At 33.4% G+C, this 72,089-nt stretch overlaps 2 protein-coding genes and 1 long non-coding RNA gene across 3 annotated transcripts; 1 reads left to right on the forward strand and 2 right to left on the reverse strand.

The window, feature by feature from the left end:
- Positions 1-356: 356 nt before the first annotated feature.
- LOC148626399 (inactive ubiquitin carboxyl-terminal hydrolase MINDY-4B-like) lies at positions 357-32,072 on the reverse strand. The gene is made up of 14 exons (XM_088570363.1): positions 31,894-32,072; positions 29,132-29,348; positions 26,334-26,448; positions 18,949-19,016; positions 18,058-18,177; positions 12,019-12,113; positions 11,332-11,497; positions 10,070-10,135; positions 8,193-8,263; positions 7,553-7,712; positions 5,072-5,158; positions 4,046-4,223; positions 3,697-3,793; positions 357-3,041 (listed from the first exon to the last, which is right to left on the reverse strand). The coding sequence occupies exons 2-14, from the start codon at positions 29,297-29,299 to the stop codon at positions 2,993-2,995; spliced, it is 1,440 nt and encodes a 479-aa protein (XP_088426489.1). The 5' UTR covers positions 29,300-29,348; positions 31,894-32,072; the 3' UTR covers positions 357-2,992.
- Positions 32,073-40,476: 8,404 nt separating this feature from the next.
- Positions 40,477-42,623, forward strand: LOC148626400 (uncharacterized). Its single transcript, XR_015920206.1, has 2 exons — positions 40,477-40,624; positions 40,986-42,623. It is a non-coding gene; the product is annotated as an uncharacterized LOC148626400 (long non-coding RNA).
- A 1,281-nt stretch (positions 42,624-43,904) lies between these two features.
- On the reverse strand, positions 43,905-47,294 carry LOC148626401 (uncharacterized). Its single transcript, XM_088571105.1, has 4 exons — positions 47,135-47,294; positions 46,101-46,558; positions 45,447-45,651; positions 43,905-44,778 (listed from the first exon to the last, which is right to left on the reverse strand). The coding sequence occupies exons 1-4, from the start codon at positions 47,292-47,294 to the stop codon at positions 44,012-44,014; spliced, it is 1,590 nt and encodes a 529-aa protein (XP_088427231.1). The 3' UTR covers positions 43,905-44,011.
- Positions 47,295-72,089: the final 24,795 nt, after the last annotated feature.

Consider the following 72,089-nt stretch of genomic DNA (forward strand, 5'->3'; position numbering starts at 1 on the left):
TCGTACGGAAATCAATCAATCAATCAATCAATCATTTGATTCTCATACACACCACAGAAAATAAACCTCCTTTGCAATTTTTAAAAGAAGTCTCATTCTTGCAGAATGACGCCATCACATGTTCAGCAAAGAAAATCCACCTCACTACAGGCAAGGGTTCGGTCTCCGTCTCATTTCTCTTGATACCTCTAAACATTTCCCGTCATTCCTAATTTTTTAAGCCAAAATTCATTTAAGGACATTTAAAAGCAGTCTACAACATGAATCTTTGCCCCCCCCCCCCCACCAAAACCTTGATGGTGACATCTGCATTTGAAAAAATACAGAAAATTTGCAATTTAAAGAAAGACAAATAATAAAATCTTAGGCTTTATTAACAAATCATAGATCATAAACATACAAAATCTACAAAGTTCTTATGTATCACAGAATAATAATATATAATGGTCAGGAGTGGATCCATATATTTTGAAATGGGGGTTCCTGAAAAAGGGGGCGTTACTGGCTTTTATTTGCTCATTTCTGCCAAAAATTTGCCCGAAATTTACAAAATTTTCAATGAAAAAACAGGATTCAATCCATAAAACCCCTGGATCTGCAGCTGATGGCCCCTTTAAACTGGACGGATATTGAAATTGAAAAAATAAGCACAGCAGTAAAATCATTAGCAGTTGTTGATTTTTAAACATCTTTCCTCATCTCTTTATAGAAAACACAATGGATTGTGGTCTTATTAGAAAATTCAAGAACATCCTTATTTCTTTGGAAAAGGGCCAGATTTTGTTGGCTACATCCAGAAAGAGATACATATTGATGAATTCAAAAAGTAAAATTACTAGAAGTAAATGATATTGAAATTGGTAAAATTAAGGGATTGAAAACATGTATTACAAGGTTTTATTACAAGAAGTAAAACCAAGCTTCATATATCCTTATATGGCACAAATCACTTTTATACTGGGGGCAGGATTTTATGCTGCATTAAGTTTTTTTTTTAACAAGCACCAACTTTTCATTTCTATTTCAGCAGCATCCAAAATCAATAATCTAATTGGAAAATATGCCTTGTTAAGTAATGAGGAAAAGATAAAATCATCATTTCTAAGTTTTAAACAGGTGAGTAAAAAAAAAATATTTCAAAATTTTGAAACACATTTTTTTCAAAAAGATCCAAGCTCCCTCCTAATTAAAATGGTTGGTGCCAACATATGTTCAAATATGAATTATGTCCCTTCAAGAGCCAGCAATATTAACTGACAATGAAGTATAGTCATTTTTTTTAGACAAATATTTTTTTAAAATATTAATAACCTTCTTTTTATTTTCTTGGTCATGATCAAGAATTCTGGCCAAACCCAGGATAAAACTAATGAAAAAAAAACAAGATAACAGCTGTAAATTAAAAAATGCACTCAAAACTTCTGGCAAAATACCAACCGTTGAGTTAAAACAGAAAAAAAACAACATAAACAAAGTAACGTTTGTTCTGAACTAGCAAAACGAAATAACAAACAAAACTTGAAGAAAAAATGCAATAAATGGACTGTGAATTCTCAGCTAACACAAGTGATAAACAAACTATTTTAATATGCATGAATAAATGCCCATTATATAATGGAGCATGCATTGGTACAATCTGTACCAACTTTATAGTTTTACACATCCTTTTCACCCATACTCTATACATTTTTAAAATTGAATAATAATTTTCAAGTAAAACAAATTTCGGCACCATGCACCTCCCTATGAAAAGCCATGATTGAGTTTTGGCCTGACCTGTCCTGTCTATCATGAAGATTTTGTTCAAAAGCAGTTATTTTGGTAAGTGTCAAGTGAAGGATAATTTTCAACTTTTATGGGTATAACTGAATGGGATGAACACATTATCATAAAAATTTGATTCTTTAAAAATTTTGATTAAAATGAATATTTGGTAAAAATAAATTATGCCATAAATGTTTTAATGGGACATCTTTGTATTCATATAAGTACAAAAACTCCAAGATTAAATGATTATCAGTGCATGTGCACTCAATGCAAAACTGTCATTTTTTACTAGACACTTAGCTTAATATAATTTTGATTTTTTCTTAACTAAATTAATTTCACTGGTTCATATTTATGAAAGAACTAAACACACTGGAAAAAATTTGGAACAAAAGCACTTTTGACTGAAAAATTAAGAAACTTCTCATAAATTTCATGTGACTAAAAAGCCTTAAAATATTTGAATACTGTTGAAAAAACGTTTGATTCTTTTAAAGTTAAGCTCTTGGAAATACAGAAACTGTCAACCTGATAATAATGCAAAAAGTATGATCACATCAGATTTCAATTTGTTGTATAAATTACTTAAGAGTATTGAAATTCAACACAGTTTCATGAAATCTTTCTTCTTGTGATGTGGGAAAAAACGATAAAATTGATTTATAATTTTTCCTAAGGGGAGATAATTTCATTTTACCTTAAATAGAGGGCATACTTAAATCATTGACTGTTCCATTCATGGAATGCCTTAATGATGCTTAAACTTACATGTAGTATTAATATAATAAAGTTCAAATATGCAACATTTTTCTTATGATCACTCAGTTCTAAATTGCCTGATTCTTAAGCGAACTGCTAGTTAAAAACATGGTGATATATTTTATTATTTTTTGAGTCATTAATTGACTCAAAATTAAAGAAATTTCATGGGAAATAAATTTTAAATTCAAGAAATACCACTCTCACTTCACATCCCATAAATCTGCATCAATTAAGAGAATGTTTTGTCAAAAAAAAATAACAAGAATTAACATGATAAAATATGAATAGGTTTAAGAGTCACGACTACTCAGTTTAAAAACTTGCATATTTTAAAAAGTGACCTAATTGTATAAAAAGACCAATGTAAGGCTCCATCAACTACAAGTTCCTGAAGGCTGCAATCACATGTTTAAAGTTATTTTTTGGAGATTTTCTTTACATGTCACCTAATGCAAAGCTGTCATCAATAGAAATAGGGCGTTCCATTCCAATCAACAGCAGCACCATACCACCTGAAACAGATAAATGATAAATTTTCTATTTTCATTTCAATAGTGAGTGTATTTGTGTTTGTTTTAAGTGGGACTGGTTTTTTTTAAGGTTCATTGACTTAATGATTGTAACTCTGCGAACTCCACTGGCCATTTTTTGTTATTTATTTCAGACTGAGAATATCCTATTAAACAGGAAGAGCATTCTCAGTACTAGGATTTAAAGAGTAAAGATTACACTCATTAACCTCTTAATTCCTTAATTTGTATACATTTACTTACTTACTCATAAAACAATGTCCCAGCTGTGTGATCTTCTCTCCCCCTTTCTGGCTTAAGTTATTTAACCCCTCCCTCTTTTTTGTATACCGTAACCTAGTTAGTCAAAATATATTGTTCTAGCTAATGAATCTTCTCTTCCTCCCCTTTCTAAGGCTAGATTTACCAAAAGCGCCGCTCCCCATTTTTATTTTCAATACATAGTAACATACTTAATTATTATATATTGTTTCTGCTACAAGATCTCAACTTTCTCCCCATGCTAGCTAGTTATTGACTCCATCCCCATGAAAACAGTAACTTTCTTGATCATAACTCATACTACTGAATAATCTCCCTTCTCCTTTCATGTCTGAGAATTTTGACGCCTTCTATTAATTCATACACAGATACTTACTTGGTCATAATACACTGATCAAGCTGCGGAATCTTCTCTTCCTCCCCCTTCCTGGCTAGGGATGTTCTACCTTTTACCTCTCTACCTAATCTTGTCTCTGAAACAATTTTATTAAAAATCCAATTGATCTTAAAGCAAAACTATCATTATAATGTATATCTTTCTGCAAACCAAAATTTATTCACTGTTTTGTTTTTAACACATCTGTGAAAGTTTAAGAGTGATGCATTATGCATTTCCAGAGCTAAACACAGAAATGCTATGACCATACTTTTAAGTCATTTGGAGTACTGTTTATGACCAACCTTTGGGTCAATAATCTCAACACTAGCTATATGAGGAAACTTACCTATATTTAGACAACATTTCGGATGAGTTGGCAAGCCTGTATAGTAATTAAGAACAAATCTGTTTTCAATCCTCCAATCACTGACTAGATCTAAATTAATACTGAATAGTAAACCTATCTGTCCATTAATGTTGGTAATCCAGATTGGGCATTTAGGGGTCTTTAACATACTGCCAACCTGCAAAGATTTTATTTAAAAAAACATTTATAAAAATTATAAAAAAATTTTGAGTCTTTGGCATGGATACCAATATTCTTGAACAGATTTAGATATGGAGTTGCTACATTTAATTTAAAGACATCAACCAAAGTGTTTTTGAAAATGGAACAATACATCTCAATTAAAATAATCTCAAATAATTATAAAAATTAATGTAAGCATATAAAGGGATAATTACTAGATATACAAAACAATGTTGTATATTTTTAAATATGTCATTTAAAAAACTTGTTTCTTGTTTTTCAGTTTTGAATTATCTCCCTTTGTACAGACAATATGAATTACAAACTGTTAGGGTGTGTATATAACCAAGTTCTACGCAGCCGCAGTCATTCATTTCCTCTTTTGCTAACCACTGCAGACAGGCCTTTGGAAGTTCTCTGACATTACTCAAGCCAAACCTTATATGACAATAAGATAACATCTTGTAAAATCATTCACATTGCCCAGACTTTGCAAGATTCTTGCATTTTCTGAGGGCTGGATGCAGCGTCTGGAGTGAATTTCTGACGTCAGATGCTGTTTCAGAGCTAGGTATATATCATGATATGTACCCTCACTGTTCTTTCCCTTCTTCTGTTCATTTGTCACATTAATAGTTTGTGCATCATCTGGCAATTTTCTTTCAGCCAGACCATCAAATTTAATTCAATGCTTTGTACAATATCAATATAAATGCAGGTCAAGTTAAAATAAGCAAGAATTGTTTCAATTGTGTTCAGAGATGATTCCTTAAAAAGAGAACAAACCATATAAGGTAGCAATACTCACATGAAACCTGGTCTACGTCTATAAACTTTATTTACCTCAGACCTGCTGTCAGGGTCCTCAGTTTTGTCCCAGAACATATAGCCTACATGGCTTCTTTGTTTGATCCCTCTTAATGGATGGGACTGAAATAAAATGTATATTAATTTAGACACACCATAATTCATCTGTTTAGCCAATCACAAATGGACTAGAGAAAAAGTTAAGATATTGCAAGTCCTTTTACTTTCAAGAAATTAAAATAGAGGAACTGAGTATCTATTTTTTGCCTTCCAATTCAATGGTTTTTTTTTAGTTTTTTTTTTATTGATAATTCCCATGATTCAAAATTTATGTTCAAGTTGATAAGATACAGAAAAAAATGTTGTCTTTCCGATTGGTATCTATGCAATGGCCATGAGTGACCAGAAAGATTTCCTTGGCAGTAGAATCCCTTCTCAATTAATTTGCGGACATCACACTTAAGCACCCCTACTATATTTTAAGACATGTGTTGCATATAAAAACAGCCTCTTAACATGTACTGTGCTCTAATAAAATCATATTTAAGCTGTGTTCATAATAAAGAGGTAAAAATACATGTTCATCAGAAACAATACTAAAAATAAGCAAATAATTAATTTTCTGAAACACATATGTTATGTGAATGGAATAAACTACTGGTAAATTACACACGATATAACTATTGATGCTTGTATTTTTGGAATTGAACAGGTGAAGTACAAAGGTGTTGAGAAGAAGAAAACTTTTAAAAGACTGTCCATGTAAAAATCAGGCAGATATGAGTGGCACAGAGAAAATTTTATCCCACTGAATGTTTTGTTCCACTGTAATGCATATACCACATATGTATGTCAAAAAGTATATAGTTCCTTTTGAACCGACAATGGATGGCTCAGAAAATGATTTTAAATTTCCCAAACAAGGCACCCAAATTTTGCTCAAATTAAAGAGTTATCTTCCCTTTTTCAATGAACTTCAATGTCGTCTATGTGATTTATTTCTCTTTTATCATTGCAGAAACTAACATTCAACTTTCAGAAAGGATGCATTTGTGATATGAAATGAGTGAAAATCTTAAGAAAAAAAATGCCATGTGCCACTCACTGCCTGGGTTTTGCAAAGAAATCCTCTTAAAAGCTGGTGAAACCTTTTCCAACACTGGTTGTAATTTCAAAAAAGGGAAGAAATAGCATTATATGGGAACAAAACATTGATGTTTTTCATCAAGACTTAATACAATAAAGATTAATATACTAAAACCGATCTATTTATTAAAGTATATACATCACTACATGTATACTCTATGCGGATTGGGGGAAAGATTAACTGAAAGGTAAAGGGTAAAAGGTTAAGCTACTTAAACTTGACCTATGACCTACAAGCTAAATTAGTAAAAAGGGATTTTTATATTTACTTACAAGTGCCTGTTCAAAATAAAAAAAATAAATATCATATTAACAATCACCATGTAAATATAAACTGTACTGCTACATGTACATGCAGACATCATTTTTCATATTTCTTCTAAAAAAAAAAACCTTTTTAACATGTATTGTACAAAGTGCAACCTTTGTTTATCCAACTTGTGTATGCATTGTGTCAATAGTGAGCATTTGCAGGAGTCCAAGTTTACCCAGCTACTTTCAAGAGTGGAAGGTCTTAGACTTTTTCACATCTGAAATCAATGGTCCTCAATAAAGTGTCAACAAAACCTGCTAATTGTCCAGGACAAAGGTTAACATAATTTCAAAGCTCCAGGATAAGAAACAGAGGACCCCTGACCCCCAACCTTGAACCCCTGGTGTGTGTATCAAGTGACATTGTATTTTCTTGAAATAGAAGAATATTTTTTTATTTCATGTTATCTGTGGAAGACATCATTAATCTTCCTTCAACATTTCATAAGCTGAACTATATTACTTAATAATGCATTAGCAGATTTTTTATGTGTTGCTTTTCCTGCATTGTCTGAATCAAATGAATTATGATGTGTACTGTTTTAATGTGACAGGAATGGTTTCAGCAGATGTCATTCTTATGTCCAAGTTTAAGACCAGACATAGATACCATAAACACATGGTTATAATCTCAATTTTTGGAAGCTGACTGTAGATTTAGATATTTGACAGCATGCTTGATATCAGGTAAACCAATCAAAATCAAAGACATGATTGTTACATGTAGCCATATTTCCCTTACCCACTGGGTGAGATGCACAATAGGAACATGTAATTGTAATTTGAAAATTTCATTCAAATCCATTCTGTGGTTTGGGAGGAGTAACAGAAAAAAGTTGGACCCCTGTGTAACAGAGGGAAGGATGGACAGACACCCCTATCACTATATACCCTTTATTTTGCAAGCAGGGGATATATATAACCAACAGTTGCACCTACAAGGCAACAGTGACGGTAGATATACAGATGGCGATGCATGAAACAAAGGTAGCTGATTATTAAGTCCATCTATAGCATTTTCAAATGAGACTATTGTCACACCCTACAATCATCACTTACCAGCATTTTACCATACTGGTTATAGACCATGTTTCCATTATGCATATGTTTGACAGCATGCCCTGTCAGTAATAGATTGATAAGGGCCTGAGAACATTCTTCATTGTCTGTCAGTAACTTATCCTTACTGTCTTCAGTTATTTGTAGGTCTTCTTTAATTCTGGAAAAAAATTAACTCATGCATGATATTTTGCTTTCAATGACACTAGAATTGCTTCAAAATTACTTTTGTATGTCAGTGGAACAAGATAACTTTAAATTGTGACTTATATTTCAGTTGGAGGCAAGCTTAGCATGAAAACAGATCTGAACATTCACAAGTTTGTGCAAGGGCTGACATGAGTTTCAATACTTCTATGGCATATAAATTTCACACTAACATTTTGCTTTCAATTAAACTGCATTGGTAAAAAGTCATCTCCCCTATATTTGACAAAATTACTACACTTTCAGTGAAAGTTAATGAGGAAGTCATATTTAACAAAGATCGGGATGATTTTGATGATGTGACTCTACTTCGATTGACAAAAACTTCTAAGCAGCCTATGAATTGAAATGTGATTGACAGACAGATGACAAACTTAAACTGATGTTCCCTTACCCATCTGTTATGGCTTGGCTCTCTTCTCTAATTACTTACTTATAAACTGTTCTAGAAAGAGCTACACTGTACAGAAAACATATACAACCAAACCCAGTGCCAATCTGAAACTATAAAGGGAAATACTGTTGCAGAAGAGTAATCAAGAGAACCAAGATTCTAGCGGAAATCAAAAAGATATAATAAGGGACAAAGACCAAATATGGAAAACAGACACACAACAATGAACATTGAAACAAAATTGCAATGTAATTAAAAAATCAAAATTAAAGCAATGTTTAATTTTCATTCATTATTAAATATATGAAAATATTAAAGATTCCACTGCTATTTTTGTGCCTTAAGATATATCATACCTGATTCTAGTATAAAAAATTTCCTACTTTTTTTCAATAAGATGATCTTGAATGAAGATACTTTAGAATTTTAATTTTAAAAAATAAGTCATCTAGCTTAATTTGAGATGATTGAGCCTTAATAAAGACAAATATTTACTACATTTTATATGGATTCTGTAAGCAATTTTCACTATTTCATTAACTACTTAAAACTGGTATATAAAATTTCTTATAAATATTAATAAAGATCACTTAACTGACTTAGATAAGGTGTCTCTATTTTGATAGAAAAAGCCAACATTCTTTCATATTAAAAGAAAAGGAAAATTTGGGAACACCCAACTCTTTTTCTTGTAATATCATAAAAATTTTTATTCTCATTACATTTCTATAGAACATTTTCCCACCAAGTATCTCCTATTTGAAAGACTTTTCCTATCAATTATCTCCCCTGTCAAAGTGACTTTTTACAATTAATATTTGTAATTAAACCAAACCAATTTATGTAAAAAATTCTTTTAAAATTATTATCAAAACTTTAACTCGTGGTTACTAAATTTCATGGATCAGGAAACAAAAGTTCATGGATTCTTGAATTCATGGTTTTGAAGTTTTCAGCATACACATCAATGGGAATCTACTATTGGTTGGAACCAAATTTTGTGGTTTGATCCATCCACAAAAAACCCTAAAATTGGTACTCCACAGACAACAGTTCTTTCACAATATCATTATTATATCATCTCAAACAAGTTTGTTTGCTGAAAATATGTATGGTTTTGCAAAATGACAGAAAAAATACTCCATGTGTGATCTACTAAAATATGAACTTTTTCTATGTATTTCACTGATACATTATGGCACTCTACACATTGACGTACTCTCAAATAGCCAAACAGATAGTGGAGAAACACTCTCAGACCCATGTGGGTTCTGGGAATAGGCCAGAGCGTCATTAGAGCTGCCAAGCTGCTTGTAGGACATACTCAGATATCACGAAGGCTGGGCCCTGCTACCTCCAACTATTAACAGACATTTACAGAATCCCTATAAGGGGCAGCCGTGCGAGATCCGTAAGGATATTCAAGACCGTAAAAACCCCTAATCATCATGCATTATGGTCGATACTCTTAGAATTATACAGGTTGCTCATTTGCTGCTTCCAATCTCATTCTTTTAGCTTTTTATTTGGTTTTTTGTGCCATTTTTTTTTCTTTTCTTAGATGTGTGACCTGGAAAATCATTTAATCCATGGTTTTCACTGAATAAATCATTATTCAATGTGATCATTTGAAATACTTCTTCATGTCATTATTTGACTTTTTAGTTTATTTTGTAGAAGTGTCATCATTCTGTTACCATGGATTATATTACTTTAGTTGACGGGCCTTTCAGAGCTTTTACAGTTATTGAAAGACCTTTTGGTGATCTCTGTAAGAATTCCCAATTTTATGAAGGTTATAAGATGGAACTATTGTGGTGATTTACCATCTCTGTTCCTTTTTTCTATAGTACAGGAAGTAGAAAGGTTTACAGATCAATAATCTTCTAGACCACAGGTTATTTCTTCATACTTACAGATTCTAAATGCCTTTTTACAAAAAGTTGTAAATCTTGGAATTTCTTGAACTCATACAAATATAACTAAAAAAGAAATTAAAATCATCAATAATATCTAACCTTTATCCATAAGCAAAATTTGAGAATCACAATTTTAAAAATGGTTATAGCAAGACCTAAATGTTGATCATTAATATTGTGTAGTAGTTAATAGCACACCATATACTGAAATTACATTTCAACAATATAACATTTATTAATGGTGACCAAATTCTTTAAATCCTTTTAAAATTCAACGTGCTGTTTAGCATTCGACTTTAAAAAAGGCTATATATACTTTTGATTTTACTTTAATCACCAGTAGCAATAAAAAAAACATTCTAAAGTACATTACTTAACTTGTTCTTTTATATTTTAAGCATTCTTTAATGGACTTTCAACTTTATTACCGGTAATTGAGATTTTATTGAGAACTTGATTTTCTTCAAGTGGATCATTAATTTGGAACTTAAGAAAGACATGAACCCCTGAGTATCTCCAAAAATTCTTTTTTTTCAGAAGCACAATTATCTATTTACTACAGCAACTATCATCCTAATACAGATAAAAACAGCTCTGTTTCATTCCCTACCTTACAAATATCCTTTGAACATAGCACCTTTCCTCTTGTTACATACAGTTTCAGCACATTTAAACATCCCTTCCAGGGGATATAAATTACTTTCTCTGTCTCCTGAGATAAACAGATACTGCACTGTTTCTTTCCCATACCTACTCAAATCCCTTGCAGGGGACATAATTCACCACTTCAGTAATGCTATCATCTCTGACTCTATAATCATGAACATAGCACCGTTCCTCTGGATACAAACAGATACAGCACATCTGATACCCTCCCTATTAATATTCCTTCCCAAAGGAGCTTGTACAGGTGAGGGTGTAATAGGCATACCCCCCACCCCTTTTCAAAGCCAACAAAAAAAAACAAAATAATTATCACAATCTGCTAAATATTGTATTGAATACGGCAAATTATCATATTAGTTCATTAAACATCCCATTACCTGATTTCCTTTTATATTGATTCTCATAATTACGCCTCCCCTTCATAAAATCATTGACCCGCCCCTACTTCCAGGGGACATAACTCACCATTTCTGTAGTGCCATCATCTTTGACTCTATAGTCTTGATCACAGCACCTATCATCCTGAGGCAAACAGACACAGCACTGTTTCTTATCCCTACCTACAAATATCCCTTCCATGGGACATAACTCACCTTTTCAGTAATGCCATCATCTCTGACTCTGTAATCTTGATCATAACACCTATCCTCCTGAGAAAGACAGATACAGCACCGTTTCTTTTCTCCAGCAGTCCATAAAATCTCACACAAAGCACCAATTAATGCTCTTTTTCTTTCATACTCATTTGGTTTCAAGGCACTAAAAATGATAATAGAAAACCCTTGTTGGAACATTTCATGAAGTTTACTTACACAAGACCTTTGTTTCTCTAGGCAATGTTGGCAGAGAACTTGATCTAACTAGAAATTTATTGCAATCTCACAAGAGAATAAATTTGTACCTCCACCCCACAACAAATGAAGCTAAATATTTTATTGTTAAACTCACAAGTTAGATTGCCTCCCTTTACAGCCTTGTTATAATACATCTTCAAATGATGTTGAACCTTCTAGAAAAAGATTGTCAAAATCCTTTGAGCAGGTAAGGTGTAGTTACAACTACAAGAAGTGTGGCAGCCAAATGGGCAGTCTCACCAGTACATAGTAACCTTAGTTATGTTCTGACTAAAATAGATATTCAAAACATTTGGTGATTGTATTAAATTTGCTTAGATTGGATATGGGCACATTCATTTTATAAAAGATGAAATAACAAGGCAAGGTGAAACAGCATTTTAAGTGCCCTTGTTATTTTATCTTGTCATAATAGCATTAACATACCTTTTCGCTAAGTCTGTAGAGAAATATTCTCTGTCAAATATTAAATGTTTCAGGAGGAATCCCTGAACACAAAGCACCAATCCTCGAGACCCCCACTGGAAAAAAATATTGAGTAACAATGAAGGCAAATTTTAGGTCTCAGTATCGTATTAATTTTCCCATAGACTTCTATAGTGAAGTGCATATTTTTAGGATTTTTTAAAAAATATGTAAATTGATTCAATAAAACTTTCACTTATGTAGCATTTCTAAGGACATGTGAAAAAATAATTTCCCGCAAAGAAAATAGGGTGAGTCCACGAAGATTGGACAGAAAAGTAGTCTTGAACTATAAATAGCCATTTTCCCTACTTTCACTTTCGTTTTGCACTCACCAAACCAACCTTTTCAGTGGAACATTTTTATGATATTATGTTAGATTTTCTTTTAAAAAAGTTCTTCATCTTACAGTGTGATGTTTGCTCTATTTTTTAAGTCATTGTTCATGTCTTTTGACAAAACATTAGTTTGTAGAGAGGCAAAAAGAAAATGCACTATATTTTTATGGCATCCATGTTTTGACGTACACCCGCTCAGGGATATGCAATACGATACTGGTACCTATTACTAATAAACATTTCAATATAATCCTAAAAGTTGTTGTTTTTCTGCTAGAGTATTCATTTCCATACTGAAAATTCAGAATATCATTGCCCTGCTACAAACATGAGTTTTCTATTAAAATTCTTATATAGGCACCCTATTCTAGGCATAAGACTAATATCTCAATGTTAGCCAGAAAATATTACTTTTGATAAAAAGCTGCTGCATTAATCAAACTAAGCAACTTTGTGGTTTATTCTGACATGGTAGATAAATGAGCTGTACTATGAGTTCCAAATCATTATTTAATCCCCACTTGTGAGTTCCATATATGGAAATATTAATATCCGAACCTCCTTTTTTGTCTTTAACTCAAGGGAGCCTCTTGTTTAAAGTAAAGTATAATGACCGGTACAACCAACTGTTTTAAACTATAGATATGGTCATTTCAATTATAATAAATCCAGAAAAAATTATACCAATATCATAGTTTTAAAAAAATATAGCTTTTCATATGCAGAAAATACAGATTTTAAGCCATCTTGGTACCCCAGGCAGATACAAATGGACCTCAATGTGACAGGGAAAAGACTTTTTCTTTAAAACAGATAGCTATGATGCAAGAAATATAGTTTACTGGTATAAATATTATAATAACATTTGTCTGCTTTAGATACTTTTTGAAAAAATTCAGTTTTTATATGAAAAAACACCATTATTTTTCTTGCCGCATTAGAATCTGTCCATTTGAACCACTAAAAAAAGTCCACTAAAAAATTGGCTGATGACTTTTGTGACATTTCTGTGTTTAAATCAACCACACAGTTATATGGCAACTCATTTTAGCTATTTATTTGAAAGAAAAACAAAAAATAAAAAAAATATTCATTTTTTCATATATAAGAGGCAATGTATGGAAAATGACTATTTTCAAGTCCTAACCACATACTTAAAATGTGTTGTAACTTGAAAACTATCCTTTATGCAGGAGTATTACTTGCTTTAGGTTACCTGAATATAGATATACTCATCATAAATAGTCAAGATAATAATTTTATTGAACTGATATCCTACAAATTCATGAAAACAAAATGCATTTCCAAATTTGGTAAAGATTAACCATAAATGCAAAAAACCTGAGCTACCATAAAAAATCAGGTTCAAAAGTTGGCTAATTCATCTTAAAAGTGTTACCTGTATTGGGGTACTACTTTTTCAGCTGGTAAAGACCACTTGCTGAATATCCAACTTTACTTGAAAAACTGGCTTACTAGGTCTCAGTATCGTATTAATTTTCCCATAGACTTCTATAGTGAAGTGCATATTTTTAGGATTTTTTAAAAAATATGTAAATTGATTCAATAAAACTTTCACTTATGTAGCATTTCTAAGGACATGTGAAAAAATAATTTCCCGCAAAGAAAATAGGGTGAGTCCACGAAGATTGGACAGAAAAGTAGTCTTGAACTATAAATAGCCATTTTCCCTACTTTCACTTTCGTTTTGCACTCACCAAACCAACCTTTTCAGTGGAACATTTTTATGATATTATGTTAGATTTTCTTTTAAAAAAGTTCTTCATCTTACAGTGTGATGTTTGCTCTATTTTTTAAGTCATTGTTCATGTCTTTTGACAAAACATTAGTTTGTAGAGAGGCAAAAAGAAAATGCACTATATTTTTATGGCATCCATGTTTTGATGTACACCCGCTCAGGGATATGCAATACGATACTGGTACCTTTAGCAGTTGGGGTTTATTAATGATTAAAATGAGTTGTCTCTCTTGGTACATCTATTCAATTTTTTAGTATTAAAAGCTTTTCAAATAAAGACAAAAAAATAGGGTCAAATAATTCTTTACTGTGGGAAATACAGGGAATTTTCATGAAAGTGGATTGACAGACCAGCAAGAAAAAATTCCATTACCTCATTTTGGAAGTTTTGAGGGTCTAAAACACTGAACAAAGTGCAGCAGATGCTCAAAACAATCATGTGTTAACCATGAGGGTTTCACCAAAGATTATCATTATTTCAAACATGAATCTTCCCATATTACTCATAGATTACTGTGTATTCAGAAATAATTAAAATGATTCATGCTGAAAATGTAATTGACTTTGCAATAATAAAAACTTGAATTTTGTAATTTTTAGCATAAATGAAAATGGTTATTCCATACAACTGCAAAAACAAAATTGTACTTTTGTCCAAAATTGCAAATTTGCAAAAATTAATGCACACAATAATGTCTGAATTTACAGTATACGACAATCTCAAAATTACACAACAGTATAGAAAAGTTTTCCTAATACACAAATCAAGGACCTATATATAAATTGTATAATAAAAACTATCAATAGTTTACACATGTGGTGTATAATGATTACTTCCTGAAAATATGGAAAATAATGGTTTTATGTACATGCAGTTTGGCTCCTCTCATAAATACATAACTACATGAAAAAGATGCATACTATTATTGATTCATAACATAAGGGAGAGAATTTACTGGATAAATAAAATCTATTTACTTTCTCATAAATCAGGCAATTTAAAAGAAAAGTGTCGGCAATAGCCATCATCAGATCATTTCTATTCAACTTAAAATGTAAGATTTTTCTCCAAAATTGGCATATGAAATTAAGCTTACTTAAGTCATCAAGTAAAACTAACTTATTCATGATAAAAATTCTTAATTTTAACATAAAATGCACTTTAATTTTCATTTTTTATGGTTAAGATGCTTTTTATTTAGTGGGAAACATAGGGTCGACTAGTAAAGCATTTACCAATGGATTTATTTGGAAATGGCAGGTGAATACAATAAACAATAACTAAACCAACAAAATTGTGAATGTGCTAGTACCTGCCCCATTGAAAAAAAATACATAAAAATTTACACCAATGTGTGTTTACAATGAAAACTAAAATGTGTAAGACTTACTTCTAATTTAGTTCATAATCCTACAGTAATAAATGTAAAATTGTACATGTATTTAGGTATGGAGGAAATACTTTTGAAATTTAAGTATGACATGCAAACAAAGGTCTAAGCCATAGCCATGGTAAAACAGTGATAAACACATGGCTTAAGTTATATTCATATGATGGTCTTATTTCTGAAATCATAGACATGTTTTACTCAAATATTATGTCACCACAAAAGAATTTTGCTCCACAATGGTAGACATCTCGAGCAATGCATGGGCTTCATCTTTTCGTTAATATGAATAAATTGAGTACTGTTAGAATCAAAATAATTCATGGAGACTCCATCTTAGTTATTAATGTTTCACCAGGGCTGGCCATTTGTCATTTTTTTCCTGTGCTTTCCCTCAGAGGGTAAAAAAAGGTGACATAAATGGGTAGTCTGTGTTAAAATAATGATGACATGGAGTTTCCATGAATTATTTCTTAAATATACATATGTATATGCATGCTTAAAGGTAATCCAATCCTAAATTATGCCCATTCCCATATCAAAAACAATCTCACACTGACAAAATTCTTATGTGAATCAATCTGAATTAATTTGATGTATATATATATCTATCAATTTGCACTGATGACACAATTTTGATATGTGAGCTGATAGTACCTAATATGTGAATGAGGCATTAAATAACTTCAAAGAATTGTATAACAGTCTACAAGACTATACAAATACATCGTCATTCCAAAAATAACACACAAAATGTCTGCAAAAATTATTCAAGAAAAAAGCTGTTTAAAAATAAAGGCCTTTAAATAAATACTGGTTTTATGCAGTTCATGTGAAGAAAAATAACTTACACACAATACATACTGGTTCTTTGTAGCCATCACATGAGACAGGTAACCAGTCTGTCTGGTCTGTGAGTTATTTCCCTTTGCATGTAATGTCAAAGAACCAGATTGATGTACCTGAACATGGACTATTAGTTCTAAACAGCTTACTACGTTATTTGGTTCCCTTCTAGCATGTATATAGTTACATTTGTCTAAACCAAATCTCTTTTGTACTTTAAGGAGGTACCACTTGGGTAAGAGACACAACTCTTAAAAATCATTGGAACGTTTGTATTCAGCATTTTACATCAATCTTCTGTAAGCATCTAATTAACTTGGATTCATTTTATTCTGCTTCAAATGAAAGCTTGAGGGGCTTTGATGAAACGGAATATAATACAAACAGATCACTGATTTCACAAGTTATGTCCCTTACCGTAGGTCTACCTCCTTAAAATTGGTTTAATTTAGATAGAGCTGTTAACAAAGGTTCAAAATATATATTTAAACAAAAAAAAGAACTTTAAAAAGTGTCTGGTTAAGACAGGTTAACAGATTATTCAGGGTTCAGTTTCAACAGGTTTAACTGAACTGATGATTGTTTTTGAAAAGGGTGCTAAAATTATTATTTAATAATAAACTGAATAGAACTTTTAACTCATATTGTTTAGTTACGAAAATTTCTTTCTTTGGCCTAGAATAATTTAAAAAGCAATCAGTATCCTAATGATCAATTATTGAGAACAAAATTAGATATCAAATACAATATTTCTACTTCTTCACCTCAAATCAATGGATGTGTTTAGCTGCTATATACCAGTTATTAATTCTGATTGTAGGCAAACAAAAGGAAATCAATTGATAACGAAATAGCAGCAGTTTAATATGTTTACAATCAAGTGCAACTGTATCTGATTTTGTGTAGGGTTGTTGGAGCAAGTATTTAATCATTAATTATTAAACAGAAAGATGGAATAGTTTCAGATGGAGTAGTGAAACCTTATGAGGATACTTGTGGTTTTTCAAAATGATTAATAAACCAATCTATGGATATATTTCAAAATGCTTAATTTTTTTCTGCAATATTTAAACTTTAAAAGAACTTCATACTTTTCAAACAAAGGCAAATTTGAAAAAAAACATTAACCAAGGATGTTAAATTTCAAAAACTGAATTATATCATAAAAATTTAAAAATTATACACATGATACATGTAGTATTATTTCATTTTATATTGTTAAAAAGGTTGTGATCAGAATGTTTCAAAGAAGATAATATGTATAACCAAATTTTAGATACAATTTCAGCCTTTTGTAAAATTCCTCTCTACATTTGACATGATGAGAGACATTTGAGTGTATTTGAGGAAAGTCTTGACAAAACAAGAGTATCAATTAATATTAAAAAAAACAAGAATTTAGGGAATTTGAAACATGAAATTGTGAATAAACATTTCAGAGCAAGATTTTTATTTATGAACCACGGCCTTTTAGCGAGATTTAATGTACATATTGAAATTCCAGCTTAGTCTGCGCTCAGTGGTAAAAGGAACAGATATGGTGACACACAACAAATGCTCCAAAATATAACCTTTATAAAAATAGTAAATAACTGACAAAGATCACAAAAAGGTCTGTATGAGTGGGAACTTGATATACCCAATATATATACCAGTAGTATCTACTAACCCTATGCGTCTGTAATCCCCAGGGGTGGGGACTTGCCATATCCTGGAATTCAAACACAGATTTCTTCCACTCCCTACTGAAGGAATGGTAGGGTGATCCATATACTATCTGTCTTAAAGCCTGAAAAATATTCATAGAGTTATTAAATAAATAATAAAAGTTCTCTGGGTAAGTAAAGGTAGTTGAGTTAACCACTGGAAAATGAGGGACACTTACACATCTTTTGATGTTTTACAATTAAAACTGAGTTCTATCCAGTCTTTGATGTGTATAAAAGTATTGACACTGTTGTGTTATAATATCACCATTGCAGAAAATGCAGTTAGTATGATAATTGAAAATACTAATACTTTTTAAAAATATACATGTATTTTCACCAAAAACTGCAATGGGATTTTTCTCAAAATTGCAAAATATATGGTTACATTCAGCACTAAAATAACAAACTACAACAAGAAAAGAATGCAAGAATAATCAGGGCCAAGATTATATCGAAAATCTAAATAATGTATTCCAGGGACAAAGACCAGACATGGAAAACAGACAAACACAGCAAAGAACATAAAATAACCAAATAATACATACAAAGTACTCGGACTCAACTAAAAACTGGGAGCATGGACCATGTGCACCGGTAAGGTAAGCATCCTCTGCTTTTCTAGAAACACCCATCGAGTTGTTCATAAAATGTCAAGTCTGGGGTAGACAAAAGAATAAAGAAAAACTATGACATGTTGAACAAATCAGTTTTAATGGAGCAGATGGATACACTGTAAAGATCCATGAATTCATGAGGACAACCAAATAATCTCCTTAAAATTCTTAAAAAATAATTTCAGCGCATTTATAGAATACTAGAAAACTGGAAGATAAGTAAGAACTAGTAGTTACCACAGCAGTATCAACAGTGATGGGTGTCCCTCCAATTATTCGACTGGACTTTGGTCGTAAACTACCATCTACAAATATAACACACAATGTTTAAAAAAGCAATTAATGAACCTTATTTTCAAAACAATAAATTCAAGATCAAAGAGGAAAATAAAAAGCATTGAAAAACTAACAAGAGAAGCTTTAATGCAATTAATACATTATTATCAATTTAGATTGGAGATCAGAAATGATATAGCAGACACCAGAGCCTTTAGATTTGTAAAGCCTTCCAGCATCTACAATTATCTTACACTACCACAGGAAAATGGTCCCATTGGCATACTTCATTATGGTTCAAATGCAGATAGGTCCACTTTAAAGGTATTTCTAATATAACAAATTCATTATTATTTTATTTACACCAATAAACAAACCCATTAAACAACTTTTACAGCGAATTAATTATACAATTTGGTTTGTATCAGCAACGATCAAAACAGAAATAGTTGACCTCTAACCTCTAATCAGTGCCTGTATATTTCTATGTATAAATGAATTAACAGTTGATATATTCATGTTGCCTATTTATTTTTAGACGCATAATAAACCTTTTGATGTTTAGCTAGAAATAAAACACAGCAAAATCATAAATAGTCATCAATCAGAGAAATGAGATATAAAGAGGAACGCTGAGTACCAATTAACAGAGCTGTCTTCTGATATTTCATGCAGGCCCTGGCAAATCCAAAAAGAGGACAGTGGTTCAAAAACTTATATTAAGAAAGGAGTTCCAGACAATTATTGGCTGCTCATTCTTTTGCCAAATTTTTAAAAGGGCAGCATAACCCCCAAACCATCCTGATGTATCACCCACTGTATCATGCATTTCTATTACAGTAACCGCCTCGTAACATAGTGATCAGAAGCCAAGAGATGACAAATGAAATGAAACTTTGCTTAGACGATGGCACAGAAATTCAGAAAATGCATTTCTCAGAAATGGCGTCAGTCTGTGGTCTGGTGATATTGCTTTTTGTAATACTTGTAATCATTCTATTTGGCTATTTTGGCCATGTGTTATGATAATATAGCTGTAGGTGCTCCAGGACCTTACAAGTGCATGGCTAGTGATTCCTGCACCAGACATACATTGTAACTGTTGAAATTATATTCTAGGACTTTGATGTTTATGTTAATGTATGTGTCTCAGGAAGTAAGTGCCCAAAACCAAGCGCTTTTACATGACACATATGTGCCTATGTGAGAACTTGTAGCACTTAAGCTATAAAGCGTAGCAACTGAGAAATGTAGCTAGTTGAGAGGGACATGTATCTTAGAACGATTTATTTCAATGATGAAAGGTTTGACCAGACAGTTCCAACTGGAGGTCGATAAATGGGCGAGGCCAACTATTAGTTAGTGGTGTAATACCACTGTTGCCTGCACATAGAAAGTAGTTAAAATGAAAAGAAGTAGTTCCAATATTGCACCCTAACTTCTCATATTTTAGTAGAGGTGTACAAACTTGGTACCATTTGAAATCTGAATGATTCAGCAGTAGTCTAAAAACTTCAGTTTCTTTTTTCAGTGTATGGTGAAATAATTCTGAACAAAAACTCTAGGCCCTTGATATGGCTTAATTGCAAAATGAAAGTATCAGTAGTGATTTCTGCACCTGGCTTCTTTCACTTTACAGTTCTTTTTTAGAAGACACATAAAGTATGCTGATATGTTTATGCCTTAAGTATAACTTCAGGACAGATAAAAAAAATCTTAATTTGCCAATCAGAAGAAAGCCAATTACTAAATGTTTTAAGGGCAATGTTTTCCTGCAAAGAACTTGAATTTTTATCAATTTAAAAGGGCACATACCAAGGGTCTGTTCCCAGTTGTCTATTCCCAGTGGTCTGTTTCCAAGGGATAGGTTTCCCTTTAATCTCGAACTGATTAGGTTTTTCATAGTTTGCTATCACTTTCCAATCTTATTTCATTTTATTACATTTGTAGGAGTTCAATGGGTCATTTTGATCATTTTCACTTTAGAAGGGGGGTGTTTGAATAGGGCATTCCAAGTTTGTCCCTCTACTACAGATAATAGGGTTAAAATGGAATGGAGCTGGAAACACATGTTCATATGTATTGATTCTTGGCCTACGTGTATATATTTAACTTTGTACATGACTGTCAAAATGAACTTAGAGTTCAAGTCTCATATAAATTCTTAACAAATTTCTTTTTTTCTATATCAACCTCCAAGGTTATTCCCCTAATCATAATTACTATGCTATCTTACAAGACAAACTTAGCCTTTCCCCTTAATCTCTTTTAAATAGGAAAAAGTCATTCAAATTGACACAATGGGTCATATTCCAATAAATGTTTTCAAATCCAATAATCAAAAACCAAGTGCATTCAATTTTAAAAGGTTTTAAAGATCTGTTATTACATCCTAACAAACATGGACTAAACGGGGCATAGTAAAACATAATTTAAATTACATAAAATGCTGTAAGAAAAGTTCTATCAAAATACGGATCTAAAAGCTTTTAAATGATTTGAAGAAATTTTTACATTATTCACTCAAGGATATAAAACACAGGATTTTTATATGACATTTATAAGAGTCATAACAGAAAAACTTTGTAGCAATTTTAAGATCTTAAAATTAAAATAAAGCAGTAAATAAAATTTTCACTACTTGATATTTTTAATCTCACAGCAAATTAATAAACAGAAGCTTATTGGGGCCACTTTTTTTAAAATATTTTTCTATTGCGTTTAAACACAATACATTGCATTTAAATGCAAAATTCATTGCATATAAAGGCAAAACTTAGCATTTAAACACAAAACTTATTGGGAATAAACACAAAACAATGTGAATAATCGCAATAAGTTTTGCGATTAAACGCAATCTTTTGCGAATAAACATAATACTTTTGCATTTAAACGCAAAGAATTTTATGTTTATGCACAATAGGTTTTGTGTTGAAAAGTAAATTTTTTTGCATTCATTCGCAACAGTAATTGCATTTATTCACAAAAGACTCTGTATATTCGCAATGATTGCATTTATTCACAAAAGATTGCATTTAAAAACAAATTTTATTGCGATTATTCACAATGTTTTCCGTTTATTCACAATAATTTTGCGTTTATTCACAATGTCTTGCATTTAAACACAATTTTTTTTTTTAATGTCACCCAAATAAGCTTCCATATTGACACAATGTTCTGAAATAAAATAAATGTCTTCGTTTACTAGCCTAATGAACTAGTAAAGCAATATGTATGTATTCAAATCAGGCATGGGTTCATAAGGAGTGGATCCTGCAACACAAAATGAGATAGTCATGTTTAAAAGGTAAAAAGGAACTACATACAAATAAAATATAAATAAAACATAAAACATTCTATTTATTCACTCCTTTAAACCAGATATACTGGATCCACCACTGCAACCTAGTTGTCCTTAGTCCGATTATCTTGTGGATAAACAACAATCCCTTACCTGACTAATTTTTATATAAAACACCTCCCATCAAATCTTGATTTACAATACTTTTATACACATCTTCAGTAAAAAATGCATGCAAGAGAGACTGCTTACATTATTTTACATAACAAATACATGAAAACAACTCCCATATCTAGACATTAATCTCTGGAAAAGTAACTTCTATACTTTATTTGTAACAATAACTACTGTGAAAGTACTTTAATTCATGGATACCAATTTTCATGTATAAGGAAAGAAACACAAGTTTGTGGATTCTTGAATTCGTGGTTACAAGGTTTTTAGTTTACCCATAAATGAAAATGTCCATTTTGTTGTGAACCAAATTTTGTGGCTTAGCCTACCCAGAAAAACCATGAAAATTGGTACCCCACAAACAATAGAACTTTCAAAGTATTTTGCAGGGGTAAAATACATGTATCAAAATGTGGAAATATGATGAGCTAAATTGACTTAGTACTATGATGGAATAACAGTAAATGGGCAAGTTTTTGTAAACTTGTGGTTTAACATGTCATCTTTTGATCATGTGACTGAAAATTAGTCAAAAAGATGATGTGATTTGGATACATTATTTCAATCACTGACAGAGGTTTCAGATATAGAAAGAACTTAAAACTTGATAGAGAATGAATGAGTACTTTCAAGTCTATAAATGTGCAAATTTGGCTTTCCGAAAAGCCCAACATGTCTTTTATGCCATTTAGAAAGAAAGTAAGAAAAAATCCTGTTATATAATTGACTAAAAATTCTTGTTTTTTATTTCCATTAAAAACTGCTAATGGGAAAAATACCTACAAGTACTTCAACTGAAAGAGCTTTCAAATAATGTCTGCATTTTTTACAATTTGTGGCATACTTCTAACTTTTTCAGTAAATATACTTCATATAAATGTATAAATTAGGAATGCCTCTACCATTTTCCTTTACATAACATGTTATGTAATCCTGAGGACTGCGAGTGATTAAATCTAAATAGTTTTAATCAATATATACATGTACTTTTTTATATACATGTATGCAGGATTTAATATTGTCAATACATAGAGTTGACAGTGAATTTAAGTTCCCGTTATGTGACGTATATCTTATCCTCTTCAGTTTACATGTGGATCCATACATCCAAGTTAATCTAAAAACAATCACTTCACAATACACTTTGAAATACAAATGTTCACACTGAACTCTTGACACATGGTCACTTTAAATCCTCAATCTAAATTATTTGAATTTCAACACAATCATTTTCAACACCTTATCAACAAATACTATTTACTTTGGCCTCAGCCTTTAAATCTCAGAGCATTTCATATAGATAAAATTTAATATACATCATAATTTATTGATCCCAATTTTCTTTTCAATCATTTTTGTCATAATAACGAACTGGTATGAATAAATATAATAAAAATTTTACCACCTCTGTTAAGAATGTATATTAATTCATATCAAATTGTTTAAAGAGTAATCAAGGGAACCAAGGCTACAGCAGCAATCAAAAGAATGTAATCCAGGGACAAAGACCAGACATGGAAAACAGAAATTACACAACAAAGAACATAAAGTAACTAAATTCATACATACAAAGTAACAAAAGTAAATGAGCAACTTGTACTCCACTAAAAACTGGGAACATGGACCAGGTGCACTGGTAGGGTAAGCGTCCTCTGCTTTTCTAGATACACCCGCCGAGTTGCTCATAAAATGTACTTCTTGTCAAGGGCCAGATGTTAACCCTACCCATTAAAAGTACTTTGTTCCATGGCCTGATGTATTGGGAAAGTACATTGTGCATGCAGGGTGTATTTAATCAAATATCATACACTCAATTATATTTCAACTTAGCAATTTTCACTTATTACAGTTGGAAGTGCAAAAAATACATAGAAACTCTGTAAGCAGTTGATTACCCTTTTTTTCACAAAATTCATACTTTAAAATTTGAGGATATGCCTTTCGAGATTGTAGAAAAAAATGATAACTAACTATTGTCTGAGTATGATTCTATTTCTCTGATTCTTGAAATAGTGTCTTACCAGCAGCTAAAGCAACATTTCATTACACAAAACAATAACATTGTATGAGATAAAAGAGCAAGTTATTTCTGCTTCATTTTTTACAAATTAGGTTTTTGGTTCGTCCAAATAAACATGCCGTCTTGGGGGGCTAATTTTTATTTCACTTGGTATAAATGTTTTATTTAAAAAATGCCACAGCTTACCCCATAGTTCTGGGTCAAATTGAACCTAAAATTAAAGAACCTTAGTGAGCGCGAACAAACCCCCCGCGTCCCCATGTTGGATACTCAAGTAAATTTGTTTGTATGAGAAAACTATGTAGAAGGACCCCGATAAAAAAGGAATTAGTGTGTTTTTTTTCAGGCTTTAAACCTTTATCTTCTGACTAAATTCTGTTACTCAGAATGGTAGTTTCAAACTCCAGACTGTGATTTCTTTGAGTTTGAATTAATCCAAAATAAATTTATATTATCGTAGTGGAACAAAACTTGCACTTGACCTAATCTGCAAGCGTTTAGAAAAAAAGTCAGAAAAACGTTTATTTCTGTGAAATTAGCTAAGTTCAAGGCATGTAACTTCAAATTTGACCTGTAACTCATCATGGTGAACTTATATACAAAAAATCATGTCATAACCTGCAAGCATTTAGAAAAAAAGTCCAGAAAACTGTTATTTCTGTGAATAATGCTAAGTTCAAGGCTCGTAATTTCGGGTAAAAATCATTGGACTGGAACAAAACGTAAACTTGACCTGTAACTTTTCATGGTGAACTTATATGCCCTGGTTTTACTTCCCAAACAAATGGTGGCAGTATCTTTCGAAGTCTCAAATCACAGAAATAGAGATTAATTTGTATAGTGAATGATATAGAATGATATATCCATAAAACTATATATACATGTAAACAACTTAAGAGTTTTGTGACTTTATGGTTAAAAATTGATTTAAAGTTCCTCTAAGGATAAAGAATTTTACATCACTAAAATAAAATAGATCTTAGTATGCATTTCATATCATTTAAAACCAATAAACTTTTGTTACTTTTTCACATTATTTTTAAACCAATAAGTACATGACGACTTTACATATGTATGCTAACAGTTTTTTTTTCAAAACCTCAAGTCTGAAATCAGTGTACATGTTTTGTATATTCTACTGTACTACTGAAGAAAATCAGTTAAAGCATTCTAGCTGGCACAATAGTGAACGAAATTGAACTGCACTGTACAGAGAGGGTATCCATCACTTTTGAACCTAAAATTAAAGAACCTTACTGAGCATGCTCACATAACCCATGCATCCCAATGTTGGATACTCAAGTAGATTTGTTTGTATGAGAAATGCATGTAGAAGGACCCCAATAAAAAAGGAATTAGAGTGTTTTTTTTTCAACCTTACTGAAGGTGCCCACATACCCCATGCATCCCCAAATACTTAAGTAAATTTGTTTGTATGAGAAATGCATGTAGAAGGACCCCGATAAAGAGTGAATAAGTATAGAGCTAGTATCCATCACTTGACACATATAACATTTATTAATCCTAGTTTCAGGATTGAATGGTATGTCATTTATAACAAACCACTACAGCACAGGCTAATAATGGATCACAAAATATTCAATTGGAACAATCAGTAATGTCCCTACCACCTGTTTAGGGAGAGTATGGGTGCCCTGCCTTTTTCTGTCAATTTTCCCTATGTAACATACAAATGTGGATGTTAAAGCTTGTATGATCAGCCTTAGATTTTTCCTCTGCTATAATAGACTGCCTTTTTACTGCCCTTTTCAAAAGATGCAGTGAACACTAAAATTGTCCATGTTTTCTTTTTTATACCATGAATCAAGATCAGTTATGTATGGAATTTACCTGGATTTAACCTGAGTTCTGGCCATGAGTCTACATAGAATGTCTTCACACGCTGTGTCAGTTTTGGTCGATCGTCATCGTCATCATCCACGCCAGAAAATCCTACTCTTCTCTTCTATAATGATAAAGCCGCAGTGTCGTCAAAATTTAATATTAATTTACATAATATTTATGTCAATGTTCGGTTATTCAAGATATATTTAAAGTAAAATTCAAAAACCAAAAATAGGAGGAGGGGGTACTTCACACCCCCACCCAACTAATATGCAAAGAGTAATCAAGGGAACCAATGTTATAGCGGTAATCAAAAGAATGTAATCCAGGGACAAAGACCAGACATGGAAAACAGACATTACACAACAAAGAGCATAAAGTAACTGAAATCATACATACAAAGTAACAAAAGTAAATGAGCAACTCGGACTCCACTAAAAACTGGGAGCATGGACCAGGTGCACCAGTAGGGTAAGCGTCCTCTGCTTTTCTAAAAACACCCACCAAGTTGCTCATAAAAAGTCAAGTCCGGGGTAGACAAACGAGGAAAGGAGAACTATGACCCATTGAATAAATCAGTTTTCATGGTGCAGATGGATACGCCATAACGATCCACAAGTTCATGATGACGACCATAAAACTTCAATCTTGTAGCAACATAACCCTGTTCCAGAAGCCTATTTGTTAGAGTTCTAGCGCAAAACAAAAAGTCTGTGTAGTTTCGGCAAGCTCTGGCATAACATATGAGTTGTGATATGAACACTCCATACGCAGGTGCCGAAGGGATGTTGCCACAGATGAAAGGAAAGTTGACAATTCTGAATGAAAAGTCATCACATTTGTTGTAAAGTTTGGTCAATAGTTTACCTTTACCATAGATTTCTAAGTGTAGGTCAAGATATGAGGCTGACCTCTTAGTGTCTGTAGTATCCTTTATCTCAAGTTCTTTTGGATAGATGCTATGTATCAAATCCCAGAAATTACGATTGTTTAAAGATAATACGTCATCTATATAGCGGAAACTGAGTTTGACGGATCTAGCCAAATGATATTCTTTCTTTCTGATCAGATCAACTATAAAGTCAGCCTCATAAGAGTGAAGGAATAGATCAGCAAGTAAAGGAGCACAATTTGTTCCTATTGGAATGCCGACCGTTTGTTGAAAAACATGTCCACCACACTTGACAAATATGTTGTCAATTAAAAATTCCAGCATTTTGTAAACAACTTCCTCTGTATATTTGGAAGATGATTGGGAATTATTTCTTACAAAGTATGAGGAATCTCTACCAAGAAAAAAAAAACATGTTAAATTTTAAAATGAGCTTAAAGTTGGGGAAGTACTATCATTGTCATGAATTTTTTTCAAAATAACAGTACTCCACCCAACCATCCACCAAAAAATATAATAATAATAACTACAGGCCTGACTTTTACTATGCACCCTGACATTAAGAGATCCATTTGTTATTGTAAAAATCAGAATGTCGGTTTTAAAATACCGAAAGTACTAGTTAAGTTAATTAAGTGCTCATTTTCGATGAAACAACAAGCATGTGAATGACAAGTGTGAGATCTTGACTAAAAACACAATTTTTGAAAAACTTGTGAATGTGTTCAAGGATTGTTAACAACACCAGTCATGTAAATTGTCTAAAAATAAGTGAATTTAAGACATAAAATACATGTAAGGGTGATATTCTTAAACAATACAGAAGCACTAAAACACAATACATACTTTTTCTATAAATGATTCATCATCCTGAAATAACATTTCTATTTATTGTACTACATCATGTACATGTACATTTAACAGTACATTTAAATTAATAATTTAGTAAATACATGTACATGTAAATACAATCCTACACCTGAGGCATGACAGACAGACAAATGCAATATACATACATACATTCTAATGGACAAAACAAACAGACAGACAGATGGATGAACAGATGGCTAGACAGACAGACAGACAGACAGACAGAGTTGAATATAAAATAAAAACAAAACTTTTAGAAGAATATCCAATGTAAGATATGCCAACTAAAACATACTAAGATAGACTTCATGAAACATGCTTCAAAATTAGTTAATTTTATCATTCATTCATTAAGACCTGAAATTTCGACAAAACTTGAATATAATTTGTCATTCATTTAATCTGATGTATTAGATAGATACAATAAATGTTCCTTTTGGACATCAGAAAAAGAAAATTTGTTCCAAAGATTTGAATTGAGCCTGCTTCCCAAGATATCAGTCACGATGAGATTCTGTGCGTACGGTTGTACATGTATGGACCGACCAACCAACAGATTTTAAGATGTCTGCATGTGCACAGATGTGTATGTTCAGCATTTTCAAAAAATTCTAAGTTGATGAACATGTACAGTCACTTTTTTGAGAATTTATTTGGTATCAAAAACAATTTCGGCATGCAGAGCTAAATCTAGAATGTCAATGTCTCCTTTTTATGACAGTGAGGAAGGTGCCAATTCTATACATGTCAAATCAATGGGATTTAGTCGTACAAAATGTATGGTTGTCTTGACATATTTTTATTCTCATTTCTTAAAACAGCTTTGCAAAAAGAATAGATTATATCTTGCAATGTGATCTAACTGGAATAGGCATATTAACCTTTGAAAATTCCAAAGCAGGAAATCAACCTCTGATACACTGTAATTTTCTCAAAGCATTAGATTTGCCAAGGTTTCGTTTTTTGTGATATGTTTTATGTTTAGCAACAGACCTTATTTTGAAAGAAAGACCTAACTCAAGCATAAATGTCTGTACCATACCTTGCCATCCTTTAACCCAAAGACTGTACTGTTGTCAAAGAGTTTGAGAAGTCTATCAAGTCTCTCTCTCTCCTCTCCGGGGGATGACAGTCCTAAGTTGGTGGTGTTTGATACTTTCCCATCTCCATGAGAAGACAGTCCTAGGTTTGTGGTGTTTGTTGCTGCCATAGCAAATCATAATCTTTGTCTCTATTTCAAAGATGTAGACTATCACTATCTGAAAGCATAATAATTGAACTTTTAGCTAGAATGCATATCCATTTTTATTTCTCCATACTTTGCATAGATTTAAACTCTGGGGCTTGTTTGGAAGTGCAATTTTTCTAGTCTGTATTGACTCAAAAAATTTTTTTGGGAGGAAAGGAAAAAAGTAAAAAAGTTTTAAAGTACAGTAGCACTTATAGCATCTACATTGTTCATGTAATCTAAGACATAACAGACAGACAGATCGACAGACAGATGAAAAGTGACTCATAACCTGATAAACCTAAAAGGAGTGTCTGTTTCCTGATGTTAAAAATACATCATGTAGTTTGAGGTTGTTTTTGAGATGGAAATTAAGGAATGTACAATGTAATTACATGTATTTTACTGATTTTACAGATTTGTTATTTATCAAATCTACATGTATAGCTTGAAATGATGTTAAAAACCAATATTTTGTGTGTACCTTCCATTTCATTTCAGTACTTTACATTTGCATATGATTTGCACAATAACATGTAAATACATGTATTACTACACATCCTCATCCTGCTGATCAGTGGTGTAAAACGGTCAATTCTAGTATTACATGTATACAAGATCAATATGTACCTATTTAATTTCAAACACGTGTTCTACATGTGTTTCTTGCTTGTATGAGAACAAAAAGTTTACATTAAAAGATGAAATAATAAGTTAGCATTGAACTTAATGTAATATTAATCAAATCTCTGATTTCAGACACAGGGACTTGTTACAATTGACTACCAGTATAAATATGTAGGTCATAAACATTTTTAGGGCCCTATTTATACATATCGGGGTCCTGATAATGTTTATGACCACCATACATGTAGTCCTTCCCAGTTGTTTAATCTGGTTCCCTGATCAAGATCATAAGCAACCCGAAGATTGCTAAAAAGTTGAGAGGAACTTGTGGAATGAAAACATTACCTGCACATCTTGGTAATCAGTTGTTTTGATTGAGAAACATTAGAGTTATCAGGATATGAGAGAGTAATTTTATCAAGGGAACCAAGATTCTAGTGGAAGTCCCCTGATTTCTGAGCACATCACATTCGTGCCATTTTGGATGTTGAAAGCAAGCCAAAATTACTACGGAATATTCCTGTGACTATTTACAAATATGTCTCCTGCATGATATGTGTGGTAACCAAAGTGTTTTTTGTTCTTGAATTTTAGCCTTGCTTATTTATTTGCTTTGCTATTTTTACACTCATTGTATACATGTACTTAACCACCTATGCTCTAACGCTTTTGTTTTTCTATTTTTTTATTTTTTATGTTTGATTAGGTAATTTTCCATAAAACCGTCAGACAAATTACATACATGTACTGTGATAGTACTTTTGTTCATTGGGTACTTATTTTCATGGTTTTCATGGATAGACTAAACCTTGAAATTTGGTTCCCAACAAACAAGAAATTTTCATTGATGTATATACTGAAAATATCAAAATCACGAATTCAAGAATCCACAAATTTGTCTTTCATCGCTAATCCACGAAAATTGGTATTCACGAATAAAAATACTTTTACAGTATTTATTCAGATAGTTGGGTTTATGCTTCACAAATGGATTGATGAAGGCGTATATTCAGTTCACTCAAATATTATACTTTTTCTATGATACAAAATGTAGGTACATGAAGATTTACTCAAAAATACATTTACACATATGGTTAACTTTTAATGTAATCATACTTTGCACGATGCTGTTATTTTATCTTGTACTGTGAACTAAGTACAACAGTATTTTACAGTGTATTAATATTTACTTACTGACCATAAAGGATAGGACCCTAGAGACTGGAGTTTATTTCAATCAATTCCCCCTAGAAAACAAGGTTGGTCACATGTACATGTAATTTACAGCACAAACAAGCAGAAAGGTCCTAGGTTTGAATTTGCAGATACATGTACAAATTCAAATGTACATCATATACAAATGTACAAAATGTAACTGTAGGTCTACAGACTTACATGTATTTATAACAAACAATTCATTTAAAAAAAACCTTCTCTGTTGTGTCAATGTATAAAAACTTATTACTCATCTCTCTTTGTTTTCTGTTTTAATTTTTTAATGGGATCAAGACAAGATAAAATAGTATGTTTCAATCAGATAGTTCACCCCTCCTCCAAAATATTAAAACAGCAACAAGTTACCACCGTTGATCATCTATGTTCATAGGCAGATCCAAGGGGGACCATCCCCCTCTAATCAATATGCAAAAATGAAAATAACCTACTTTTGTGTGTAAATGAGTGCAGTGAAGTGTGTGTACAAAGGATTTTTTAGGCCCCTGTACTGGTGAGCCCCTCGGGTGATTCTCTCCATCTCTAGATCAGCCACTGACGTTTAATTAGACACTTTGACAATATGACAGCTCTTTAGCTGAAACAACCACATCATCAAAATTTTAAATAATTTTAAAGAGAGAGAGAAATAAGTCATTGGTGCTTAAATGAGTGAAAGGTGAGAACCAATCAGCTGATGATTGACCACATTTTAATAACAAGTATCAAAGACTTACATTTGGTGTTAATCCACTGATATAAATGTATTTCTACTGCCACTATGCTACACTAAGTCTTACTACTACTCTAAATTATGACTGATGATGAAATAGGATTGTAAAATACGGTTCTATTTTATGTCCCTGAAAAATTTATGACATTCATTTCGATCCTAGTTGCCAAAGACTCTTTTATTCCATTCGGAACACCTTTTTAATTTGGCGGGGAAAAGTAAGGCCACTTAAAACTATATATACGTTTCTGTAATCGCTATTACACTGTGTTTTAAATCGTATAATTATATAACTATGGGTGATATGGCACCGATAAAAACATTCCGATAAACAATGACTTAATAATAACTTTTATTTGAAATCAAAATACTCTTATACTGAATCAATTTACAATTCAATTACATAACTATCTGAACACAAGCCTGTGGTAAATTGTTAACACTGAATTCGACATATTGTCGCAGTGAGCCATTTTGCGTAACATTCAGGTTCATTCTCGGTATACAAGGAACTCCTAGATGAAGGAACACAAAAATCTTCGACATCCTGAATAACTGAGCTATAATTCAGGGACCTTTTTATTACCTGACTCCCTGTACAAATTAACTAATACTTGGCCTTTTTCAATTTCTAAATTTTCAGGTCTAAATTCCATTTAGGGAGCCCCAGTTTTAAACTGTCTGTCAAAAATCATGAAAACTTGAGCCAAAATTGATAAACTATATATAGCTCAAGTGCTACAAATTGTTACATAGACACTATAATGTGTCCTGTATTTATATAAGCCCTTTTATAGTTTCTGGCCATGTGCACTTAGTTCCAGAGTAAATTAGCATAAACGCCGGTCTTAGATGTGATTTCAACAATAAGGTCTGGTGAAGGAAACACTAGCCATGCATCACTTTAATTCCCTTATCTATAATCACATATATAAAACACATTCAAACAAAAAAAGGGGTGCCAGCCGGGTTTCCTCAGAAAAAAGAGGATAAATATATGTATATGTACATAGATAGTATATAGTTTCTGTACACAAGGCCGAATAGAATCTGAATGTGATGACTCTATTCGCTACACTGCTCCATCGGATCAAATTGATACAGGGAAGATAACGTAAACTTATAGAAGGGTCTGAAAAATTCCCAACGATGTTAGAACTGTCAAATTTGCGATGCAAATTTTTGGTCGTTCCCTCCGCGGGACTCGAACTCGTACCGCTGTGACATCTATGGCAACACCGCTTGCACAAAGTCCAGCGCCCTAGACCACTCGGCCAGCTAGGCTATATAAAAATACAGCTTTCGCTGGCCGGGTCATTCCTCCTCGTAGGATTAATCTAGTGCTGTAACTCAGTACACGATGTATGGTAGTACGGGACAGTTCATTTAGATGTTATTATGTAGGATAGAGGATCAAATTAATGATGCATGTCACAACAAATCAATATTATACAAACGTCTCAAAATGTGACGACTCTATTCGCTACACTGCTCCATCGGATCATATTGATACAGGGAAGATATGTGAACGTATAGAAAGGTCTGAAAAATTCCCAACGTTAAAAATTCTAGTTTCGGGGATTTAAAACATCGCATCTACTCCCAAAGAACTTGAGATAAGGATACTACAGACACTGTAGAGCCAGTCTCATATCTTGAACTAAATCTATAGATCGATGGTAAAGGAAAACTATTGACCGAACTATACGACAAACGCGATGACTTTTCATTCCATATTGTCAATTTTCCTTTCATCTGTGGCAACATCTCTTCAGCACCTGCGTATGAAGTTTTCATATCACAACTAATACGTTATGCCTGAGCTAGCCGTAACTACGCATACTTCTTGTATCCCGATAGACTCATTTACAATTAGATAGGCTTCTGGAACAGGGTTATATTGATACAAGATTGAAGTCTTCATGGTCGTCATCCTGAACTCGTGGATCGTTACGGTGTATCCATCTGCACCAAAACCGATTTGTTCAACGTGTCATGGTTTTCCTTTCCTCTTTCGTCTTCCCCGGATTTGACTTTTATGAGCAACTCGGTAGGTGCTTGTAGAAAAAACGGAGGATGCTTTATCCGACCGATGCACCTGGTCCATACTCCCAGTTTTAGTGGATTCCTAGCTGTTTGTTTACTTTTGTTACTTTGTCCGTATTATTTTGGTTAATTTATGTTCTTTGTTGTGTGTGTCTGTTTTCCATGTCTGGTCTTTGTCTCTGTATTACATTCTTTTGATTTCCGCTAGATTCTTGGTTCCCTAGATTGCTCTTGCAGTAAATAGGAGGGGTACCAACCCCCTGCACCCCCTCCTGGATCCGCCACTGTTATGGCTTCTCGGACCGGGCGCCGGCATTGTGACTTTTCGGACCGGTCCATTATGATCTTCGAAAAAAAAATAGGTCATGTTACATCTTTAGGTAAACAAAAACATGTGGAAGTTAAGGGATGTCAATTTCAGCTTATAATTTAAGATATAATTCCCGTTAACCTATTAAAGAATTACACTAAAAATTATTTTGTCATTTTAATTTTGAACTGAATATTGTATATGTGTAGACTTATAAGGCAAGCAACATTTTTAATTTAAATCTGTTTAAAAATGTATTAGGAAGTGTTTTTCTTCATAATAGACCAGTTATATGTTCCCGGTCAGTAGTAATTGCCCTTGGAAGACTCCAATAGTCTTCGGCGTTGCCTCTGACCATTAAAGTATTCCATGGGGCGTTATTACATACCTGGGACATATAACAGGTGCATAATGGAAAAACGTTTATTATTACTATGGCTTATTATGTGTCTAACAATTGTAGGCAACTTAATATCGAAAGTAAACGACTGCTTTGTGTAGGTAAATGCATAGGCATAAATAATATGCAGGTACTTTTAAAAAAGTAAGAGGTCAAATATTTTTAATTGGATCCTTGGTAATTCAACCCAGAATAATCAGCATATTTAGATTTGAGTAAAGTTGTTTATTGGTATGTATATTTGGCGTAAATAATATGGATTTAAAATTTATATTTTAGAAATAACTGTAAAGGGGACCTACAGTAAGTGTTTGAATTTGAGCCTTTACGGGGTATACCAGTGGAACTATTTTACTGAGGCGGTGTAAGAGATAAACTGCAGATGCTGACAGGCTTTAGGCTAAAAACCACTAATTCCACTTCCCATAGGCTTCTATGCTAATTTCACAATATTCAATGGCTTCTCTGGACTTTACCTTAACTTTAACCTGCAGATGACTATATATCAGCATGATTCTACATATGTCAGCTCACAATCCTCAGAATGGCATGTGGGGTTAGCAGACTTGCAGTGCAGTACTGGTCACCGGAAGTGAAGGGTCTATAAATAGCATGGGAAATCCCAGTGTTTTCACAAGATAGGGGTATATTTAAAAATCATTATGGAGATTAGGCTTCACATCACATGAAGCAAAATGCACCTATAAAATGTACAGAAATGTTTTTCCTTTCAGAAACTGTTTCAATATTTTAAATAAGATGAGAACTTTTTTCACAGCACTATGAGGAACAGGGGTAATTTCTGCGTAGGACTATTTTTGTGTACGTTCCAAATGCTCATTGGTTGAATTGGTGGTCTGTAACCTTTAGATCGACTATTTTATCAATTATCTTCGATCTAAATTGATAAAAAAAACATTTGTAAACGCTTATAAAAATAAATATTTCTTATTGATTTCTACCCAAGAATTACAAATGAAAGTCTTAGTTTCAACATGCAGTTTTGAATTACAAGTAGGAAAAGACATACGGTTTGGTTCTATAGATGACATGGCTGAGGGGAGGACAGCTATGGTGATGATTGGGGGTTTTTAACGACCTTGAATACCAATACAGGCCTCTCACGATGTTAGTGGGTTAGTAGAATAGACTAGTGTTGGTGGCGGAGCCCAGCCTTTGGGATACGTGACCGAAGAACTCGGTCAGAGTATGTCCTACTAGCGGCTGGGCTGCTGTGTAGACGCTCTGGCCTACTCCAAGACCCCATGTGGGTCTGGGAGCGTTTCCCCACTCTAACTGTCTTGGAAGTACGTCTACAGGCTAAAAACCACTAATTCCACTTCCCATAGGCTTCTATGCTAATTTCACAATATTCAATGGCTTCTCTGGACTTTACCTTAACTTTAACCTGCAGATGACTATATATCAGCATGATTCTACATATGTCAGCTCACAATCCTCAGAATGGCATGTGGGGTTAGCAGACTTGCAGTGCAGTACTGGTCACCGGAAGTGAAGGGTCTATAAATAGCATGGGAAATCCCAGTGTTTTCACAAGATAGGGGTATATTTAAAAATCATTATGGAGATTAGGCTTCACATCACAAGAAGCAAAATGCACCTATAAAATGTACAGAAATGTTTTTCCTTTCAGAAACTGTTTAAATTTTTAAAATAAGATGAGAACTTTTTTCACAGCACTATGAGGAACAGGGGTAATTTCTGCGTAGGACTATTTTTGTGTACGTTCCAAATGCTCATTGGTTGAATTGGTGGTCTGTAACCTTTAGATCGACTATTTTATCAATTATCTTCGATCTAAATTGATAAAAAAAACATTTGTAAACGCTTATAAAAATAAATATTTCTTATTGATTTCTACCCAAGAATTACAAATGAAAGTCTTAGTTTCAACATGCAGTTTTGAATTACAAGTAGGAAAAGACATACGGTTTGGTTCTATAGATGACATGGCTGAGGGGAGGACAGCTATGGTGATGATTGGGGGTTTTTAACGACCTTGAATACCAATACAGGCCTCTCACGATGTTAGTGGGTTAGTAGAATAGACTAGTGTTGGTGGCGGAGCCCAGCCTTTGGGATACGTGACCGAAGAACTCGGTCAGAGTATGTCCTACTAGCGGCTGGGCTGCTGTGTAGACGCTCTGGCCTACTCCAAGACCCCATGTGGGTCTGGGAGCGTTTCCCCACTCTAACTGTCTTGGAAGTACGTCTACAGGCTAAAAACCACTAATTCCACTTCCCATAGGCTTCTATGCTAATTTCACAATATTCAATGGCTTCTCTGGACTTTACCTTAACTTTAACCTGCAGATGACTATATATCAGCATGATTCTACATATGTCAGCTCACAATCCTCAGAATGGCATGTGGGGTTAGCAGACTTGCAGTGCAGTACTGGTCACCGGAAGTGAAGGGTCTATAAATAGCATGGGAAATCCCAGTGTTTTCACAAGATAGGGGTATATTTAAAAATCATTATGGAGATTAGGCTTCACATCACAAGAAGCAAAATGCACCTATAAAATGTACAGAAATGTTTTTCCTTTCAGAAACTGTTTAAATTTTTAAAATAAGATGAGAACTTTTTTCACAGCACTATGAGGAACAGGGGTAATTTCTGCGTAGGACTATTTTTGTGTACGTTCCAAATGCTCATTGGTTGAATTGGTGGTCTGTAACCTACAGAGGACAGCTATGGTAACATCTCTAATCTTTTATACCCCTTCCATCTCGCCTCCCTATACATATATATACATGGTGTTATTACTTACAAGAGATGCACACTGTATTTAAATTTTCCGTATTTAAAATCATACATGTTTATCAATGAAATTTGTGGGGTTTTTGGGTGTGTTTTTTTTTTGTTTTTGTTTTTGTTTTTGTTTTTTGTTTTTGTTTTTTTGTTTTTTGGTGGGATGGGGTATTTTTTTTTATTTATATCTGCCGCCTAGCAGATATACAGAAAGTCAATATTGACTACGTGTATTTTGTTAATACATGTATGAAGAATCTTGAAAAATGTTTTCGGGTTATACATGTAGGCGCTCGTTGACGAACCTTACACAAAGGCAGAGACTGCAAACTGTTACAGTCCGAGGCAAAAGCGTAAATATTAGATTTAATGAACGGACTGGTTTCATGCAAGGTTACGACCACTTTTGGTATATTACTGAACACATTGCCATACATCCATGGATTATTTAAGTAAGTCAAATGTTAAAAAAAAATGCATTGATAATATATTATAAACATTGCAAACGCACAAGTATTTCGTTTATTTAGTTAATATTTTTGTTTATTTTGGAAAAATCTTTGATAATTTGTTAAAACGGAGCGGGGCCATTCTCGAACATTTTTGTAAATGTAGCCAGGAATACGACCCGGATTTATATTTTATTGTGTTTTACTTTTTTTTTAATTATTTGAAGTCTTTAAAGTTTTTATATGTTAGGGAGATTATATATCATGTCTAGTATTTTTATTAAGAGTACATTCTGTGACAAAATGAATCGCATACTCACTTTTATACATTTTCTATAATTTCATCTATATTATGTTTTTGAATATCGGTCACCCATAGAGAGAGGGCGCTTTTCTAATTTAACAAATATATTGTCTTAACTTAAATTCTCTCAAATTTAAATATTTCTCAAAACCAAAAGAGTTTAGAGAGCAATAAGTTAGAAGTTTCCCTCCTCCTGATTGTAGTGTACCATATTTTGAAATCATTACAGTACTGTTTAAATTTTTTGATAAATTTTTCGAACGCTACTTTAGTAAAAGAAATTAAACAATATTGCAGACTACATGTACATGTATTAACACCTATATTTACAGGGGGCGGATCCAGACACTTTGAAAAGGAGGGGTGCCAGCCTCAAAAAAGGTGGGCATTTTAGGACATTATTTTCCTTTTTTGTCAATTTTACACACGAAAATGACAAATTTTCCAATAAAAAGGGGGCTCGGCGATGCTAAACCCCTGCATTCCCCATTTTAAATCCGCCACTAATTTCAACCATTCTCTTTAGAGAAGAGACCAAATTAATAATTATATGTTGTATACAGAAAATGAATCTTACAATTAATCCAGATTTTCATGAAAGATAATTTTTGTTCCAGTTACATTGCTAGCACTACATGTTATGACAGGTTGTAATTATTCCTAATATGCACTGATATATACATGCATGTACAAAGGCATTTATGTGGTGTCTCACAATACAAGGTTAAACATGTAGTTAAATGTCTCATCTTTAACTCTCATTTATGCATAAGCAAAATTTTCACATATACATTACACATGTAAGTGTAACAAAATTACTTAGTTAATAGCCACCCTATATTCACTACACCAAAGTCTATATAGCGTATATATGTAGGTTAATTAACATGACATAAGTCATCTAGCAAACATGAAATTTTTAACACGTAGTTGTAAATTTATCATGCAAAAATAATTAACTACCTATATTCATAAGTAACAGTAGTACATAAGTAACAAGTAAACTCTTTTAATAAAGACACTTCGAATTTTAAAAGCTCTGTAAAAAAATTATCAAGATTACACAATTGTTTGATACTTTCTAGATTAAACAGTAAAATCTGTAAACAGGAATTTTTTTTTCAAAAATAAGGTTTAATTGTATATGATTACGCATGTGTAGTTGTGGTATTGTCTCAATAGTCATAATTGATATTATTAACTGCCCTCTGTATATAGGTACATTGCATGCGGACCGGGATTGCGGATTCATAAGCAATTTGAATCTGAGTTAATAAGATCCCCAATACTTATTGGTAACACATTCACACATTTCTATAACTGTTCACAAGTATTTGTTTCCAATTCATAGGTTTCATTTTAATGATTTTCTTTCTAATTTCGATGCTGACTTAATTCACAAGCATAATATAATACTCAAATCATTGCTTGTTTCATTCATTATATAATTAATTCTCATTTTTGCAGACGTTTATTATCTTGTTTGGGTTGCATATATAATATTTAAAATATAGAAAATAAGAAACATTACCTCATTGGTATTTTTTTTTATTTCATTTTACAAATGAAAATTAGATAACATTATTTTATCAATATAGTTCAATCAACAAATTGGATTTTAAATCCAAAAATAATTGATATAAAATACATTAAATTAGGGTACTTACAACAAAAAGATTTTCTTTGAACATGTAAAAACATGATTGTGTCACGATGGGTGTCAATGAATAAATGATTTGTGTCAAAGTGAAATCTACAGGGTGTCAATCATATTTTGTACGAATCAATATCTTCTTAGGATAATGACATGAGCTGAATTTACTGTAATGATAATCTAAGTAATGGATGCCTGATTGATGAATGGACTCTAATTGCCAACATGTCTTGATGCGTTTGGGTAGTGATTAAAAAAGGACGGTGGCGGGGCATTATATAAATTTAGGGGGATTGAAAGCGAACTTCAGACGTCACTTGACCAGCCATGAAGTAACATTTGGGCTAATATAAGCGAAGGCTTGATTTTAAAGGTTAGTCTGAAAACATTTTTTTAATGTAATTAAGTATTTTAGTAAATAAGTGTTTAATTTAAATCTGAATTAAAAATGTTATATATATATTTAATTTTAAGGCAGAATAAGCATTAACATTATTTAAATCAAATTTATTTAAACTACACAAGAAAAAAGTTTTCACTGTCAGCATGTCCTCTTTTTCACATTAAAAAATATTTGTTTTTCATTCATGCATGTAATAACTAAAATGAAATTCTCAACTAAGTGCTTTTTATTTCTTCAGCTGGTGCCATGATTTAAAGCAGCATTTTACGGGAAAAATAGGGATGGAGCGTTTACAACAACCCATACCATCCTCTGCGATAAAACATCAACAGAGACCAGAATATATAGAAATGACATGTAGGAAATCGAGCTGTTACTTGAAGTCATGCCAGGTAAGAATAATTATATTAAATGGTTTCTTGTTTGTCCGTCTGTGTTAAGATGTGACTTGAACATTTAGAGAGCTAATATTTCAATGTAATCTTTATGTATTTTGGGCAATTTTATTAACAATTTAAAAAACAAATTCATGCTTTTGTGCATCAGTGTCAAGTAAGTTCTTAAAATTGTCATTAAGCTTTTAAAGACTGTTTACAAGTAACCATATAAATGTATGGGAATAAATTTAAAATTGGATATAAATGAAATTTTTCCGGCATCCATAAGAAAAAAATCGATAGGCAAATATGGTAATTTTATACATGTAGTAGTCATTTTTATATTATCTTAATAGCATTGTTTCTTTCTTTTTAGGATATAGAAGACCAATCAATGAACATTGGGTGTTTCAGTTGCAAACAGTGAAACAGGAACTGTGCAAAGATGATGAACTTGTTATTGTACCATCTTCAAACCACCTGGAAAGGTCGACGACCAAGTTCATCGATGTCGTCGGAACTTACGCCCTGTCCTACTGAAATATCGGTATCATCATATCTATCGATACTTATGATCTCCATATATTCGAAGTAGGATCATGGTTGGTCAAGTGATGCCTGTCTGTCTGTAAATACAAGGCAGTTACCAATTTGTTGTTGAAGACCTTTTTGTTGCTAAAAGCCGTACTGTGATAGTAAAGCATTGCTGTGATAAGCATTTCTGTGATAAGCATTTCTGTGATAGTAAAGCGTTGCTGTGATAAGTATTTCTGTGATAGTAAAGCATTCTGTGATAGTAAAGCATTGCTGTGATAAGCATTTCTGTGATAGTAAAGCATTGCTGTGATAAGCATTTCTGTGATAATCGCCCACTTTTGGCATTGTTAAGTTTTTGTTTTTGAGGTTCTTGTTAAACCAAACGTTTTATCAGTTTTGTTTCAATTATTATAGTTGTTGAACATGTTTATTTTTGTTAAACGTTTTTTCTTTTTTTTTTGTTTCTTAATTTCAAATCTTTGATATTTAAGCGTTTCTGTGATGTAGATTTTTTGTGATATAAGCGAAGCTGTGATTATGTCACCTAAAATGTAATGAACTTGTTCTTCGAGAAATCACATGACGGGTTTTCAAATCCTGGCAAAATCCCTAATGATAATAACCTTTTTGTAATAATGAAATATGTTTTCAGATAAAGTTAAATCAATAAAAGTCTGCTTAACTTTTGTTTTATTAATTTAGGCTTTTTTTTTAAATATGACGCTTGTACATGTACATATAGTATTTTTCGAAGAACAGGTTATTTATTTGAGGTGGCTTACTTAATGGTATCGGTGATCTACTCCTACATGTAACATGATAATATCAGAAAATCGTTTCTGTGACATATGTAAGAGAGATAATTTCAGGAAGAGCTAATGTTGTTCAAGCGAAATGAGATGAATAAATGTCGTATGAGAGATTCAGTAATGCGAGTGTTTCTGTGATATAAGCGTATCTGTGATAAGCGTTTCTGTGATATAAGCGTATCTGTGATAAGCGTTTCTGTGATATAAGCGTATCTGTGATAATATGCCTTTCTGTGATATAAGCGTATCTGTGATAATTTGCCTTTCTGTGATTATAAGCGTTTCTGTGATATTTTGTCCATCCAGTTTTTATATATTTTTTTGTTGTGCGTGTCTTTACAATTCAGTATTATCACGATTTGTGTTAGGTTTTCCTATACAAACCAAGCCTTTTATACGATATTAAGCATTTCTGTTATACATGTATACCTTTGAAAGCGGTTCTGCATATGATATAAGCGTATCTGTGATAATAAGCGTTTCAGTGATGTTTTATCCGTCCATTTTTTATATGTATTTGTTGGTTGTGCATGTCTTTACAATTCAGTATTATTAAGATTTGTGTTAAGCTCTCTTATATCAACCTATTTGTATGACAAATTTGCTATCTAACTACTAAGAATTTGCTTTTTGGTTATCTGTGATCAAACCGTTACAGTAACTGTGATATTTCGACACTAACAATATGAATGTTTAAATTGTAAATTCTTCACTACACTTAAAATGTACTAATGAAAAATGTTTGTAACTAGATGTAAATACGTTACTGCATGCAATGACTTCTAATAAATTTTTTTCATAGTAATATATTTTGTTACGTCTTGTTTATGGGACAGTGACTTAAAGCTGAAGGATGTTTGCCATTTTTGTCAGATTTTCGGACTCCTCTGGTTTTATCCATTTCAAAGCATCAGTATGTTTTGCCCAATCACCTCCACATTTTCTATTTTGCCTGATTCTATTACACATAAACTTGAATGCAAGATATCAATAAAAACTAATGCAAACCAACGATAACAAGAACGACATAACATTATTGCCAGTGGCATATATAAAAGTCAGTCGGCCACAAATCGGATACCAATGGACGACACAACATTCGGAGAAAAATATTGAAAACAACTAAATAAATTTAAACAAAAATCGATACTAAGAAAAAAACAGATATGACAGCGAAACAAAAACATTGAAAAACAAGTGACGTAACTGAAAATCTTTATGAACTACTGACATTACTATGGTATGTCATGCATCCTCTGCTAATCTGGAAGTACCAACCGAACTGACAATCACTGTACTTTATAGGAAATGAAACTGCAAAAAATGGTAGCGTGGAAAAAATAATATAGCAAGTAAAACAGTTATAACTTCAACGTCTAGAGTTGGCACTTCCCTGGTGGAATGAACAATACATCACTGAGGCACTGATAAACCGCCTTATTAGCAGTTAAATGGTTACTATCATACAAACATTTGTGTATACGATTGCATATTCCCTGTGTCAATCGTGTTGTCAACTACCGAAGACAGCTCATCATGGTCATTATATTAGGGAATGGCAATCTCTAACTCTTGAAATTAACTAATACATCCGCTGTCATAATCGCGAAACAATTAGAATATGTGAACCAATGTGAAATATTTATAAACACCATAAAAGTCAGAATAAATCACCAACTATAAAAAAAAAAAACACGCGAAAGAATAAATGAGAAATTGAACAGGCTTTAGATCAAACATCGAATGTCGGGACACTGGCTAATATGGCACAATAGATTGTAAATACATTTTTGAAGCTTTTTTCATTACTCCTAATATTAGTTACTTACATTTAAGTATGACCTTCATTAGTGATCGACTAACTATATGATGAATATTTGACCTAATGAAATACTGTTACAACATGCATCAAACATCGGAATATATATAAAAGTAAACCTGAATATATTTCAAGTACTATATTTCTGAGGAATACATGATACAATAAGCAAATTAAACTGAATATCCACCCCGTAGAGATACAAATTAAGGTTCCCTCTTTGAAAACTGCATATCTCTACTCAGTATCATGTCGGACTAACTCCATCGATGGAATTTTCACACGGGAACATGAAGGTAACTGAGTGATGACTTTACCTCCAACGGGTACTTGTGCATACTTTACAGACTCTGGAGACTGAGAACGCGTAGTTATATCATCAATCTGACTACTCAACACAACCACTGACTCATTAATACCCTCAGTTTTTAACTCACTCTTACAAGTACGTGGGCTAAGTACCTCCCCTTCTTCATGAGATTGTGAATAGGTGCTCTCATCGCTAGTCTTTATGATTGGTGCACATGTTCCTTTTGCTTGTCGCTTACCGCTGTCTCCAGTTTGTACATTTGATGTACCAGCTGGTTTATTAATTCCTAAAGTGGCCAATACGGTTTCAATAGTGAGCTTGGTTGGGTCTTCTCCACGAGGTCTTTCCAGTAAGTATCTTCCAGTGGATCCAACACTAATCAAGTCGTCAGTCTCATCTCCAATATAACGAATAATCATACGTGGAAATGTGATGGATTCAGCATGTTTTTCATCAACAAACAGATTTTCATAAACTCTTAATATTTTTCGTACCTTCTTTGTTTCAAAACGTGGAAATTCTAGAAGAGTTATATTTTCGTGATTATCTTCGACATCATTCAGCACTTTCTGGACAGCTTCTTCAAATTGGGTATTAAATTTGGGTGGTTTTACGTCGAGATCTTTCCTATAAAGAAGCCTCATGTTGGAATCCTCTGCAGCAACTGGTTTCTTCACTCGCACTTGTTGTTTTTCTGTAGAAAATATGTTAAATGTCTAATTAAAACCTGGGTTATGTACAATTCAGAATTAAAGAATATTTTTTTCCCGACGCAGTCGATATAGTTTCGTTTTTTACCCTTTGACTTAAGGACTCTCTTCTATGGAAGCGCAAGTCGCCTAATCGCAAATATGTGTCCTGATTGGCCAAATGCTGATAACTTTGTGGCGTTCGAAAAAACTGAGCCGAAACTTTAAATTGCGTCCCATTTGTTATTTTTTTTAATGAGATGAAGAAACTTCGAATAAGTGAAAATTAACTTTGCGTAGATAAATGTTGCTGTTACTACGGACAAGGTCCAAAATTACACTGTTTGGGTTTTGGTTGTTTTTGCTCGACAACAAATAGATATACATGATGAGTCATTCAATAATGTTTTATGAGAGCTTATTCTGCCAAATAAACTATAAGATATTACTATTCAATGTTATTAACATAAAAGATTAATATCAAACTCTTTTTTTTATTTTGTGAAACTAAATAAAACTGTTGGAAAATCGCAAAATTACGATCACAAAATTTGCTTAGTCAAATTGAAATGATTAAAAATTATATCTCTGGAAACCAAATAAATTCGAGGATACTAAATTGGTCCTACATGTAACACATCTTTCAAATCAATCCTGTCTTGAGAATACCTACTAGATAATTTTTCTATGAGGATCTTGGCTTCATTCCAATCCTTAGACTTGCTCTCAGATTTGACTTTGCCATTGATGAACAATGTCCAACAGAACTGAGAAAGATACTCCAAAGACTTCTTACAGGCCAATGTCTTGGCTTTCTTTTTCTGGTCAGAGGATACAACAGCTGTTTGGTGGCCTTCAACCTTTACCTTACAGGTAAACTTATAAAAGAAATTATGACAAACTTTAAGCATACATTGTAGTTCATAGTCCACAAAGAACTTGACTCTCATTCTTATTTCTTCGAGTAGTCATGATCCGATGTACATGATTTTAATAATTATGCTTAGGTACTCACATTTTGTAGAAAATACCATTTGAACAAAGTATTTAAATATTGTCCCGTAAAATATGGACCAGTTGCATTACAGAATTACATTAATTTCCATATATTAGTATTATCTTGAGCCATTAATAGACAAATTATAGGATAAACCTGAAGTGACGGAGTCTAAAAAATCGGATGTGGGTTCTAATACTTTCCTCCTTTTCATTCAAACTTTCTCCTAATTGTAAAAGCAATCATCTTACTCCCGCATCCCCCAATTCCTGCTTCCTATCCCTTAATCCCAGGTTATATACTCCTCGCTCCTCTAAGTGAATGACTCACCAAGCAAGTCTCCAGGTCAAAACTATAGTGTATTTCATACAATAACCCACTTAAAGCGGCACTATTGTGGAAGATTGATTGCGGCATGGCTTCTTCAAGTTTGGAATTCCGATACTTCACAATGATAAAATTGGTGTAATTTCTGTCCCTTTTCTTTCCTCGTCTATTCCCTAATATATCAGCATTATCTTCATAGCTTTTGTCATCAAATTCTTCCATAGCATTGATAGAATCAAGAATCTCAGGAAATGGGGTGACAGAAGTTTCTAACTGTGGTATTTTTTCTTTAGTGTCCAAAATGCGACAATATGGTTTCAGTAGTCTTTGATACGCGTCTTCTTTCGCATTTTCCTTAGCAGTTTTTTCGTTACTTGCTGAAGCAGTTCCAACAACAACACCTCGTATTTTGTACTGACATCGGTGTAGACTATTGCTCAACTTTTTAAAAACTGTTTTACCTGATGAAAATACATAAGGAATTCTGCATGTTAAACATGATTATTAATAAACATCACATTCCGCCTAGTATCTCCCATTTCTCCATAAACCAACAGGATTGAGTAATGGCAGTAAACGGATGACATCAACTGAAATGGTCTAAAATTGTACGTGATTAATCTTGTAACTACGTTTAAACTACATTTAGGGGTGGACCTAGAGATTATGAAAATGGGGATCCAGATGAATTAGAGAAAAAGGAGATTCCAGGCTGTTTTTCGCTCATTGTTTGCCCATAGCAATAGATTTACAATATTTTCGACCTCCGGAACTACCCTTATGGATCCGCCACTGACATTATGTATATGCATGTATAATTTTATATGTATCCGTTGGACCTCGAAACTTGGATTAAAATGCAAATCCTTATAACAGTGACCAGTGAAAATTGTAATGTTGCCAAAGAGTTCGGTCCTCTACAAAATTCAGCCCGTTATTTAAAATTGTACTGTTCAGCCAGCATTGGAGGTCTTATGCATAGGCGAACTTAGAACACCATACTGGCCAAAGAAGGATGAACTATACTTTACTTATACCTGCATGTATTTTGTGCAAGTCGTATAAAGCCCTATCAACCATCTCAGGCCACGTCTTCAACCTCCATCGCCTCATGTATATATTCAAGAACATTTGGCTCGACAATTTTACAAACCAGCGTTCCAACTGGGTATAAGTCCTTTGACTGCACTCTGTCATTCTCTAGGGATAGTAAACTAATATTAATGTCACGTGTTATAATACATGTTTCAGATTAATTGGTTAACAAGCACGGAATCGGATTCATAGAGGAGTGCGCCCCCTAAAATTAGGATTTTTTTTTTGAAATTCTGATTTTCACGGTCTTTAATTCTATCTACGCACACTAAGCTGAAATCCTGGAGCCGCTCTGAATTACCAAAATGTATATAAGAGCATAATAAATAACTTTACCTAGCGGTGAACGGAACCGTGGGAAAGTGTTTTAAAGTGTTAACAGCGCTGAAGAGTTGATGTGGAGGTCTATGAACCCTCTTTCGGTGGTTCCACTACACCTCAGTTTTTATACAGTGAAACCCATCTAAAACAAACATCCACCGGACTTTATAAAATTGTTTGGTTTAGACAGGTGTCCGGATTACCATGGTTCAAAACACATTTAAATCATCATAAAGGGACTTTAAATGTGTCTGGTTTAGACAGGTTTTTTTTTATCTTTCAGAGTTCTGCAGTTTAGACAGGTTTCACTGTTCTATACTACGTTTGATTTGTGATGCGTTATTTTAACTGCTTCTAAATTTGTGGTATACTAGGTGTATTACTGCTCAATTGATCTGCATCTTAAACGTAATCAATGCATTTGGAAGTACCCATTACCTGACTACAAGGGCTGACTCCCAGTATAAGAAAGCGGGGGCAAACCGCTGTTAAGTAACGGGTAAAAATCATTAAATATGTAGGATCGTTAACTCGATTCCGGAAATTTGTTTACTTGAATCATAGACCTGTTATGCATGTTCATGTTTAAATATATAGCATCGTGTAAGTTCCACATATAAAGCAATCTCAGAATTTATGGATACTCGCTCTTAAATGTATAGAAATTCGTCTACAAATTAATCATGCTGATACTGAAATGAACACTACACCGCAATCTATTGAAGCTTAAGAAATTGTCATGAATGCTGCCTAAAACGTTTGAAAGACATCAATGTTGTTTAACCGGAACAATATTAAAAAAACTGCAATCTACGCCGAACCCGAAATTACATTGTTGTGATAAATTTACAAATAGTTGGAATGTCGGTTGCCGGCTCCAATTAACTGTACTCCTACAACGTAAGAGGTTGGAATTCCGTTCCGTAAAATAGTTTACTTTAATTCTGCTGATTTCAAAGAACGGCGGAACGAGCGTTATGCAATATGGCTCTCGGAAGTAAGAAATTGGGGTATGTTAGCTTTTTGAGTACCTAATTCCGGTCGATAAAATTACGAATTTTAAAATTTGCGAGACGAGCATATCAAATTAACGAACGAATTGCCTTTACCAACTTTAAGTTCGTATTGTATTCCGTAAAATTTTTGACCTAATTCAAAATTGCTGGTCGTTACGGTCTTTATTACAAATGTTTTCTTGGTATTTAACAACTATTTAGGATCTTTATCGCACGATTTCCAGTAGGTAAAATATCTTTTATGTAAATAAAAGACTTAAAATGTTTTAAAACACATTTTACGAATTTACATTTGCAGTGGCTTTCAGCGTGTCAGATGCTAGAAGTTAGGATGGCACCAAGTTAGAAAATAGCTTGCCAGACAACCTATAGCATTGTTAGGATGGCACCAAGTCAGAAAATAGCTTGCCAGACAACCTATAGCATTGTTAGGATGGCACCAAGTCAGAAAATAGCTTGCCAGACAACCTCTAGCATTGCTGGAGGACAATTATCTGATGAAAATATCCTCAATCCTAAGCAATAAATGGCGTAATGACTACTTCTTGAAAAGGGAAATCAGTCGTTTGTGTTTCGCTTTAAAACCAATGCCTATCTCATATTATTTCGAATAAGATTGAAAACAGATCATAAAATTACCGTTGATTTTTTTTACCAGATGAGTGCTCCAACAGAATGACAGATGGCAAGTTAACGCTGAAACGGTTGAACTGTGTTCACGGAAGATTCATACTAAACTATGGTCAAGTCGTACCTAACCTTAAGTCGTTCTCTTGCGCGTATGTACACGTATTACACTGCATATACTTCAATTTTCATTCAATTTTCAACCAGTCGTAGAAAATTCTCACTCGTGTGAGAAATTCTTTGTCTCACCACTCGTTCCACTGCCCTCCACTCGTCAAAAAGACGAAAATTATCATACTCGTGGAAGAATCCCCAGATTTTCAACAGAGACTCGTGTAAGGAACCTATAATCCGTTTACGTTAGTTCATCTTTCATGTATTCGTCGTATATTTTCAATTTTGTTCGCATTTTAACTATATATAGAACTACCGCCAACACAAAACAATCCTGACTATTTCATAACAACATACAAACTTTTATATATTAAGCCCATAAAACGTGTTAAAGTTACCATACAAACCAATTTTATATCAAATTTTGGAAATTAATAATCAAAATATGTGTAGCCATTAGACATATGGGAATTCATATGAAGAAATTATCAAGGTATACATGAAAGTTTATTTTTCCTTTTATGGTCTCAACCTCCAAAAATGAAAGTTTGTCATGAACAAGACAATTCATGACCTTTCCAATACAAAGGTACTTGTAGTGCAATTGCATTGTATTATGGAAGTGAACATATTTTTTTTTAAAGATTTCTATAATTTTCGATCTTTTCATGTTCATTTCCATTTCCCTCGTTTTAGAATGTGACGTGAGATTATCAAACCAAAAGATTGATGATGACGTCAGTTTTATTCGCCTGTACTGTAAAGACGGTTGTGGCATCTCATAAATGTATTAGATTCTTAAACTACACAAGTATTCGCACGAATAAAGCTTTATAGATCAGTACCAAAGCTCTTTCAAAATTTCATCCATTCTTACAGTTGCCTTCATTCCTACCATGACGCGAAGTAGCACAAGTCATGTTCTAGTATGTGGAAGTTTCTCGTGCATGGAAAATCGTTCGATTCAGGATTATTATCTTAATACAAAAACAACAGATAGTCGCTTTTTGCAACACTTTATACAAAGGTTAAACATCTACACTAAGAAACATCGCACATAGCTGATATCCCAAGAAAGATGGAGCACGCAAATTATATAGCACTTGGCCGAAATGTATATTTATTATTTTATTATTATTATTATTATTATCAATTTTTTTATTATTAAAATGATCAAAATCATCTTCTTGCTGTCAAAATGTTTGATTTTTTTATTATCTACAGGGAGACGGTATATAAGTAAGAACTAATTGTGCCCCTCTGCTTGCTGATAAAAGATCGTTTTTCACGTTAATAGTGTGCACGTATCTCTTAAACTAAATGCCACTACAGATTCTGAAAGGTCTGCTCACATCTCAACCTACCGTTATATTAGACGACAGAGGAAAACCCACAAACCGAAATATAAGACAACGGAAAACTTTTCATTTCAAATTGTAATTTTTTCATTTACGAAGAGGTCTGCTTATGTCGTTAAAACATCATCAATTCTGCATTTCACTGCGACAACGTTCCTTCAGTCCTCGCGTGTGTAATTTTACAGGTTATGCTAGATTGGTCAAAAGTGGAAAATTGTTAATGCCTTGCTAAACGTCTTATGCAATAAACTTTCTGAGGCAGTGTAGCGTATCATAACATCAGATTGTGTTGCCAGACGATTAAATATCGGCAAAAAATTAAGCGTCAATAATATGACAATTCACATACATCAAAGTCCAAATACAATGGCTTAAACATGTAGTCAGGGGACAGAGACAATCTACCATGATGCAAGAAAACACCAGTATATAAATTATTTTAACACGTCCACGATCATCGTTGATGGTAAGTCTGTGGTCTTCTCCGCCATAAAAGTAATCATATTGTTTTAGTTTCCCTCCTCCGTTTAATTTAGGAATTCAACATCATATGAGCAAATTGATGAGTGTTTCTATGTCCGAAGCAGATGACTCTTTCCCTTTCAATGAACATGTTTCATGCTTTTAAGTTTGTTGTGGAGTCTTGGTTACTCTTTCATTCTTCAATTTCTTTTACCGTATTCTTTTAGTAATGTTTTTTTTTTTTATATTTGGCCTCGTCTTTGTCCTGAGACAGGGACTATATAATGCAAACAAAGTCCCTGCCTGGGATTGTGATATTCAGTTCCTAGTTCTAAGACCAGATTATTTTTTTTAAATCATCACCCTTTCCTGACTCAAAATGTTCATTGTGAATAGTTATATTTAGATAGAAAAAAACAAAGGACAGCGTACGATAAGGTCCACATTTGGCCCAAGTAGGACCGGAAATGAGAAATTTAATGAGGAGAAGATTTTTTTCTGTTATTTAGTATGTTAAATGAATGATTGTGCATGTTCAATCACATTTAAACGCATATCATATTTCAATGACTGAAAGTAAGATATCCAAAATTTGGCAAATCTGCGAGTTTTCGAACAAAAGTTCCAAATTGGGGACTTTTTGAAAAATTATTATAATTTTTGAGTGTCTCCACTAACTTGACCCATACATGTAACTACTGTTGTTATTTCTAAATGTCATTTTGATAGGAGTCTGAAGAAGCTAAATGAACAAATTAGCATTGAAAATTAGCAGTTTTACCAATTTTAGAATAAAAATAACTTTTTAATGGTCTTAGGCTTCTATAAAACTAAAAAATCTATTAAATGGTAAAAATGTAGACCATATTTAAAAAAAACGTTCATTTCCAGTGCATATTGTATTATTGTCATTTCAAACTACTTCGAGCTTATTTTTTCTAGTAAAATAGGAGGCCAAATATGGATCTTATCTTACAGACTCACAAATTTCCATTCAAGACAATCAATATTGGTGTTACCTGTAAAGGTTTTCTTCGGCGGGTGTTTCTAGAATAGCAGAAGACACTTATCCTACCGGTGCACCCGGTCCATGCTCCCAGGTTTTAGTGGAGTCTTTTGCTCATTTGCTTTTGTTACTTTGTATTATTTTAGTTACTTAATGTTCTTTGGTGTGTATGTCTGTTTTCAATGTTTGGTCTTTGTCCTTGGATTACATTCTTTTGATTTCCACAAGAACCTTGGTTCCCTTGATTATCCTTTCAAAGATAAAAAAAATGTAATTTTTGGATGATTTTTTTTCTTTTGGAGTAAGGCCATTTTTATGGTTGGTAGGGAAAGGGCAAGCATCTCCATGCTTAACAGTTACAATTTCAATGTTCATGCATCATAACAAAATAAACATAAATATCGAATTCCCGAACTTATCGACAAAAACTTCATTTCAATTATTATTTCATTAATGACAAATGATAAGATTAAAACAAAAATGTAAAAAAACATAGGACAAATGATAAAATTGACCTCATTCATATTGAACCCCAAACAACTCTTCCCGACAGGGAATATCTTTTCATACATTTATGTGTTCGCCTTAAGACTTATAGACACAATGTCATACTCATTACCAGTCTATTCATAATAGCCAAACTCTGTTCTTTTTGGACCTTATTCTGAATTTGGAGGACCATGAGATAGATATGGTGGTTTACGAAATTAGGGTAAAGTCTTCCAAATTTAAATAACTTCTTGGTCTTTTGAAAAAGTGCTGGACAGATTTATCACGACCCTCATCAATAAAATGCCTTTCGGAATTACACGAGCTTATAAGTATAGCCACTATCATCATGATGTCCATATAATTCATCAGACTTTCTACAAGTCATGTTCCAGTTTTCAAAAAAATTCCTTCAAATGTGTCCTCTGTAAAATTATCAACAAAGGGTTTTCCGTAACTATGATCATGGTACACTTCATCACACTGGTTATCTGAATACCCTTGTTCAGTATTCCGAATCACCACTTGGCTATCCTTTTCGAAACTTTGATAGTCCTCAAACTCTTGTATAACTGATTGTTTGTTTTCGTCCAGTGATAGTGTTTCCCTATGCAACCATAAGGCGGGCTGGTGCGAGCCAATATTGAATTTATTGCCTCTAACTGGCTCTTGATTTAAATCCTCTACAAATCCATGGCTAACAACATCGTCCCTTTCATAACACATATCATCTAAACACCCTTGTTCAGTATCACACTTCACCACTGAGCTAACTTTTTCCTGATTTTGATAGCTGTTAGTTTTTTGTTTTATTATTTCCATTGATGGGGTCTCCTTATTCCACCATGGGGGGACAGGGGTCAGTCTATTATATTTTTCCCATTGATGGGGTCTCCTTATTCCACCATGGGGGGACAAGGTTCAGTCTATTATATTATTTCCATTGATGGGGTCTCCTTATTCCACCATGGCGGGGACAGGGGTCAGTCTATTATATTATTCCCATTGATGGGGTCTCCTTATTCCACCAGGGGGGCAGGGGTCAGTCTTTTATATTATTCCCATTGATGGGGTCTCCTTATTCCACCACGTCGGGGACAGGGGTCAGTCTATTATATTATTCCCATTGATGGGGTCTCCTTATTCCACCATGGGGGGACAGGGGTCATTCTATTATATCATTCCTATTGATGGGGTCTCCTTATTCCACCATGGTGGGGACAGGGGTGAGGTGAGTCTATTCCACCATGGGGGGGCATGGGTGAGTCTATTATTGGTACTTGTTTAATATTAAGTTCACTTTCCATCCGTAAAAGTAAATAATTGTAACCACTGTGTTCACTTGATGCAGCAAATGTCCAATAAAGTTCCACAGTAGCCAACTTTGTCTCACAAATTTGAAAGTTAGGATCTAATCCTTGTAGACTCCTTAAAAAATACTTATTTGTTTGTAGTTCCAATACTTATAAGCTTGTCATTCTTTTTCTTAAATTTTATTACCAGGTTTGAAAATTCAAATGGCCCAGCCTGTTTTTCAAAAATTGCAAGACTTGGATGTGACTCCGTAATTTTCCTTATCATATTTGTTTCATGAGTATTAAAGTCTACCAGTGTTATCCTCCCATGGGTGTATACAACTTCATTCAACATTCCATCAATTCTTTAAACTGGGCTGTTGATTCTGGTGGTTCAATCTCAAGGTCTTTTCTACGAAGAATCTTCGTTTCATCAACCTTTGCTTCTTTCGATTTCATCTCTGGACAATTGTTATCTATGAAAGAAAATGTAAAATAAATTTTACCAGACGTTTTATATATTCATTTTTCGTACATATATACATGTACTTATTAATATACATGAATAGCATTGAGAACTTTTGTTAGTATACATTGGTAGAATATTTTGCTTCATGACGGGGCTTCCTTTTTAATTGTTTGGAGTAGCAACTGGATGAAAGTAAGCACACCCTACCATTGTAATTTGTCCATGCTTTCCTTTTATCCAGCTGTGTGGGTGGATGTGGGTGTGTATATGTGTGTGTGTGTGTGTGTGAGTGGGTGACATTGGGCTGACATTTTCATCCCGGAGGGGTTGCTGTCTCTTTGACACAATACCTATTCTCATTATATGGTTAATGGATCTTTTTCAAACTCCAGTATTCTCTTTATAATAAAGATCTCATTTACTTCTGCTTTTCAACACACCGTCTAAACTCTTTGGTGTGACTGGACTGGTGATTGAACCCTCCACCACTCAAGGTACGCATGATATGCTGAGACCACCAAGGCAGTACGACTTGAAAATTGAAGTGAAATCTAAATTACCTTGAGTAAATCTGTTTACCTAAGTAAACTTACTTAATGTTTCTATTTGGGATTCTATCCATTCTCTGGACTGTGTAGAACTGATTCTCACATTAACAAACAGGGTCCAACAGAACTGTGAAAGGTACTTCAAGGACTTGTCACAAGCTAACCTCTCAATATTTACTTTTAGGTCAGAGGTCACCAAAGCTGTTACGTGACCTTCAACTTTTACAGGTAAACTATTCTAAAGAAACAATATGATATTAACAACTACAAAACTGTGAGCAAAGCTCACTAAATTGATACACCCACTCCCCAATCCCATTCCATGCACCCATTCCAATTTGATATGGATCAAACCTGCAATAGATGCACAGAGGGAATATGTAAAAATTTCTAATCATTTGTGTAGGATGAGTAAAAGAATAGGTAATTTTATGTGTAACAGAAGGAAGGATCAACGGAAGGAAGAAAAGAAATAAAATATAAACCGACTCCTAGAAATTCATTTAATTATATATTAGGCCAAAAATAATGATAGTCTTTGTTTCCTGCTATACCAGCAATAAAAAAATAAGGTAGGTAGGTAGGAAAATTATTTTTGTTATATTTACAAAATTAGCTAATGTGGAAACATTCTAGAATATGACGGTCCTAGACCCAAAAATGACCACTATGTTTAGGGTAGATAAGGTAGCAGGAAACAGACATATTTTGTTTTTGCCTTACCTGCTTTAGGTTCCTTCAAGTCTCGTAAAGCTTGATTCATCAGTTGAGGTCAAGTCTTCAATCTCCATAGTCTTTTAACATCATCAAATACATTGATGAACATTATGTGTGAAATTTCAGCCAATCTTGTTTCTAGATCTGTTTGTTTTCTGTGTGTAATATCTTCCATTTTTATGGTTTAAAACTATATGAAGAATAAAATATTGTAATGTTTAAAGTCTATTTAAAATTACTTTAGTTTGTAAGGTACATTATGTGAATGATAATTTATTCAGAGGCCACAAAGTTTTGGCCAGGAAATTATAAATAGGTTAAAAAAATCATCGAAATTTCATAAACGAAAATTCATCTTGCAATCCTTTGAAAAACAAAAAAAAATACAGTTAGTGTTTTATTTCTAAACACAAGAATGAACTTTTGGCAAAATATGGAACACATTATTAAAAGAGTGAATTTCAGATATTTTACCACCGGGGTAAATGGGTACGTTTGTCAACAAGTAATTTTGAAGGAAAAAAATATTCAAAATTTTGGCAAAATTCAAGCCGAGAGTTCTACTATGTTAGGAAACATACACGCGTATAAAGGATGTCATTGACCCGGATGACCTACCAAGCATGTCAATGAGTTACCTGAATACAAGATAATTGCATGTTCACCATGAGTTGTTCTCGGTAATTTTCGGTACATTCCGCTGCGATGCTGCTAGCGACTTACTTCGATAAAAACATGTAACTTTTTTGAAACTTATCCATAAATGTTTGATGTTCTGATTAAAGCCATAAGCGTTTTTTTTTAATTTGTGGGTATATGGGTGTTTTGTTATCATTTTAGTCCATTTTTTCTACAAAGTTGTGCCCCAGACAATGCTGCTCCTGGATCCGCCCCTGCCGCCTAATAACTTTCAGGGGCATAGCTAGACCGAAATGATGTGTACTCAAAACAAATCATTAGGGTCGCAAGGCGACCCTGTCCACCTCAAAGAGGTGGCATTAGAGCAGGGGTTCTTGGGGCCCTGAAGGCCCCCAAGGAGCTCTGAAAAAAAAATGATAAAATCCCACATTCTGACCATTTCTGGTCCTTCAACTGCTGTTAGAAAAAAGAACGTATTTCATGAGAATCATTTTGAATTTTACTGATATATGAATATTTTAAGCCTCTGACTGAACTAAATGTCTTAATTGTCGTTACGCACAATTTCAATAACTTTTCTTGCCTTTATCATGAGTATCCAATGAGCCTTTTCCATTTTTCATCGATCTCTGTTTTCACTCATGGGTCGCCTATAGCTGCGAACAACCAAGGTGAAAATATTAATGCACGGCAACAAACATGGCGTGTCTACAATGAACGGCGGCTCCTCCGAGGATGACCTCACGACAAAGAATAACATTGCTCGCAGGCCCAGCGCAATACTAGTACATGGGATAGGCCCTCCATAATGTTGTTATAATATGAGTCCAATCTCTTTGCTTGTATTCTTGAACAAATTAATATGTTTAAACTAAACTAATAAATACACATGTACATGTATTTTCAGACTATATTAGCATTTTTAGACTATAAAAACATTTTCAGACCATATTAGCAACATGAAAGAAAACTGAAGTAGAAGACATGACAGAAAACTGAAGTAGAAAAAGGACGAACAGAGGGAGCAGACAATCCTACTTGGGATAGGCGTAAAAAAGTAAATGCAACAGGCAGACAGACATACGGCGGCGAAACCAAAACGTGATTCGAAGGTCCTAAGAAAGAAGCAATAAATATCTATATCCCATCAATTATATCTATATTAAGCAATGATGCATTCGTTACATTTCTCCGTCTCATGAATGAATCTATGGAAAGGGGTAAGCATACATGAGGGAGCGAGGATGGACTCAAAACCCTGACTTGGGAGGATGGATAAGGTGGAGAAAAACCTTCGTTTTCTTTGTGCAATAAAAACTAGTGGAACGTAATTAAAGCGAGAAACGCACGCGGATTGAAATCCAAAATTCCGGTTTCAATATTGGATGACATTACGATTATGAAGGTTTTTGGCATAATTATTGGCATAGAAAATATCGTTCTGTCAAAGAAGTAACAACCCAACCTAGATAAATTAGTATTTAAAATCCAAAGGTGCCACCTTACACTTGTATTCTACTTCAAAAGACGTTTCTCTTTTTTTTTTATTTTAGCTGATCTTTCGATGTGTACGCAAGTGCGTTTTTGTGTGTAGGGAGCTACGCCCCTGACTTTCAGCATCGCCTTCTTCTAAAAGTACTGCATAAAGTGGTATTTCCATTAACCAATTGACCGTCAGTACATTTTTTAGTTCAAAATAAGTAACAAATCTTGGAAGTAAGCGTACACCTCCATAGAAATCGCTTTATGAAAAGTGTTTGGAACATTATGTTCAGCAAAGAAAGTAGTAAGTTAATTCGGGGAAGGGGAGGGGGTCCATGATTTATGTTTTTCCAATACACGCAGCGTGACGGTTATAACACCGCGGACAACAAAACATCGCCATTTAAACTAATAAACAAAACCCTTCCAACTTTCAATAGCGCTAACTTGTTAATAAATAAGCACCAGTGGCCGATCCAGAGGGAGGATGCAGGGAGTTGGCACCCCTCCTTTTTTTTGGAAACTGGGTCATTTTCATGTACGTGTGAAACTGACGAAAAAATATGATTATGTCCTAGCACCCCCTTTTCATGAGGAACCCCGGCTGGCACCCATCTTTTTCAAAGTTTCTGGATCCGCCCCTGAACACACATGTAAGGGCTTTATAAATAGAATAAAAGGGAAAAAAACATCACGAAGTTTTACTTGGAAAATAGTATTTATTTCCCTCCATGAGGTTGACCAATCGTGTACCCTATTTAGATGAAAGGAAGTAGAACTTTGAAAGGACAGATTGGTGTACTGACAAAGTTTGTAATGATGATTTTTCTCTCTCAGATTCTTAAAGGATTAAAGTTTTAAAAAATAAATTAAGTTTATTTTTTATCCTTCAAATTGCATAGTTTATGAAATTTTAAAAAGACTGCATAACAAATGAGTGCGGAATCAAAACAAAAATGCAAAACTTCCGGTATCTTCAGACTTTTGATGCTGGTTGAAAAAAAGATGGTCAACCTCTATTCCCATGGTGATTTTTCCATCTCTGAATGAAGGTACTACAACAAAAAATGATTTTTGAGTCCTAGATTTAATTAGAAATTACTGAAAAAAACTTGAAAAGGTTAGTATTGTCGGCTATTGGAAAATAAATACTATCGTTTTCACTACAGAAACTCCAAATATGATTGCCTTCCCTATCTTACAAAAGCTATGCAATCTGATTAAAATCAGCTGTTATTGCTACATTGACTTCTGCTGTAGCGTATCATAACAGCTGATTTTAATCAGATTGAAAAGCTACGCTTCGATTTGAAGAATACAGTCGTGGCTATATTTGTTCCAAGGCAGATTAAGTTCTTGAACAGAGACGCGTAGGTCAGTGTATGCAACCTTTACCGCACTTTTCCATGAATATTTCATGGAGCAGGAAAAAAAATAAAGGAATGCATTGAAATTGACTGTATATTTTCTTTTGTTTATTGAACCGAATGAGTGTAAATTTCTGATTTTTTTTTTTTTTTGCTTCGGAACTTTATTTTATGGCTCCGGTTTCTGCCGGCTACCGAACGTATTCCAGTTGTAGCTATCACCAAGGACCATCTCAAGAATGCTACTTCCAAGTACACATACGTTGCTGTTGAGCTCACTTTGTGCTCGCATACAAGTAATATAAAGTCCTGTGTGGTGGCCAGAGAAGGCTGGGTCCACCTGAAGATATCACGGTGCTAGCAGATTGATTAGTTGAAGACTTTACAAATGCAAAATAAAAACTAAAAGATATTTAAAATTGTTTAAATTAGTGGAAAATACATAGCCGATTTGATTTTTTAATTAAAAATATCAATAAATAAACAAATTAACTTTCACCTCTGATTTGTCACCGTAGCCTCAATGTTGATAATTTGTATCACGGTGTGTTCGATGGGTTGTAACACATTGTGTCTTAGTCTTGTATAGGAAACCCACCCGATGATAAGGATGCACACGTAGTTTTATGTCATGAATAAAAAGGTAAAATAAAGGATGAGGGGCTTATTTACAGTGGATACTCTAACTCACAACTAAAAGTATAATAAAAGACAAATAGTAATAAAAGTGACCTTTAGAAGTACCCATAATGCTCAGTTTCTTTCCTATTTTTTCTAGTAAGTTTATTTGCGTTAAAATTCTGAAATGGATTAATTATAAGGTTGTAATGTATAGATTAACTAATACGGTATGACTGGAAATACTTTAATGCTCCTTTTGCTATATTACTTTCATTTAACAATTTAAAATAAAGTAAGGTTAAAAGCTAACAGCAAATATTTCTTCTTGAAATTTATGACAAAACCAAAAGCTGTTTTTAATCGTCTAAAAGAGACATAAAAAGATTTGTGTTTGTCTAGGTGGGTATCATGACAAGAAAAAAAAATGTGCTGTACAGGCTTGTGCAGATGAAGCAATTCTGTGCCCCCTCCCCTAGTAAGACCAGAGTTACATGTATGTTGTACATGGCATGTGTACAGATATATCTGAGGATGCATGCCAGAGGGAATGTCAAAAATATAAAACATGAATATCGGTTTCGTTCTGTCATTATCTTTTCTTTTGGATTTACTTGATATTGTTATAAAAAGGAGCTGTTAAATGTATTACTGTGTGCGTATGCTTGTACACCCTGTATTCATACAGTTTAAGATAACAATCAAGGGAACCAAGACCCCAGCGGAAACCAAAAGAACGCAATCCATGGACAAAGACCAGACATGGAAACACAAACACACACAAGAAAAAACACAAAGTAACTAAAATAATACATACATAGTAACAAAAGTAAATGAGCAACAGTCGGACTCGACTAAAATAGTCCTAGTAAAAATACTATGAATTTGCCATTTCAAGGATAAATATATATCTATATTTAACTCCTCTGTTATTTTAACAAAGAAAGATAATTTCTTCTCCACAATAGAGAGTATGTCGGTGGACATGGTGGAGACTCCAAACGACACAGCTGAGTCGCCAATCCAAAATATGTCAACTCCTTCATAACATTTTATACATCAAATGTTTCTTAAAGTTTAAGAAACTGGGAGCATGGACCAGGTACACTGGTAGGGTAAGCGTCCTCTGCTTTTCTAAAAACACCCGCCGAGTTGCTCATAAAAAGTAATGTCCGGGGTAGACGGAAGTGAAAAGGAAAACTATAACGCGTTGAACAAATCAGTTTTCATGGTGCAGACGGATACATCGTAACGATCCACGAGTTCATGATAACGACCATAAAAACTTTTGTAGTGATGACTTCCATCTTGTAGCAACGTAATCCTGTTCCAGAAGCCTAATTGTAAGAAGTCTAGCTCGATACAAAAAGTCTGCGTAGTTAGGCAAGCTCTGGCATAACGTATGAGTTGTGAAATGAAAACTCCATACGCAGGTGCTAAAGGGATGGTGCCACAGGATGAAAGGAAATTTGACAATTCTGAATGAAAAGTCATCACGTTTGTCGTAAAGTTTGGTCGATATTTCTCTTTTACCACCAACCTCTAAGTCTAGGTAAAGATATGAGAGTGACTTCACAGTTCTGTTATGGCAAGCCAAAGTGGACAAAAATGAGCATTTTCTAATATTGAAAAATGATTTTTTAATATTACAAATTCATTTTCTTATATTATTAAATGATATTACAAATTACAAATTAGATTTCTTATATCACAAAACACATTTTTAATGATAAAAAATCGTTTTTTAATATTAAAAATTAAATTGAATTTCTAATATTAAAAAAACTTTTTACTATTAGAAATTGGTTTTCTAATATTAGAAAATGAATTTGTTTTATATTCAATTACGATTTTTTTAATATTAGAAAATCATTTTGTAATATTAAAAAATGTAACTAATTTTGCAATGTTGCAAAGTGATTTTCTAATATTATAAATTCAATTTGTAATATTACAAAATGTGTGATATTTTATATTATTACTAAATCAGGAATTTGTAATATAAGAAAATGAATTTTTAATATTACAAATTGAATTTCTAATATTAAAAAAATGATTTTGTAATATTAAAAATTCATTTTCTAATATTACAAAATATTGATTTTTGTCCTCTTTGGCTTGCCATAGTCTGTAGTATCCTTTATCTCAAGTTCGTCAACTTACCTTTTGTGTATAGGTGGCCATTGTCCCTCTATCAATCAGCATTTCAATATGAATAGTTTACCTTTAATACATAACGTTATCCAGACTTAGTTCACTTTCACCCTCTCTGCAGAATTGACTAAATCAAAACAGCACAAGTCAGGCCAATTTTCATAAAATGCATGCAACTTTCTAATATCTATGTGATCCTATGCCTTATGATTCTTCTAGATACAGTTTTGCTTGCAGTCAGAAGGAAATTTGTGGTGAAATTGATGCCATATTTGTCAAAAGGTAATAATGAACCTTATGTGAGAAAATGAATGTGTCATTTTTTCTCAAAAATACATATCTGTCTGATCTGATTTGTTTGTTTGTTTGTTGGGGTTTAACGTCCAAGCAGCAATATTTCAGCTATATTCAGACAATGCACATGAAATGGATGGTAAAATGAACATGAAATGAAAAAAAAGGATGGGTCACAAGGATAATAGGATCGACAAATTTTGATTGCCACTGGAAAAAGGGCGGATGGGTAAGGTCGGGCAATTTAGCCTCCTGTGGCGGAGCGCAAAGGTTCCTACTCCTATCGAATACCACAGCAGGGTTCTTTAACGTGCGAGGAACGTGGCATCTTTCCCAACACGGTGCACCACTATGGTTTGCGGTCAGGTTTTCCGTATTATAGCCTGACAACCCCAGCATGCAACACGCCAGGGGTACCCCATTCCACCACCTGGGGCACACATCTCAGTTGCTCTGTGGGCAGAGTGCCTAGCCCCCGGCTAGGTTTCTGAGCACTATTTAGTCGCCTTATACGACAAGCTTGGCGCTGCTGCAGGCCTATTCTTTTAACACCCGGACCTACACGGGGCTGTCTGATCTGAACCATAATGGATCATGGGTTAAGTAAAAAGTGAAGTATATAATTATGAGGAGCAATAAAATTAAAGGCATCTGGTTAATTTGCCTTCTTTCTGTACCATGAAGGCAGTGTGTGTAGTTTATATGGATTTTAACTGAAAAAGTTTGTAAGATGTACATGATCCTGAAAAGAAGACTTGGATGCATTTTGATAAGTGACATTTCAAAATATCCTTTTATTACAATTTCAGGTGTCAGTAAGAAACCCAATGTCATTCTTGTATTAATATGGTGCACTCAATTGATCAATATTATCTGTGAAAGCCCTGTTGTGGTGGCCAAAGCCTTAATCTTGGTGCACCACCTCCCTGTCTTGGTCCCCCATATACAGCTCATTGTGAACCATGTACTAGTCTAGGGGACCAACTTGTGGGAATCGAGGCCTGTGAGAATGAGATGTATAAACTGGACCTGAGGGCCTAGAAAATGATCTGTCATGATAATCTAGTCTATTGGCATGAGCTGAAACATCTGAATACCTTGAGTCTTCAAAACTGTCATAATGTCTTGGCCTTTTTGGTAATGGAGAGTCATATTCAACATAACCTTCATTATAATTGTCAGGATGGTAATGATTTTTTTAATCATGTACATAACCACTATAACTGTAATTTTGGCCAGTTTCTGCTGTTGCCTCAACAGAGCCTTCATAATAATAATTGACAGGGTAATTCCATTTAGGATGACTATCATAGCTATTGTAACTGTAATCCTGTTCTAATCCTGCTGAAGAGTTACCATAACAACCAGTATTATTGTCAGTCGGGTAAGGACATTTTGTATGATTTTCATACCCACAGTAACTATAATCCTCCTCTGTCCCAGCAACATCATAACTATCATTAAGATTGCCAGTCAGTTTATGATAATAGGTGGAGGACTTGGTATTACCAAGCTCCTGATGAAGCCCCAATTCACTTCCTGATTGTAAAGGTGTAAACTTGTTATCAGAATTATCACTAGTATCACTGGTTCCTGAAATAGCTGACCCATGCTTACTAGTTTGAATGTTGGGATCTTCCCCTCTCGGACATTTCAACGAGTACCTACCATTTGTTCCAATACTTATCAACATCCCAGTCCCCTCTCCCATATAACGAATCACCAGGCTTGGATTCTTTCTTATATCATCTGTCTCATTCTTCTCCTCAACAAGAAGAGTTTTATATACTTTTGTTATTTTTCTTATTCGTTTTGATTCAGGACAAGGGAAATCTTGCAGGGTTATATTTTCCTGATTGTCTACAACATCATTCAACATTTTCTGTACAGCTTCTTCAAACTGGTTTTTGAATCCTGGTGATTGAACATTGAGGTCTTTCTTTCGAAGAAATCTCATGTTGGTGTTCTTTGGTATTGGTATGTGGTTTACTCCCATGACCCTCTTTTTCTACAATGAAAAATTAAAATTATGCTGAGTGTATTCTGTAAAAAAAATAATGTTATTGTAATTGGATGATATTCATATTACAGAACTAAATTGTAGAGGACATAATCTTTAAAAAAAACCCACAAAAACAACACCAGAACTTTCATTTATTAGACATTAACGAATTGACTTTTTAAGCAGCAATCTTTATAAAATCCAGACAGGATACATGTCAAAAACCCACAGAACTCACTTTTATTTCTTGTTCAGAAACAGTTACTGATCACATCAACAGTCTTAGATTCTCATTTGATTTTCATGCTTTTGAGTTAAAAAAATTACATAGATTGTACATAAAATTGTCACTTTGCAAGAGTTACTGTTCTTGATTTGGTTTGATTTAAGTGGGAGATAAATGTATGATTTTCTCAAAAGTGCAAATCTGAATTATCTGAAAGGAAAATTGTTACATAAAATATTGCAAATGTAAATTGAAAAAAACATTGTTTGTTTGGCAGATTTTTCTTCACCATGAAGCACTTTGATTCGGACAGTGTCTGAATTTTACATGGACTGGTACTTAAATTGTTTTGGCTAGTCTAGCAGCTATATACATACAGGTTAACAATGATAGAAAATCAATAAGTTAAAATCAGACTAATTATAAGTGTGTTTATGGATGATGTTTACATTGTAGACTTGTTAATGCTTCTTGATGACTATATGTAATTTTTTACCTTATTCTATGAAAATGAATGTAGAATCCTGAATTGAGTGATTTTAACATACATGTAGGTAATAACTATATACATTTGTAGAAAAACTGTAGGCAAAATTTGTAGAAAATACAGGGAATCTTTAAATGTAAACATTGCTGATACTGACAAACACACAAGTATTCCTTGTTTAATTTAATTAAGTTTTTTTCCCAACAAAAATGTATGCTCCTCAACATTCCAAAGTTCAAGGTGTATAACTGTTCAAGGTGTATAACTCTCATAAAATGCAGTGAATCATAATTTCTTAGTTAAATGCACAACATATCATTTCCTTTCTACCTACAAAGTTTTGTGAAATTTGGTGCAGTAGTTTTTGAGGAGAAGTGCTTAAAAGTGTGACAGACAGACAGATGACAAAAAAAATATGTCGCCCATCACCAAAGTGGGTTGACAATTATCCTTTCACAATACTGAGCGTAGAAAAATTTAAAATCACAAAATAGCTAAGAAGCTATTTACTGTATTTTTTCTCATGACAACAATTTGGGTTTTCTAAACGCATGAGCTATCATACATGTATAAAGTGAATTTGCTGAATTCTAACATTTAATGGCTCTACAGAAATACTTAATCTTTTTATTTCTAATTCCATCCATTTGCCAGGTTCTTACATGGAATAGCACTACATAATATATACTTAATCTTTCTATTTCTTATCCTAAACGTTTACCTAATTCTTATTAGGAAAAGCACTACAGACATACTTAAAATCCTTCCATTTTTTATCCTATACATTTGCCTAATTCTTACAAGGAATACACAAACATACTTAAACTTTCTATTTCTGATTCTATCCAATCTCTGCACTGGTTGTCAGTATCAGCAGACTAGATTTTCCGATTGATGTATAGAGTCCAACAGAACTGTGAAAGGAACTCCAGGGACATCTCACATGCTATCGTTTTGGCTTTAACTTTCTGGTCAGAGGTTACAACAGCCGTTTAGTGACCTTCAACCTTTACTTTACATGTAAACTGTAGAAGAAAAAATTGTGCTAATTATAAACATTAACAACACTGAGGATATTTTTTTTTGGTGATACATGTAATCTTTAAATTTATTGTTTTATTTCATTCTTAGTTTTGTTTCTGAAACTGAGGTGTATTTTCTTATGTACAGTAAAATTTGTCATAAAATTTTTTACACGTACTATAATTAATTTATTATCCATTAATAAAGGTAAATTGTATTAGTTCGTAAAGTTGTATTTCATGTACAAATGTATTTGATAATAAGATCAAAGGTCAAACACTAACTAGCACATCAAAATATCTAAGTCAAGGACTTTTAATGAATGTCTTTAAGTCAAAAGTTAAGGACTTACAAACCATGTGTAAAGGTAAAAGGTCAAGGACTTACAAACCATGTCTAAAGATTACATGTTTCTTAAGGAGGTAGACCTAGGGAAAGGGACTTAACTCTTGAAATCAATGATATGTTTGAATCACATTTAGTTTCACAAAAGCCTATCAAGCTTTTATTTGAAACAGAATAAAACCAATCCAAGTTACTTTGATGCTTACATGAGATTGATGTCAAATGCTGAATACAAACGTTCCAATGATTTGTAAGAGTTGTGTCCCATACACTAGGTCTACCTCCTTAAAGTTTAAAAACGCTTCTGTTTTATACAGAAAAATAATTAAAAGGTCATGTCAAACAATGCATGTCTAAAAATCAAATGTCAAATTCGTGCAATGCATTTCTAAATATTGAATATCAAGGACTTACCATACCGATAAAGATGTTAACACACTATAATAAAATATATAATGGGCAAAATTTTCAGTCAACAAATGACCTTCTTTAGTGCCTTAAATAAACTGAGTGTGTATGAAAGTAAATGGTCTGTGAACACAACTCACTACCTAATCAGGTGAATATGTTATATTTATAGCATAGTATTCCGAGTTAGACAAATAAACTTTCGAACGCGCAGCGTGAGAAGTTTATTTGGCTAACGAGGAAGGCGTTGCTATAAATGATTTGTAACATGAATGACACGCCCATGACAGTCCGTGCAGAAAAAAATAACGTTTGGCGGGAAAATCTAATAACCCGCACAGTAGGCAGTATGGCGGACGCATTCTCTCTACCAGATTGGCTTGACATTGAAAATGTACAAAGCGATGATTTGGTTCTCTCTCAGGTATGTATTTTTTAATTGAATTAGACTGATTTACGCTAATTGTCTTTTTGAAGGCTTTTAAACACAACTATTCGGGGCATGGACCCCCTTTTTTGGCCCAAATGTAAAAAAAATCTATTTATTTTTCCATATTTACAATTTTCTACAATATGTAGGCATACAACAAGTCTCAAAACTCCATAACCAGTTGAAACCTAATAAAATTGACATTTGTATGTGTGCTTTTTTGTAGGCGTAATCTTTTCCCAAAGAGGAGGAGCTTACCCATGCAATATTGGTTTTAGTGTTTTGGTTATTTCATGGCTGTTTCCTCATTGCATTATATAGGCCCATGTGACCTTTCATGCAATATTATTTGGTTGCTTCAATTTAGAGCATACATTTTGGTACATGCTTGTCGTCTCTATGTTATTCCATAAAAAGATGGAAAAAAGAAGATTCATGTTACAAAAAATTTTACCCACAGTAACAAAGATCTTGAACATTGTGCTATAGACACACGTTATGTGTTAATGTTGAATACTAAACTATAAACTAAAAATAGACGGTATGTGCCTCTGCAAATATAAAATCTTTGATGTAGTTGTGGGAACTGGTTCTGCAGGTAGTGAAAATCCAGCTCGTAGGAAAGCAATTGAAGAAGCATATCAAAGACTGCTCAAACCTTACTGTCGAGTTGGTGACTCCACTGTGTTGGGTGGAGACCGTGACTCCATGTCCACTCACATTCTCTCCATTGTGGAAAGTGGAGAAATTAATTTCTTTTTTTGTTGAAATAACTAAGGAGCTAAATACGTGTGGGCGTAAAACACGGAATTAACAAAAAATATTAAGTTCTTCCTATTTTGTATAATTTCTTATAACAGTGTTTGTAAATATTTTTATATATTAGACTTATATATATTTAACTCCTTAGTTATTTCAACAAAAAAAGAAATTAATTTCTCCACTTTCCACAATGGATAGAATGTGAGTGGACATGGAGTCAGTCTCCACCCAAACAGTGGAGTCACCAACCCAAAATATGTCTACTCCTTCATAACATTTTATATATTACATGTTTCTTAAGGAGGTAGACCTAGGGAAAGGGACTTAACTCTTGAAATCAATGATATGTTTGAATCATATTTAGTTTCACCAAAACCTATCAAGCTTTTATTTGAAACAGAATAAAATCAATCCAAGTTACTTTGATGCTTACATGAGATTGATGTCAAATGCTGAATACAAACGTTCCAATGATTTGTAAGAGTTGTGTCCCATACACTAGGTCTACCTCCTTAAAGTTTAAAAACGCTTCTGTTTTACACAGAAAAATAATTAAAAAGTATTTAGATGAAGCATGCAATTGTATCTTAGTTTATACTTTGGCCACAATTGAGTTGCAGTGGAGGAAAATGTTTACTCCACTGTGAAAGGTGGAGAAATTAAAATTCAAGTTTAACAAATTATCTTTAAAAAAGATGTACAATTAGAATGCATTGGCTTCATCAGAATACAAAATGTGCTTTATTACATTTAAATAAGATCTTGTGAAATACTTCAGTGGGAAACGAACTTTGGATCACAATTTCGGAAAATATTCTATAACATTGGGCTTGAAAAAGATCTTAATGACCCCACCCCTTTTATCAGCTGCAGATTGGACAGCAGACATTTTAATTGGTAAAAATGATCTGAGGAGGTAGATCTAGGGTAAGGGACATAATTTGTGTATCATATTCAATTTCATCAAAGCCTTTCAAGCTTTCCCTTGAAACAGAATGAAATCAGTCCAAGTTACTTTGATGCTTATACAAAATTGATGTAAAATGGTGAATACATGGAATACAAATGTTCCATTGATTTTTAAGAGTTGTGTCCCTTACTCTAGGTCTACCTCCTTAAGGCTATGGAAGACGGCTCACATGGCTATCTGTACTCAAATAACATTTGACTTAGTTGTTGGATAATGCAAGTTCAAGTTGCTATATCGCAATGGGAGTATGCACAGCTTCCTACATTGTTTATAACAGACATGCGTGCCTGCTTTAAAACTTAATTTAATCAATTCCTATCTGCATATTTTATTTCCAAATATGTCACTTCGGACAGAACCAATTTGAGTCATTTATGTTTCAGAGCATACATATATTTTGAACTGATATATTCACCCGCATTTTTGTTCTTCAGGTCACACAAAGCTCTATCTATCATCTCTGGCCAAGTTTTCAACCTCCACTGGTTTCTGTATATATTGAGGAACATTCTATGTGATACCTCTGCCAGCCATTCTTCCAACTGAGTTTGTGGCCTTTGTATGTCCTCATCCATCCTGATGGACCCTTACTTATCTAGTTTTATAGAGTAAATTATGTTTATCAGTTGTTTGGTAAGAATTAAAAAGGCATTTCAATATAAATACTTTGTAATAGTACTCAATATTTTTATGTATGATACTGTTTTCAATACTTTATTTGAATATTGGTACATGTATATTGTAAATGTAATGCATATGTATTGTACATGTAAAGTACCTATTTTAAAGTAATTGTATATCGCGCTAGAACTCTAACAAATAGGCTTCTGGAACAGAGTTATGTTGCTACAAGATTGAAGTCATCACTACAGAAGTTTTATGGTCGTCATCATGAACTCGTGGATCATTATGGTGTATCCATCAGCACCATGAAAACTGATTTATTCAACGGGTCATAGTTTTCCTTCCCTCGTTTGTCTACCCCGGACTTGACTTTTTATGAGCAACTCGGCGGGTGTTTCTAGAAAAGCAGAGGACGCTTACCCTACCGGTGCACCTGGTCCATGCTCCCAGTTTTTAGTGGAGTCTGAGTTGCTCATTTACTTTTGTTACTTTGTATGTATGATTTTAGTTTCTTTATGTTCTTTGTTGTGTATGTCCGTTTTCCATGTCTGGTCTTTGTCCCTGGATTACATTCTTTCGATTTCCGCTATAACCTTGGTTCCCTTGATTACTCTTAGATAATGTGCTATACAAGAATTCTGTAATAATAAAAAGAAATGACAAATACATTATATCATAGACAGTCCAGAGGATTGTTCCAGTTTGTGGTTAGTAGAAAATGTTAATTTCTTACTTTTTTAGGGAAAAATTACCAATGACAGCTAAAAAATCTGATTTTGTACTTTGTTTAATTTTATGAGACTAAGTCCACATGATGTCTCATTAAGGTATACTATTTCACTATAAATAACATTTGGTCAGAAAGGTCACTGTGTACTCTATTTAAATCTATAAAAATTTCTACATCAGCGTTAGGTTGAATATTTCTCTTTTACAGTTTGGATGAATTATTGTGCAAAATACATGTACCTGTATTCAAATTGATAAAGGTCTGTCAATTTCTATTATCTAATGGCATTGAACATCAGCATTAAACATATATAAAAATATCAAAACAGCAGTGTAAACCTTTTTTGATACTAGTTAAAAAGGGAAAGACCAATTTAGTTCTGTTAATATATCTCAATAAAACTGTATTACTGGTACAACATATGTTCAAAGTATAGCAGCAAACTAACATCAGGCTTTGTAAAAAAAATCATGAAAATTATCCTGATAGTCAGGCGCGTAGCTGCCATTAGGCAAAAAAGCTTTTGCCAATTTTTTAAATTTTTTTTGGAGATAAAATACATCCAGGAGAAGCATAAATGATGCTCTAAAACGCTATCTCCTCGTACCTTCGGGGGGGGGCTTTGCCCCCCCTGGACCCCCTACCAGGGCTCTGCCCTGGACCTGCCGTAATTTTGCCTATACTTCAATTTGGCCTCAGCTACGCGTCTGATATTACACATATAAGTAACTTTAATTTTTGTACAGGTGTGCTTTATTGAAACCTCTGCTTTGGCACTGCATTTGATGAGCCCTTCAGCCGACAAACATGGTCTCAACAGCTGGACACAGTTGTAAAAGGTTAAAGTTGAATTAATTTGGCAGTAGTTATTCCAAGGTAGTCAAAATTTAGAAATCACAAATTTCAATTATATTTGTACTAGTGCAAAATGAAAATTTATTGAGCTCACATAAAGGTTTTCAATTGTTGCAGACAAGCTTGAAAAGGGAAATAAAGGAATTGAAGTCCGTGTTTAATCGAATGATGGTCAATTTTACATTCACTACTTAACATCAAAATGTCTTTAACTTCTTTCTGTATAAAAAAAAAAACTTCATCCGTGAAAGGAACTTCATCATTTATGTTTGAAATGGCAGTAAAAAGTTCAGAAATGGAAAAATATAGTTTCATATGAAATTCACCAGCGGTTTTTACATGCAGGAAGTGTATATTAAAGTCCCTGTTAAAAATAATATCTCTTTTTTTTTCAATCTAGTTAGTAATCAAATCCTGTCTCAAGTGAAAAAGCAGGATTTTTATATCTTGCTTAAATCTCAGGTCTAAGATTGCAGACAGCTTACAATACAGAACCCTGTGAACATTACAAAGAGGTCATTAATTAGACCGATGGGTAATCCACACAGGTTCATGTGAGCAGCTGGTTTGTTCTGTTGGTACTTCGTTGCCGGAACTTCGAATTACCGAAATCCCCCTAGAAAAAGTTGAAATCCCCCTTGGGTTTGGTGAAAACCCCCTAGATAAGAATAACCATTACTGGATACAAGGAGTCTGCCACCGCGTTTGCTGCCCTTCTCTAGAACTCTGTACACCACTGGCTCCTCTGGTAGTATATGTCATCTGGGAGATCAGGTTCTGCATTAAGGGATCTGTAAGAAAATTAAAGCAATGTAAAATCTATAATGAATAAAGATTTCACAAGATAAAAGAAATAAAAGGACAAGTTTAAAATTTTAACTAAAACATTGAACATGATGAAATATTTACAAATTTTTATATAAACTCACGTGTCCTGTGGTTCTTCTACGTCATCTGCTACTCTGTGGTCAAAGCTGGCGTCTATAGGGTTGTCGACCTGCATGGGTTCTGGTTCTGGCTGGGCAGGTTGTGGCCGAGCAGGGTCTTCTTCAGGTTCAG

The sequence above is a fragment of the Perna viridis genome, chromosome 2 (genome assembly GCF_037379345.1).
Source record: "Perna viridis isolate PV_CMFRI_1.1 ecotype Kerala chromosome 2, ASM3737934v1, whole genome shotgun sequence".
NCBI lineage: Eukaryota > Metazoa > Mollusca > Bivalvia > Mytilida > Mytilidae > Perna > Perna viridis.

Coding starts and splice junctions, on each gene's coding strand:
- LOC148626399 (XM_088570363.1), bottom strand. CDS start 29,299: ATGGCAGCAACAAACACCACAAACCTAGGACTGTCTTCTCATGGAGAT. Junction 11,498..12,018: donor TCTACAGACTTAGCGAAAAG/GTATGTTAATGC, acceptor TATCATTTTTAG/TGCCTTGAAACCAAATGAGT. Junction 7,713..8,192: donor CTTTCTAGAACAGTTTATAA/GTAAGTAATTAG, acceptor ATTTTTTTCCAG/AATTAAAGAAGACCTACAAA.
- LOC148626401 (XM_088571105.1), bottom strand. CDS start 47,294: ATGACAGAGTGCAGTCAAAGGACTTATACCCAGTTGGAACGCTGGTTT. Junction 46,559..47,134: donor CTTGCACAAAATACATGCAG/GTATAAGTAAAG, acceptor TATTTTCATCAG/GTAAAACAGTTTTTAAAAAG. Junction 45,652..46,100: donor TTGACCTGGAGACTTGCTTG/GTGAGTCATTCA, acceptor TTCTTTTATAAG/TTTACCTGTAAGGTAAAGGT.